At 31.2% G+C, this 69,415-nt stretch overlaps 6 protein-coding genes across 9 annotated transcripts; 3 read left to right on the top strand and 3 right to left on the bottom strand.

The window, feature by feature from the left end:
* Positions 1-11,566: 11,566 nt before the first annotated feature.
* On the top strand, positions 11,567-17,066 carry LOC7467683 (glucose-6-phosphate 1-dehydrogenase 6, cytoplasmic). 2 transcript variants are annotated; one of them, XM_002298550.4, is made up of 16 exons: positions 11,567-11,757; positions 12,026-12,251; positions 12,351-12,436; positions 12,718-12,763; positions 12,845-13,031; positions 13,681-13,838; positions 13,924-13,992; positions 14,234-14,292; positions 14,610-14,646; positions 14,936-15,007; positions 15,292-15,439; positions 15,613-15,708; positions 15,921-15,991; positions 16,239-16,354; positions 16,535-16,580; positions 16,663-17,066. In XM_002298550.4, exons 2-16 carry the CDS (start codon positions 12,078-12,080, stop codon positions 16,828-16,830), a joined length of 1,533 nt encoding a protein of 510 aa, XP_002298586.4. In that variant the 5' UTR covers positions 11,567-11,757; positions 12,026-12,077; the 3' UTR covers positions 16,831-17,066. The 2 variants fall into 2 exon arrangements, with proteins under 2 accessions (XP_002298586.4, XP_024446432.2); XM_024590664.2 differs by having other exon boundaries at positions 11,576-11,757; positions 11,960-12,251.
* A 7,128-nt stretch (positions 17,067-24,194) lies between these two features.
* Positions 24,195-28,047, top strand: LOC7467684 (F-box protein SKIP14). Its single transcript, XM_002298551.4, has 2 exons — positions 24,195-25,187; positions 26,776-28,047. Exons 1-2 carry the CDS (start codon positions 24,474-24,476, stop codon positions 27,334-27,336), a joined length of 1,275 nt encoding a protein of 424 aa, XP_002298587.2. The 5' UTR covers positions 24,195-24,473; the 3' UTR covers positions 27,337-28,047.
* A 4,704-nt stretch (positions 28,048-32,751) lies between these two features.
* Positions 32,752-35,296, bottom strand: LOC7467685 (F-box/FBD/LRR-repeat protein At5g22660). Of its 3 annotated transcripts, none has more exons than XM_024599974.2 (3): positions 34,649-35,296; positions 33,583-34,542; positions 32,752-33,084 (listed from the first exon to the last, which is right to left on the bottom strand). In XM_024599974.2, the coding sequence occupies exons 2-3, from the start codon at positions 34,474-34,476 to the stop codon at positions 32,923-32,925; spliced, it is 1,056 nt and encodes a 351-aa protein (XP_024455742.1). In that variant the 5' UTR covers positions 34,477-34,542; positions 34,649-35,296; the 3' UTR covers positions 32,752-32,922. The 3 variants fall into 3 exon arrangements, with proteins under 3 accessions (XP_024455742.1, XP_024455733.1, XP_024455725.1); XM_024599965.2 differs by having other exon boundaries at positions 33,583-34,557; positions 34,677-35,296; XM_024599957.2 differs by having other exon boundaries at positions 34,677-35,296.
* Positions 35,297-44,989: 9,693 nt separating this feature from the next.
* On the bottom strand, positions 44,990-49,014 carry LOC18095340 (WAT1-related protein At3g28050). Its single transcript, XM_006369895.3, has 7 exons — positions 48,721-49,014; positions 48,532-48,597; positions 48,269-48,382; positions 46,523-46,757; positions 46,272-46,430; positions 46,005-46,156; positions 44,990-45,276 (listed from the first exon to the last, which is right to left on the bottom strand). Exons 1-7 carry the CDS (start codon positions 48,909-48,911, stop codon positions 45,105-45,107), a joined length of 1,089 nt encoding a protein of 362 aa, XP_006369957.1. The 5' UTR covers positions 48,912-49,014; the 3' UTR covers positions 44,990-45,104.
* A 2,211-nt stretch (positions 49,015-51,225) lies between these two features.
* LOC7456204 (cytosolic Fe-S cluster assembly factor NBP35) lies at positions 51,226-55,225 on the top strand. Its single transcript, XM_002298552.4, has 3 exons — positions 51,226-51,446; positions 51,527-51,628; positions 54,106-55,225. The coding sequence occupies exons 1-3, from the start codon at positions 51,410-51,412 to the stop codon at positions 55,035-55,037; spliced, it is 1,071 nt and encodes a 356-aa protein (XP_002298588.3). The 5' UTR covers positions 51,226-51,409; the 3' UTR covers positions 55,038-55,225.
* A 4,857-nt stretch (positions 55,226-60,082) lies between these two features.
* Positions 60,083-66,549, bottom strand: LOC7467686 (glycosyltransferase family 92 protein RCOM_0530710). The gene is made up of 9 exons (XM_024587361.2): positions 66,076-66,549; positions 64,233-65,768; positions 62,831-62,868; positions 62,376-62,632; positions 62,088-62,173; positions 61,834-61,985; positions 61,641-61,690; positions 61,338-61,412; positions 60,083-61,224 (listed from the first exon to the last, which is right to left on the bottom strand). The coding sequence occupies exons 1-9, from the start codon at positions 66,206-66,208 to the stop codon at positions 60,630-60,632; spliced, it is 2,922 nt and encodes a 973-aa protein (XP_024443129.2). The 5' UTR covers positions 66,209-66,549; the 3' UTR covers positions 60,083-60,629.
* Between the last annotated feature and the right edge of the window lie 2,866 nt (positions 66,550-69,415).

The following is a 69,415-nucleotide window of genomic DNA, read 5'->3' as shown; positions in this document are numbered from 1 at the left end:
TATGAAATTGTAATTATTATTATTTTAATTTCTTCATCTTTTAATTTTTTTTATCTGTTAGATTTGATTTCTATTATTTTGATTATTATTTATTTTATTTGAGATAATTTATAAAATTATATATTTTTTTCAATTTCATTCTCATTCACATTTTTAATTTATAAGATTTGTTCATCATTATTTTAATAAACTTGAAAAAAATAAAATATTAATAAGTTATTTTTCAGATCATTTTCCATGACATAACCAAACATTATAAAGTGTGTTCCAACTTACACTACCAAATATCAGAAAATAATTCACTTTCACGGAATTCAATTTAAAAAAAAAACTATTTTCTAGCAAACAAACGAGGCCTAAGTTAGATAACATGATTTTAACTAAATTGAAACCTTTTTTTTTTATCCTTATGTCATATTACCTATACTTTTTTGGTGATTCTAATTACTTGTAATTTTCTTATCATACCAATAACACAAGAAAAAAAAATTATTGGGGAAAATGTTAATAGGTAAAGAAGAATTATACTATAATTTGTTTTTTTTGTCAATAGAGTTGAAATACTTACTTTTTTTACAAGAAAAAATTTACTTTTATATAATTAAATAAAAAAATTGATGATTTCTTTATATAATATGATTATCTATCTTGATATTCATTTTTTTCTTAATGTACTTGCTTAATTTTTTATTAGTCATAAAAGCTTTTAATATTTGTTAGTATATATAATTTACAATTTATTTTATTAAATACATACATTCGTTTTGGTTTTCAAATAATTTTTTTTGATAGTTTAAAATACATTACCAATGTCTTATTAAATACATGCATCATCTTTATTTTTTTTTTTCTTTGAAAACAAATTGAGACAGACCAAGTGACTTACCAATGACTTAGTGAGCGCTAAAGGAAACGTTGTGGGCTGAAGTAGGAATGGGAGGCCCGATTATTTTGGGCCGGGAGGCACCAGGTCTACGTGGCAACAAAATTTGGAGGAACAGTTTTACATCCCTCGGGAAGTACACTAGGCTAATAGGGCATGGGCTTGAGAGAGGTTTTGCCTGTCCATTTTTAGAACTTTGCTGCTTAATTTTAGTTTTGCTCTTTTCTTGACCGAACACATGCCGCATTTAAAGAAAAGAAAATGTATAGCCAAGAAGGGAAGGAACCATGATCACAGATTAATTGACTGTCTGAACCTGTAGATTTTGCTGGAAGATGTATTAAAATAATATTTTTAATATAAATATATTAAAATAATTTCAAAATATAAAAAATAATAATTTCAAAAAAAAAAATTAGAATTTTTGAAAACACTGTTTATACCGGAAATACAAACACGGTAAATGAAGTGAAAAACATTACGGGACACTACCGCTGTTAAATACGAAGATTATTTATTTATTTTTAGATTTTTATGGTTAGTTGCCACAAGAATAAGCATTTACAAATTCCCACTTGCAATTATTTACTTTTGAATGGCATTATAAATTGCAAAGCCCCGCTTGCACTCATTTACCTTTGAAAGGCATTATTTGAACGGACAAATCCAATAATTTGACTTTCAATGTTGGATCAATTTTGACATGCTTTCACTTACCACTCCAACAACGAAATCTTGGAGTGTGCTATCACATTAAACAAACATGGGTAGAAGTAATGAATTCAAATAAAATTAACTAAAAAAATCCTCTAGAATGGACAAAAAAAAAATCCTTAAAAAAAAATTCAAAAAATACCCAAGAAACATGGGCTCGGGTAAGAAACCTGAACCCACGCACCAGGAACCCTAGCGCTCTCGTGGGCTTAGGATGTCATGCTCGAGGCTAGTGTGTTTGGGTCTTGGTAGCGCGCCCTGACTCACTTTCACTTCTAATGGGCTTGAACACCTTGCCCGAGCCCAACACTCGCTAAAGAATTTTTTTCATTTATATTGATTCAATACGTTCTATTTTGAGTAGAATACAACTTATAATATCATAAGGATAAAATTACACTTCAGCCCCTCATATCTATAAAAGAACAAGATTTATGAGATAGAAATACACCATGAATTTTTCAAGTTAAAGGTTTATAATTTTCATTCTATACTGTACATATATTTTCATAGCATCTATCTCTAGAATAATATTGTATATTTTCTCTCTAAAAAAATACTTATTTAAGTATCGAAAAGTCCTCTTCTTCACTAAATGAGATCTTTTGCAGGTACTAGTCATAAGCCACCTTAGCCTACCAATCATTAAGTATATGCTATTAACCACCTTGATTATAGAGAATGAATGAGATTGTTAGAGCCAATTAATTAATTAATTTTATAATGGGACAGCTGTATTTCTAAACTACTTCAATTTTCTGAGAAGGTAAATACATGTAAACAAAAAAAAAAACAATTTAACACCCACCCACGAAATCTAAAAGTCGCATGATCATTGTAACTTTTCTTCATTTTTTTAAGAGTTTCTTCATTTGTTGCTATATCTTGCATTTAGGTTGCCTGTGATTCGTTCAAGTTGGGTGAAGTGTCTTCTTACCCTGTCTGGATCCCATCATACACTTCTTAATTTCTATGTGATCGGAATTGAATGGCCATCTCCATCACTTTTAACAAAAAAAAATAATCTCTTAATCAATGTTGTTAGGTCTCACCTATCCACAATTATAGTTGTGAAATGCGTTCAACTACCACCAAAATCATGGTAGCTAATTAAGGATTAAACTACTACTTTCTTTGTTTATATCGTTAGTATAATGTCAGAAAGTAGTCCTCCTCATGGCTCATGGCTCATGGCCATGGCGATAAACAAATAAATAGAGCCAAAATTATGTTTGGTAAGCACCAAACATAATTATATGCTGATAGAGCACATGAGGTTGATGACATACCTACGATGATTCCGGTAGAAGTTGTCAAGCTGATAGTAAACATAATGGTAGCCTGAAAACAAAACGTTTCCGGTGTTAAGAATAGTTGCCTGACTGCTTTGTTGTTATCCTGCAAAGCAAGCTAGAGGGATAAAAACACTTCAAATTTTAAGGGGATGTATAGTATTTTTCAGAACAAAGAGAATCTGCATTTTTTGTTCATTTTGTTGAAATGCACTTGTAATCTTATTTTAGTGTAGCTGTTAAAAAAAGAAAGAAGAAGAGTAAAAACAGAGAGAGCACAGCTGAACAGCTTCCTTGTCTGATTTTCCAATCATAGCTCACAAATTCTCTTTCAGCACAAGCGCATATGGAGGATGTGCATGTGATTTTCAAGGAACTGGAAATCTTTCATTTTCTTTCAGATTCAAAGTTTACACAGCAGGAACATCCTGCTTGGAAGCCAATTCCCACACCACGATGGGTATGTTTTTATCATTCCTTTTATCTGGTTTTTTTCTGCGATGCCAATAAACACTTAAAGTTATCTGATTCTGAATATATATATATATATATATATATATATATATATATATATATAATGTGGATATTTAAATCAGCTTGTGCGTACCTCAACTAATCCCACGAGTTCTAAAATTAATAAACATATAAATTTTTAATAACACTAAAATTAATAAGACTCGAACTATTAAGCTCTACTCCGAATATATCTCTCTGTGCAGGTGGTGTTTGCCTTCGTGCTTGTTGCCATTGTCTTCATCCCAATCGGCATTGCTTGCTTGACTGGTTCCCAAGATGTGAGCTTGAGTGTCACCTAAAGGCTGGTCGGCACCAATGATTTATGGATGACAATTTCGGTATTTTGAGTCTCTAATTACTTTTTAGTCATTAAAATAAATATAATAATAAATTTTTAAATAATTAAATATTTTTTGTTGAATTTTTCTTTAAAGAATATGAATTGTTAGTGTACGTAATAAGTATAAAGTTTAGGATATAAAATTTAATTTTTCAAACTACTGCAAGAAAGTGAAGTACCGACCAGACCTCAGAAGGTTTTCTTGTAATTATCCATATATATATTTTCCATTTTCCATTTTGTACCATACATAGATATTATTAGATATTTCAGTCCCCTCACAGGCTCACACTGTAACTTGGATCAAAAAATTTTCGTGGTCACGAGTAACTTTTTGATAGCATCATTAAAATAGCATGGGTCAACTTTGAAGCTTTATAACTCCGATTTTTATCTGGTTTGAGTTTTAAATTAAATTATATAAATATTATTTTAATATAATTTAGTTAATTTGATAAGTTGAAGAATTATTCAAATAACTAATAAAAAAATAATATATTTTTTTTAATGTTAAGACAATATCATATTAGATTGACTTGCATTTCATGGTTTAACCCGCTAAACTATATGACTCGTATCATAAACTCCTTTGAGTTTAATAATTTTATTTTTGTTAAATTATTTTTATTAAATTATATGATAATAAAAATAAATACTTGCAAAATCGAGAATCAACCCAATGCTGAGATGTTTATTTGCGATCATGATAACCTAATAAAAAACAAAATAAAACAAATGAAGAAACTAAATTCTCAATCAGCCCAAGTTGATCCGCTAAACCTGCAACTTGGGTCATGCACTCTACATGGTTTTATAACTTTGTTTTTTCAAAACTATTTTTTAGTTAATTATACAACAACAAAAATAGACACTCGTAGAATCAAGTACAAACTAAATGTCTGGATGTTTATTTGAAAAGACAATAAATCTATAAAAAAAATAAAAATAAATTATGAAGACTAATTTAAAAATTAATAAAATCTTAAAGGATATTATTAAACAAATATCAATTTTTTAAAAAAACTAAAAGATAAATTTAATTAGAAAAAGTCAAAGTAAAAAAGAAACCAAATACGCAACTATGGACGCATGGGTGACCTAGCGCACCTGGACCTTTTAAAAATCCCAACGCGAGGGCTTGGGGAAAGGCCACGCACGCGGTCTATTTTTTATTATTTATTTCTTTTTGCATTTTGTCCTCCTCATTTGTTTTTAAAGAAAGAGTGACAGAGACCACACACCCTATCTACTTTTCTAGATTTCGATCCCCATCAAGATAACTACAAAATTGATGCTATGTATTTCAACCCAAAAAACAAAATTGAATTTTCAACCCATCTTAACATATATAAAAACCTTACGGTAATTAAAAAATCAGGATTTAAGTTTTTTTTATTAAAAAACTTAAATTTTAAATTTTTTACTAAGAAACTCATAAAAAATAATATTATATAAATCTTCATAACCCAATTTTTATTCCCCAAAACATGCTCAAATTAGTTTCAAAATTCAAAATCAAATTGTTTTTTTCAGATTCCAATTTGTTTTTTTTATATGATTTAAAATTCAAACTATCTTTATTGCACTGATATCTTAAAGATGAAAGTGTTTTTTTTTTTTTTATCGGAGTGTAACCAACTAGAATTTTTATCTCTTTCCTTCTGTGAAACCTCTCTCTCCTATTTTAATTGTTAGAAATTAGGATGTAAAGAAAATAAAGTTTCATAATTGAAATGTAAATTAAAAAAACTAAAAGAATCATAGTATAGAAAATCACCTCCTGAACATTGCAAATGAATGATGTTTTGTATGTGTATGAACAATGTTAGTAAACATTGAAACACCATTAAATTTTCGTATTTTATTTTTATTTAATTTGAATTCTAATGTTTACTTGCCAGAAGGGGTGAAAAATCAGATTTGCAATTGCATTTACAAAGTCCACTAAGCAGTTATTTGCACTTGAAAGGCACAATTTAGACCAACAAATACAATACTTTGACTTTATGTATTGGATCAATTTTAACCGCTCATTTGCATGGTTTCACTTCCCACTCCAACCACAATAATTATAACTTTTCACGCCCACGTGCGAAATCTAAAAGGGGCAAGATAATTATAACTTTTCTTCAATTTTCTTAAACAGTTTCTTCTTTTGGGTGAAGTGTCTTCTTACCGTCTAGATCTGATCAAAAACTTCTTAATTTCTAGTGACGTGTCACTATGTGATCGGAATTGAATGGCTGTCTCAATACCACAAAATCATGGTAGTTTGGAGAGCTAGGTGTTTAAGCATTAAAATTTTTTTGTTTTTAATTATTTAAAAGTGTTTCTAAAAAAATTTAATTTAATTTATTTTTTTTAAAATTTATTTTTTTGGTGTTTCATATCATTTTACTACGCTGATGTCACAAATAATTTCTTAAAAATAAAAAAATATTATCTTTATACATTTCTAAATAAAATATACTTAAAAATACAAACACATTTCTAAACAAGCCTTAAACCAACCACTGCTATCTTCGTTTATATTGTTAGTGTAATGTTAGAAAGTCAGAACCGGGCAAAAAAGGACATGATTGTTATTAATTTCAATAATACTAGGGGCGAGAAGAAACATATTTACATAGTGCTAAATAAAAATATTGATACAGATATATATATATTATACAATTTTTATTTTTTAAATATTAAAATGACAATATATAGAATTAATCTAGGTTAACTTATTAATTTTAATTATAAGATTGAGATAACTTTATAGAAAATAAATCAAAATAAATTATAAAAGATCAATTCCTATTTAATTTAATGTTGAAGAAGGATGAAATTGAAAAACAATATTAAATTAAAATAAAGATAAAAGAGTCAACCTGAGTTAATTTGTCAAACCAACAACTTAGGTCATGAGATTGTAATAATCTCATGAAAAATAAATAAAAAATATTACAAAGTCTAATTTCTAACCAACTCAATATTAAATGAATGGATTAAAAATATAAGAACAAAAAAAACATTCAAAGTCAACATAGACCAACCTGTTAAACCTACAACCTAGGTGATGAATCCAACATAACTTCATAAAAGTAAATAAAAATAATTACAAAGCTCCATTTCCAACAAATTTAATGTTAAAGGTTGAAATTGGTAGAAAAAAAAACTAAATCTACGAGATCGAGACAACTTTATAAAAAGAAAATTGAAAAAATATTATGAAACTCAATTCCCAAACAACCTAATATTGAAGGATGTGATTGATAAAAAAAAAAAAGAAGATTGAATTGTTGGATGGTGAAATTGAAAAAAAAATCAGTTAAAAAAGACTTAAAAGATGAACCAAGTCAACTTGGGTTAACTTAACAAACTCGCGATTTAAGTCATGAAATTGAAATAACCTCATAGAAATCAAATTAAAAAAAAATTATTAGTCCCAAATAAAAAAAAATTCAATTAAAAAGGACAAAAAATAAACAAAGTTAACCTGGGTCAACCTGTCAAACCTATAACCTGAGTTATGAGATCTGAATAACTTCATATAAAAAAATAAAAAAACATTATGAAACCCAATTTTTAACCAACCAAGTGTTAAAGAATGAAATAAAAAAATTAATAGAAAAAGTGACAAAAAAAGACCGAGTCAACCCGGGTTAATTTGTTAAGCCCGCGACTCGAGTAATGAGATTTAGATAAATTTATAAAAAATAAATAAAAAAAATATAAAAATAGATCTAATGTTGAAAGTTGAAATGAATAACTAAATAAATCTATGAGACTAATATGTAACCCAATAAAAAGAAAAAAGAAATGAAATGTAATTCCTAAAATAATTTACTATTGAAAGATGAAATTGAAAAAAATAATAATTTAGTGAAGAGTAAAATTAAAAACAAAAACTAGCAAGAAAAAAGAGAGCAAGAAAACACTATATTGATTTAGCCACACCTTTTAGTGTTTTGCTAGATTTTCCATATTCCGCTTTAAAAACAACTCAATTTTTAATGTTAGAAAAGAAACGTTATTACATAAGCTTTTTATAATATCAGAAAATTTATTAATTGAAAAATTAAAAGATCATGCATGTGTTTAATGCAATATATATTATTGTTTTTGATAAATCTTAAAAAGAATCATGGATGTTAATAAATGATCAAAATTAAAAATTGATCTTCTTAATAAAAAGTCAAAAATAGATGTACATTCAAATAATTTATAAATGCAAGCTACAAAGAGTCCTATTAGTTAATGGTAACATGTACGTAACAATTTGCTGAATGAAGCTTAAACACTGGAATCATTTTAAATGATAACTTTTATCTAATTATGTGGTGATTAAAATAAATATTCAAAAGAGTTTGAAGGGTTAAAATTTTTAGAGAAAAAATGTATTTGTTTTGTCAAAATCATCATTTCTTATTTGTGATTTTTTTCCCTATTTCTAAAAACAAGATAACCCCATTTCCAACCTCCAAAACCTTTAATCAATCTAAAAATTAAAAATAAAAAACACTTTACAGACCATTATATATATTTTTATACATTATTATAAGAAAAAAAAACCTTCATTGAACTTCTCTCTCCAAAACAAATTCATTTACACTAAGATGAACATTTTGTTGTAACGTGGAAAACAAGAATCTCTCTCTTAACTCTCTTTTTCCTAAATATTTCTCTCGTTTCTCAACGTTCAAGAACTAATAAACAAGATAAATGAAATTTTAGAACCAAATCATAAGAACCTAAAACTACATGGATTAAAAATTAAAAATTTAAGAACTTCATGGACCGAATTGAAAATAAAGCTTAGGATCAAATAATAGACTTCTAAATTACAAGGACCAAAATATACATATAAAAACTTTAGGAATAAAATTGAACTTTTACCAAACTTCAAGGACTCAATTGCATTTTTGTCAACATCCAATAGACTGAAATGAGAGGAAAATGGAATTTTAGGAGCAAAATATAAACATCTAAAACTACAAGGTCAAAAAGTATAGAATTTAAAAAATTAAAGGACCAAATTGAATTATTTTTAAAACACTAGAGATCAAATTGAGATTTTGTCCATTGAATTGTTGTGAATTTTATGACCAAAATGGAAATACTTAAAACTACATGGATGAAAATAAAGAATTGAAAAATATGAGGGATCAACTTGAACTTTTTAAAATTTTTATGGACCAAAGTAACAACTGCTAAAGTAAAAGTAACAATTATTTTATTGAATAACCAACTCTTTACCCAAATTATATTGTTGATAGGATTTCAAGTTAATTTCTAATGTAGAAAAAGGAAATGTCTTCATTTTGGATATATTTTTAGATATCATGGTTTTTTTTAATTGAGAAATGAAAAGATGTTATTTATGTTTAATAAAATAAATTAAAAATTATATGAATTGATAAATTGTTATTAATGTTAATTAAATACTAAAACGGAAAGCTAATCTTCTTAGTAAAGTAAAAATAAAGATGCATATGTAAATAGTTTACATTGACTATTTTTTTTATATGGACTCAAACCTACTTTTTCCATCATAGTTATATAAAAACTCCATTTTCGTTGAACTTTTCTAGAGAAGATGAACCCATTGGAACAAATATCGGCCTTTTACGGGAGAAATGTAGCCTTCTAGGCGCTTTCTCTCTCATCATAATTTTTTGATGATTATCTTTCTCATCTCTCAATATTTAAAAAATAAAACATGAAGAAAATAAAGTTTGGTATCAAACATGAATTGCTAAAATAATAGAGATTGAATGATAGATAACTAAAACTTTAGGGATTAGATTGAAGAGATTTCCATGCCAAAATCTAATAGGGTCTGTTTTGGCTGTCTTTGTTAAAGTTGCATGTCTTTGTTAAATTTGCCCCCTGGCTCTCACTTTTTATTTTCAACTACAATTAAACCTAATTTTGAAAAATTAATTTCTAATTCATTTTCAATTTATGACATTTAGTGTATGTAAGATGAATCAAATTAAAATAAATATAAGAAAGGATGAAGTTGTAAAAAATAAAAGGAAAAAATGCACTATTCATATAAATATTGGAATAATAAAAATTGAGAAAGCAACAATGGTGTGCAATACTGCTAGGAGCATGGTTATTAAACTCGGACCGTCCCGGCACGGCGGGTCGACCCGGTGGCCGGACCGGTTCGAGTAAGGCAAAAGACGAGGATAAACAAAAATCTGGTAAAACTCGGTTGACCGTGACCCGATCGACCAGAGACCCGGTCTACCCGGTGGCTAGACTGGTTCGAGTAAGATAAAAGACTGAGATAAGCAAAAACCCGGCAAAACCTGGTTGACCCAGCAAAACCCGATTGAGACTTTTTTTTTTCAAATGTGTTTTTTCTCTTAGTCATATACCCCTATTTTTTTGTATTTTTAGTTGGTTATTAACTCTTTTCAAAGTTCACTATATAAATACTAGAATAATGTTTTATTTTTTCAATGTGAGATTTGAAATCCTTTAATATATATACTCTATGTTCACAAGAAAAAAATTATTTTTTCAATGTGGGATTTGAAGCCTTTTAATATATATACTCTATATTCACAAGAAAAAATTATGTTTTTTCAATGTGAAAGAAAAAACCTTTTTGATTTAAATACTTTAACTTAAAAGGATAAAATACTGATATAATATCTTTTCAATGTGGGATAATTTTTTTTTTGAAATAATTTCTTAAAATTCATTATTTATAACATATATAACTTATATTCACATGTATTGTTTTTTAATTTATTTTATATGAAATATTAAAATTTTAATTTTTTTTAATTTTTTCAAGCTGACTCGGGTCAATAAGAACCCGGAGTCAAAAACTATGGCTAGAGAGGCTCTTTTCATATAAAATTATAAAAATCTCTTAAAACCAGTAACCACAGCCGCAAATATTGGCCCGTGGTCAAAGCTTTGACCAATCGGGTCCTCAATTTTGCTAATATATTTTGAAATCAATGTTTTGCCTTAGCTATTATTCATCATTCAAGGGTTGATACCACTCCTACAGCGTGAACCAGAAAGTCTCGAAGCCGACCGACGCCTAAACTTGTCAGGGAGACCGTATTCTTGTAATGTCTACAGTTCGTATAGTATTGTATTTTTATAATGTCTACAGTTCGTATAGTATTGTATTTTCATGCCAGTCACTCACCTTTCTAGATTTCACTTTCGGGGGTGATCCCCCATGCTCTCTCTTTAGGATTCATGTTTTATAAAAGATATTTATATAAAAGCTTCTATCATGGATTTGGCTTGAATGTCTTTTATTTATAAATTTTTCCATGTATAGATATATAATTATTATTTTTATTTGACAATAAAAACATTCTCAGTTCATAAAAAATATGCTCCCCGCATCGATTTGGTATATATATTCAAAAAAATAATAATTCATATGAATATATAATTATATTTGATACTTCATGTGAGCATATTTCTCACACCAAACATTCTCAATGCCAAGTGGTAGATTCCACCAATTACACGTGGTTTTTGATATATTCTCCACCTGCCAATATCTTGGATCAAGAACATATTAAAACATGAGCTGTCAAGATCATGATCCAATCCTTTGTTTATTTATTGTACCACTAGGATAAAAACAAGGACATAATCGAAATGATTTGTGTAAAAGTGGGTACAGGTCTGAATACAGAAAACATCTGGGTACAGGTATGAATACAGAAAACATCTGGGTACAGGTCTGAATACCAGTACGGGTCCACTGCGGCGGCTTTCAACAGTTTGGTGGGCAACGCACTCCTTGTAATACCGTGCGCACTTTTTTTAACTACTTTTCAAAACGTTTAAAGTATAAGCACAAAAAGACACTCGCTCTCTCTCTCTGTCCCCTTATGAATTATGATATAAATATCTTCTCACCAACTCCTTAAAATCTCGGCAGAAAAGTTTGCACCACATTCTGGGCTCAAACTTGTCACTTGTTGATCTTTAGCATCTCATCAGATTCGATTCATTTCCCAATTCCCATATTTCAGGTTTGCGTTTCTTTTTATTGAAGATCACTTGAGAGTTTGTGTCTAATATTGGTTTGCTTGAATTTTTTGTTTTGTTTTGGTAGTTAAAGCTTTTGTTTAATTTCTTTTATAGTACAACCACGTTTTGGCTTCGATAAAACTAAGGAAAGGAACTGAATTTTAGCGTTTTTGTGTTTGGCAAAACCAATAACCTCGGTTACAGGGCCTGTGAGAAACAAGTTTTTAGTATCTCGATTTTGTAGCCAATATTTTTGTGTTACTGAATCAGATCAGGAAAGGCGGTGCTGGGGAAAGGAAGCAAATCTTGATATATCGAAGACATGGGATCCGGTCAATGGATGGTAGAGAAGAGATCTGGTTTAGAAAATGATTCGTTTCTAAAGGAACATGAGACTCCGTCTGAAAGTGGGTGCCTTTCAATTATTGTTCTTGGTGCTTCTGGTGATCTAGCCAAGAAGAAGACTTTCCCTGCTCTCTACCATCTTTATCGCCAGGTAATTAAAGGGAAATCCTTTTGCTTGCTAATAAAAGATACGGTCTCTTGTGAATCTAGAGAAGTTTTATTGATTTTTTTTTTATGGGATGTTGGGCAGGGGTTTCTGCACCCAGATGAAGTCCACATTTTCGGATATGCAAGGACTAGGATTTCAGATGATGAACTTAGAGATCGAATCCGTGGGTGAGATATCTTGCCTAGCCTCCGTCTTGTGTGCCTGCTTCATTCTTGTGTGCATGTGCTCTATCAAATGTGTTCGTTTTTTACTCCGGTTCACTGTGACAGAGTAAATAATGGGCAAGGTGCTGGGATTTGTGTAGTTCATACCAGGAAGAAAGTAGGGAGCACATAGTTCATAGATGTACTTTGTGACCGCGGCTATGTTTCAGCCATTTTTTTGGGCTAAAGGTTATTGATAAGTATAATGAATATTGCAAATGACTGGGATTGAACAATCATTTCAGATATCTTGGCAAAGAAGCTGAAGTAGTATCAAAGTTCTTGCAACTGGTTAGTCTAGCTCTTTCTATGCGTTGTTTTTTTATTAGTCTGTTCCGGCATGCACCACTAAAATCTTTTTTAACTTCGCAGATCAAATATGTAAGTGGTTCTTATGATACTGAGGATGGCTTTCAGCTATTGGATAAGGAAATTTCACAGCATGAAGTATCAAAAAACAGTGCAGAAGGATCATCTCGAAGACTATTTTATCTTGCACTTCCCCCCTCAGTGTATCCAACTGTCTGCAGGATGATCAGAAAATGTTGCATGAATAAATGTAAGAATTGCTGATCTAATTTGCTTTTGTGGCTTCCAATATCGAATGGAAACATTTTTTGGCCGTTAACTTTACAAAGCCCGACGCTCTCTCTTTTACCATATCCTCTTTTACATCTGGTATTTCTTGGAAGAAAAGAAAAGGTACAAGAAGAAATTCATTTGCCTGAATGCCACTTTTGGAATGGAAAAAAACAAAATATAAGAAAGAAAGATAGAAAGCGAGAACTGCCCTATTTGTGCAGACACTGACAATTAAATTACCTTTTTTGACCGCCTTGCATTTTCTTAAGAATGTCTCTTCAGGGGGTCTTAAAACTTACATTCCAGATTGGCATAACTGGATGCCCCAGTATTATGCACAGCCATCACTGGATCTGCTAATGGTGGAGAATCTTCATATGTTTTTGTTTCAGTTTATCCCCCTAAATGAGATGATGTTTTCTTGTAGCTACAATTATAACATTGATTCATTCATCCTTGAAAGCTAATTGAACTTGCCATTATGTTTGATCCAGATTTGGTTAGATAAATTGTGCTAGACTTCCCAAAGCCATCGTTCAAGTAGCTGTGTCAATTTTCCAGTGTTGCTGGAGACCAGAACTTCTTGTGTTTATCTTATTGACTTCTGTTCTTGTAATCCTTTCCAGCTGATAATGGTGGATGGACTAGAATTGTCATTGAGAAACCTTTTGGCAAAGATTTGGAATCTGCAGAAAATCTCAGTGCCCATATTGGAGAGTTGTTTGAAGAAGCACAACTTTTTCGTATCGATCACTACTTGGGAAAAGAATTAGTGCAGAACTTGGTAAGATACATAGAAATATTTAATGCTCATTGTTCATCAACGTTGGTATCTCTTTTTAATCCTTTTTGTTGCTTGGATTTTGTAGCTAGTTCTCCGTTTTGCAAATCGCTTCTTTTTACCTCTTTGGAACCGCGACAACATTTCCAATGTTCAGGTGAGCATCTTTTGTCATTGGTTGCCAGACAAAAAAATAAATAAATGCTAATGACGAATATGAAATTATAGTTGATAAGTTAATGGTTTGGAAAACACTTCCTAGCTATGAATTTATGGCTTTCAACGATCATCTCAAAACATCAAAGTATGAGAGTCTTCTTCACCAATGTATCTTCTGTTAATTAAAAGCATCAGTGCATCATAAATGACAATCATCATCTCCTTTGTTGCCTTTTCAGATTGTGTTTCGGGAAAATTTTGGAACTGAAGGTCGTGGTGGATATTTTGATGAATATGGGTATGCTCAGTAAACACCAGTTTCTTGTACAGTCCATAGAGCAGGATCTCTTACCAAGAAACCACATCTTTTTTTTCTTTGGAAAGTGTTCGTACTGTAATAACAAGTAGTATACGTAATTTTACTTTCTTTACGCTGGTTTTTCTTCTAGTTTTTGATTCATATCTTCTTGAAAATTAGCAGGGAAATATTTTCTTGAAAATGCAAGGGTTATGGAAACTTTTGTTTTCTGTTAATTTGTATTGTTGAGCTCTTTGGGTGTTTTGTAACTACAAAATCAAGAAGTCACAAGCAGTAACCTTGTTTTTCTGCTGCAGGATTATTCGTGATATTATTCAAAATCACTTATTACAGGTATGGGCAATGGGTTTAAGCTGGACTATTATATGCTTCGTCATCTTTTTTGGAGTCTTAATAACCCCTGCATGTAGGAGAAGCATTTTTTCTGGAGCATTCAGATATATAAATATTGTCTACTTTGGAATTTGTTTTTTCTCATCGAAATAGCTCAGCCTTGTACTTGGGCATATCTTGTTGGTATTCATTTGAACTTGGGATCATGAGCAAGTAGCACCAGTCAAGAGAAAATATGAGAAAGGAAATGAGTTTCATTCGTGGCTAACTATTGTTCTACTTATCACAGATTCTTTGTCTGGTTGCCATGGAAAAGCCCGTTTCTCTCAAACCTGAATATATTCGGGATGAGAAAGTGAAGGTGAGCATCAATCAGTTTCAGATCATCAACTATCTCTCATAATCTCCTGATATTTATAATCTGGAACCCTTTAATGATAATCATGAACCAAAATGCTTCAATTTGTTAGTTCCCTGAGGGATGAAAAGCATTAATTATTGAACCTCTTAGGAGTCCATTTAGACCAAAGCATGTCGTTTAAAATTAATTTTCTGTTGTGCTGTCATCTGTTCCTTCAGAGGTTGATGCTCTGAGTCTTAAGAGTACCCTTTCAATTCAAATACTTATTGTTCAGTGACATTCAGGTTCTTCAATCAGTACTTCCAATCAGAGATGAAGATGTTGTTCTTGGACAGTATGAAGGCTACAGGGATGACCCAACAGTTCCTGATCAATCAAATACCCCAACATTTGCTACTGTTGTTCTGAGAATACATAATGAAAGATGGGAAGGTATATTTACTTTAGGATCCATTTACTCTGCTATTTATGGAACATTTTCACAGTTCAGAGGAAATGATTTCTGAATCTCCTATTTTGGAACCTTAGATATACTTCAGACATCAGATTGATCGAAGAAGCAAAATAGTTTGTTCTCATTGGTGCTTCCATACTTTTTTTCTCAGGGGTTCCTTTCATACTAAAGGCAGGAAAAGCATTACATTCAAGCAAGGCAGAGATACGTGTTCAATTTAAGGACGTTCCTGGTGATATATTCAAATGTATGACTCTGGAACTTTAGAGTTCTGCATCACCACTTCCTCTGTGGTCCATGTTGATTCCTCTGTGGCTCATTTTTTAGAAGTTATGATGGTTCTTTTTGATAAAAAAAATAAAAATGTTTACCTATGTATAAAATTGATTCCCTGCTCCCAAATATGTTAGTTTGGTCCCTGTAAGCATCTTATTGCTTGACCTGTGTTTAATTTTGTAGGTCAAAAGCAAGGAAGGAATGAGTTTGTAATACGCCTGCAACCCTCAGAAGCCATGTACATGAAACTTACGGTATGAGTCTAATTTGGTAATTGCATGCAAAGCCTTTTCCTTTGTCAAATTGCATGAATGTTTTGTCCAGTAAAATGGGACATTAGAGCTAACGAGATTCTGCATTACCTCTGAAATATCATCCTATGCGTTCCCTTTAGTTGTGAGCTGAATGCTCGAGACATTATAAATCTTCAACCAGAGATTATACACTAGATCTCAGGTATCTTTGTGCTTGCCTCTGAATTTCTCTCTGCCACTCATGCAGGTCAAGCAGCCTGGACTCGAGATGTCTACTGTTCAAAGTGAACTGGACTTGTCATATATGCAACGTTATCAAGGGGTTCCCATCCCGGAGGCATATGAACGTCTGATTCTTGACACGTATGACTCCTGCCCTTTGGCCATATTTTTTCAACAAAATATATTTTAGTGCTACTCTTGTCGTGAGAGTTCATAAAGATGCTTGAATTAAGTCCAATGAGCTTAGAAGCTTTAGCGTTATCTAAGAACCAAGGATATAAATAACAGAACTGGTAACGAGTATTGATTTTGGTTTTGCAGAATTAGGGGCGATCAGCAGCATTTTGTTCGCAGAGATGAATTGAAGGTAAATTTTGTTTCAGCTTCGTAAAATATCTGGACTGAAATGGGATATCAAAATCTGATGGTTGCTCCATTTCAATCATCAGGCAGCATGGGAGATCTTCACACCCCTTCTGCACAGGATTGACAATGGTGAAATGAAGCCAAAGGAATACCAACCAGGCAGCCGGGGTCCAGTCGAAGCAGATGAACTGCTGGCAAAAGCTGGTTATGTTCAAACACATGGCTATATCTGGATTCCTCCTACATTGTAGAAATGTAGCCTGCATGGAATAAGCTGCTGTGCAGTTTCCCTAAGAATAGTATAATTTTTAGTTATGAAATACTACCTGAGGTGTTTGTGTTTTATGTACTGCGGCCTTCAGCTAAGCTTGTTGAGAGAATTTGCTTTGGCATGTGAGCAGTCTCCACTCGGAATATGTATAATAAGTACGTGTCTACGTGAGGAAATAAGGAAATAAAATTGCTTTAAGCCGTTGCCAGTGTGTAATGATATTGTAGATTCTCTCTTCGAGCTTTATTAATAATTTTAAATTCTCTCTTATGTTTTTCAACGTGGCAAGCTGTGATTAGCGTATTATTTGTGTGTTAATATATTAAGATTTTAACCACTATTCTACTGTCATGTATTATAAAATTAACATGTAAAAGAGAAAAACTAAAAGATTGATACGAAGTTGAAAAAAATACATGACAAAAATCTTCAACTCAAAACTTTGAATCACTATTATTAGCTATTAAATAAATATATAATTTTTTTTTAAGATCAATTATTAATTCATGTACATGAATTTTTAAAGTTAACAGTAAAATTTTAATTCAAACAAATACACTATTTAAAATATTAAAAAATAAATTTGAAAGTACATAAAATTGAAGTGAAAGTAAAAATAAATCCATTATTAAAGTTATATCCTTTGATGTTCGATGTTTTGTGAAATATAATTCATCTATAATCGAATCTGAATCGATATTGTAACAACCCCTTAATCGGGATAAAATAACAATCTCATGTCAACTGGAAAACAAAGTAATTAAATTTTTTCCCTCTCTCAATTCCTCCTTCCTTCACTTGATTCTTCCTTAGATTAGTGTTTTTTAAGTTAGACTTTGTAAGTTTACAAGGTTATTCTCTCATTTTTCTTGTTTTTTTTCTTAGATTTTTTTTTATGTTTTTCCCTTACTTTTCTTTCTCGCTTTTTCTTTTCTTTCTTTTTCTTATTCTGATTCTGCCCAGTCGGCAACATATAAAAGGAAGGAAGAGCTGATTTGTTTTATTTTTTAATGGCAAATAACCATTTTACCCTTAATAAGTCATTTTGCTTTTGTTTGACGGTTTTTTTTTGTTAGCACTACCAAACTCCGTTTATCATAAAATTTTAACCAGATTTTATTCAATATATTTTAAGATCCCTCATAAAATTTCAGCTCAATCTGATGGTCGGATTGAAAATTATGTCCAATAACGTAAAACTGATCAAATTGTGATTTTTTTATCAAATTTCTGAATTTCTCCAAAACTTCTGAAATTTTAACCCAAACTAAAACATCATATTAGAAGGCTCCACACAAATTTTTAGAATTTTTTGATAACTCAATCAAGAATTACAAATTTTTTTTTACATAAAACTAGTCAAAACAATATTGATAAAATCTTGATCTGGGCTATAGCCCACCCAAGCCTTTAACATGCCTCCACCCTTATGTGTGTATATATAATTCTACTAAATCTTTTTCAAAGTTTTCTTTATATTTTTCTAATATCAAGTTATTATCAACTTAATTAATTTTTACAATCTGCAAATAAAATTTCAACATATTCCTATCATTCAAGACTTCTATATTTATACATTACCATCAACACAAAAACTTCATCTTTGTCTTCCATATTTCCTCAAGAAAATTAATTATTTTATTATTCCAAAATGTTTCAAGTAATGGGACAATTAACTTAGTTAAGACATAAAACCAACACATATTCATATTAATGCAAATCGAATTTAAAACTTAGTTTACATAAATATAGTCATATGGGTTCAAAAGAAACTAATTAAGATACATCAGCCATCTTTAATTTAGATTTATACATTACTTGGTCATAAAATTATATTACATAACAAAATATACATTGATTTCATAAAATTACAAATGCAATATACATTACTTGTCATGACGCTGTAAAGTACCTGAAATTTATATAATACTCAACATAATTAGTTTATACACAAAATATTTACTATTATTATTTTTACATGTAATTATTCACAATTGATACAAGTCGCATGATTTAAGAACGCAATATCTTCTCTTGCCAAGCCAACATTTGTTTCATTTCTACATTACGAATTTCTTTGATTACCCATTAACCAGGGTACTAGTTCTAGTAACCAGGATATCGATATCTTCATCTTTCCATTAACCAGGATATTAATTCCATTAACCAGAGAATTGATATCTTCATCTGCCCATTAATCAAGGCACTAGTCCTATTAATCGGGGTAACTAGTTTCTCAACCACTCATTAATCAGGGCACTGATCTCATTTAACAAGGTAACTAGTTTCTTCAACAATTTATTGTTTATCATATAAGGTTACTATACATTTAAAGAATAATTACAAACACAATTAAATAATGTTCTAGTTTTAAGGTGTCGAACACTTACCTGATATCTGAGCGCGTGAAATGATCCCTTACTGTTGAGTTGGTCCTGCGGCCTCTCCTGTACGAGCAGGAACAATATATCATTTGTCATTTATTCACAATAAAAGTCAATTTTATTTTCTATACATATTTCAAATTCTCTACGACATACACTCATTCAATCACAATACTAAAGTTCTGCATAACTATTAACTCTTTCAAATTATTAAAACATTCATGTTTCACATTTATACTTCCTAATCTACTTTACTTAACATGGATAGTTCTAACTTAATTTCTATTTATCAAGTCATCCTTTTAATTCTCATTTTCTTCACACTTACAATTCTATACTCATCACACAACAATCAAAACTTTTAAAACTATTATTTTTAATAAAAAAAATCCATAATATGGCCGGTTCTAAAAACCTTATTCCTTTTTATTTATAAATCCAATTTTCATCTCAAAACTTTATTTATAAATCCAATTTTCATCTCAAAACTGCTCATTAACATCTATTTCACATTTCTATAATTCAACTTGTAATCTTAGTCATATCTCTCACCAAATTCTACTCCTTTATAATTCTAAGTTCATTAAATATTTAATAACAACTAAATAATTTTATTAAATCCATTCCAATCCACCATAAATACATCAACACATATTAATTACACAAAACTACACAAACATTTATTAAATTTCCATGTTCCTCGTTTTTCTCCAAAATGATCGATCCTGGTTCTCTCTAAAACACCCAATTATTTTCTTCAATCATTCATTATTTACATCATCTACAACATATTTCTTCACAATTTCATCAATTTTATATTTTCCCTAAATTTTCTTCTAAGAACCCTTATTCAAAAATATAAAACTTATGTCTTAAATCCATTTCTTTTCATTCAAAATTGTTTAAATAAGTAGAACTTCTTACCCGGCAATAAAATGGATTTCGAAAGCTAACTGGTCAAAGTTTTTTCCACTCTTTCAATTTTCATCCTCTTTATCATGAGTAACAACCCTAATTTTGTACTCTCCCTCACTTAATTTCCTCTTAAATCTTTGCTTGATGGATTGGTTGGTGTTTCACACTTCCTAACTTATAAATCTTACCTAATTTCTACTTTTTTTCTCAAGAATTTTTAGTGTTTAGCTCTCACAATTATTTTCTCTCTTTCTCTTCTTTATTTCCAGTTATGTTGAAAATTTAAGGAAGAAGAAGAAGTTGAGTTTTGCAGCTTTTAAGTTCAAATGATCATTTTACCCTTGATGAGCTCTTTTAAATTTATATTCGGTTGTCAATATTTCATGTAACCTTTCCAAACCTGATTGTCCTAAAATTTTACCCTACTATAAATCAATATGTTATAAGACTCTTTGTAAAATGTTAGCTCGGTCCAACGATCGAATTGAAAATTGCGCTTAATAGCGTAAAACTGCTAGAGAGATGATTATACACTAAAATTTGAATTTCTTGTTTCATTGTTCTATGTATCGTAATAATTATTCCACTAAATTCTTAAGACCATCATGTTATTCCAAAATATATTTATTTTACTTTTTCACCTTTAGGTACATTTACGGCTTATTATCGTTTCACAATATTATTATTGGTTTTCTAACCAAGATTTACACACACAATATATATATATATATATATATATATATCGCTAATTAGAAATCGCAATATTCCTTTAACACTATAAAATTTGTAACCGGTGATTACAACTATTTTTTAACATTAGTTTATTATAAATTATTTTTATTTAATCAAATTGAAAGCTTATATCATAAGTGATGTAATCGAATTTTTAAGGAGATATTATTTTCTTAGTTATTATTATATAGTTTAAGGAATTGTTAATTTTATTTTTTTTCTCTGGTTTATTATGGACTTTTATTAATCTTCCTTTATTTTCAAGTTTTTTTTTTATATTTTGTTTAGGTTGATTTTTTTAGCTTATTTAAGAGTTGTAAACTTCTCAGAGAGACAAACTACATATAACCTATTTATCTAGTAATAAAAATACGATTTAGAGTTCTATGTGACAACCTTATTCGGCTTCAATTTTATCTTTTTAGCTTGTTTTCTTTCTTGTGTTATTTTTGTTTGCGTTAGTTGATACCATAACTCAATGCTCTCGATGGTTATTTGCTTTGAAGTGTGCTAGAATAACCATGACTGAAAAAATATAGTAGAATATAATGCGCTCATGTAAGAGGAGATGAGAAGATTCCCCCTCGAGAAAGAGATGTCCAGAAACTAGTGATGGAAGATATGCAAAGATAAATTGCATAATTGAAGAACTGGTGATAAAAGATATGCAGAGATAAATTGAAAAATTAACCTATCAGTTGACAGAGGTGAGGAGCTTGGAGGGATTATAAGAAAAGTGATCATAGATTCATGACTAATTTTAAGAACTCGTTACAGAAGTACGATTAAAGGAAGTAACTTTTTAATCAGGATCAATACAAATATGATGTTTCAAATGGAAAGGTTAGGTATATAAATGGTTGGACGATCGAGAAAAGAGCAGTTTAAACTCGAGGATGAGTTTTCTCTAACCCAAAGAGACTGATGTTGAGGGATTTTTTAGGAGATATGACTTTTCTTAGTTATTATTATTTAGTTTAAAAGATTAGTAATTTTATTTTTTCCTAATTTGTTCAGGACTTTTATTGATTTTTCTTTATTTTCAGGTTTTTTAGTTGCTTAGGTTAGTTTTTGAGCTTATTTAAGAAGTTGTAAACTTTTTAGAGAGACAAACTACATTATATTTATTTTTTTATAATAAAAATACGAATTAGAATTATGTGTGACAACTATTTTCAACTTCAATTTTATCTTTCTAGCTTTCTATTTTTATTGTGTTGTTTTCAACTGCGTTAGTTATTATTAGAGCTCCACTTTATTAAGTTTTGATTTAGAGTGTATATTGAATATTTTCTTATAAGATGTGTGTGTATTGTTTAAACTAGATTAACCCGCACCAATACCTTTCAAATTTTACAAAATTTTAGATATGGTATAGCTATTGTTTTCTTAAATAGGAAGGATAGTATAATTGTTAAATTATGTATTATATTTCTTTCAGAAACCAACAGTAATTAATAATTTTTTAAAAGTCAACAATAGTTAGGAACTCAACTTCGATATGTATTGAGAAAATAAATATATATGATATATTTTTTTAAAACAAATTGTGTTATTTGTGTTCTAGAATAGAAATTTTTTAGATTCAAATTTAATTTTAATCAATAAAAAATTCTAAACATCGATACTAAATTGAACAAAGTGCTATAAAAATTATACAAAATTTAGGTAAAGAATTTTTAATAAATATGAGATCTATTATTATTATTATTATTATTTCTGTTGAAACATAATTGGAATGATATAAAAACTCATAATTATAATAACCACAACAACACACATTTGATTATATTTGAATGATCAAAACTATTTAGAGGTAATCCAACTAGTTTTAGGTGTGTATAATAAATGTTTTTTTTTATTCATGAATAAGAGATATTCTTAGATCAAGTTACATGTCCATTGAAAATTGAAAATAGTAGATCCTAGCCCGTAGAAGAACTCTGTTTGGGATTGTGGTAGCGATTTAAAATGTTTTTCGCTTATAATACATCAAAATAATATTTTTTTATTTTTTAAAAATTATTTTTGAAATCAGCACATCAAAACGATCTAAAAATATAAAAAAATTAACACAAAAAAATTTTAAAATTTAAAAGAACATGGTTTGAACCGCGTTTCCAAACGGATTTTAAAACTTCGTCCCAAACCATAATTATGGTGCAATAAGTATGTTGCACATTTAATAGGAGAAGATTGTAATGTTCCACATCCCATGAATTGATTTTTATTTAAAATTATTATGAAAGTTGAGAGAAATTAGATATTCAAAAATTATTATGAAAGTTGTTTTTAAGAAAACTAAAAAAGGAAAAAAAAATCAATTTATTGATATTTTTTAAGTATGAAGAGGGTAATATACTTAGCACAATTAAATATGAAGTTTTTTTATTGATAAATATAAAAATAAACTTATTGGTCTTAAAAGATTAGTATAAAACTTGTCGATAATTTGTTTTTTTCAAAAATAAATTAGTATTTTATGAGTGACACTACTAATGTTTTTGAGTTTGAATTATATGAATGATAATAAATTTTTAATTATTTAAAAAAGATTAAAAAATATAAATTAAAATTTTTACATAATAAATTTGTGGTAAAATATTTACTAAGAAAAGATAAATGAGTTTTTTAAATATATCTTAAGGATTGTTTTAGAAAAATATGAAAAGGCATGAACTGATTTAAAATGAACTAAATTTATTGGAATGACAGAAATATCATAGGAATTATTGATAATTTTTATTTCTAAAAATCAACTTGTTTATAATTTCCTGGATTTTGTTTTCTGTACTCTCTTGAGTTTTTCTTCTTATTTGTTTTTTTTTTTTTCAATACTTTTCTTTTAATAATCCTAAATTGAATATTTAGATCTGATGATATCTTTTGTTTTGTGATATTAGTTTGTTTAATTTTTCTATCGTCTTTGTTTTTTTGAAAAAAAATAAAAAAATATTAAATTCTATTGCTAATAATAATAATAAGATTGAGAATCATCTAGTAAGTAGTTGAGTAGTAAGAGCTTGAGATTAAGAGGTTTATTTTCTTTATAATATCAGATTCGAGTTCTATAATTATTAATATAATTAGTCATTTAAGGTTTATATAATTGTTAATTTCTGAAATTTATAGGATTAGTGGCAATATGGGTAAAGACTAATACAACAGCAGGTTGAGTGAATGACATGATGGCATACCAATAGAGACCAAGTAAGGGCAAAGTCGTTATTGTCTCACAGTCCGGAAAAGAACTTCCTTCCTTTCTCACTATTTCTTTCTCTCTCCTTTATATATATATATATATATATATATATATATTCTTATTAGGCTTCATAAATACAGATTAGGTCAAACCCTTTTTAGATTTCTCCTTGCGAAACAATATAACGTGAGAATCTTTGCTCTGCCCTCTACCCCTCACTGTAAACAACCCTCCTTCCGCTGTTACCTATCTCCCATAGATACAGTTTTATTCTAACCCTTCTTATGTGCAAAGAAGATTGATTTTTTATCTGGGGTTTTCTCTTGATTTATTTTGTTTCGATCCTTTTGGATTTGAGTTTTTCATTCATTCCCTAGTTTTTTTTATTTAATGAATATGGAGAGAAACCATTATCACGGAATGAAAAAAAGTGAACCAGAGGGGAATGATGCTAGAGTGGGTTCTGATGATATTGTTGATAGCCCTTCTGGCATGGATATCAAGTTCTCAAGACTCACTGCTTTATTTCAAGATTTTGATGGGGATTTTGGGTCTTCATTTGCTAAACTTGGGGTCAAAGGAGACGAAAAAAGTATGGTTGATGATGGCTTTTTTGTGGATGTCGATTTGTTTTTTAATGGTGCTTGGAGGTTGCAGCCACAAAAGGGCAACTTGAATATCAATGATGAGGTGTCGACTCCAGATCATAGTTTTAGTGGATATGGGGTTGACTGTAGGGTGAGTGCTGATGGTTTTTCTTCGGAAACCAAAGTCCACAATTGGGTTGATTGTGAGAAAGGGAAAGAATTGGGAGGTGAACCACATGATGCTTTGATTTTTGCTCTTGGTTATCTAGGGGTGAAAGACCTCCTTATGGCTGAAAGGGTATGCAGATCTTTGCGTGATGCGGTTAGAGGCGATCCTCTGCTGTGGAGGAGAATTCATATAGATCAACCTTTAAGCGAGAAAATCACTGATGAAGCTCTTGTCAAGTTCACTAGTAGGGCTCAAGGTACTCTGCAATGCTTGAGTCTAGTGGGGTGCATAAGAATCACTGATACTGGGTTGATGCAGGTGCTTGAAAGCAATCCAAGTTTAACAAAGGTCAGTATCACTGTGTAACTCTGTTCTTGGATCAATATATATCGTCAGCTATTTTAACATGCACTTTTGTACACTTCTATGGCTCTCGTTGATGAAAACTTGTCCTTTTGTGATGCTTTCATGTCGTCCAGGGTTGTTAGATATAGCATGAGCATACCGTCTGTCAGTTTCTATTTTGTTCTTCATACATTGTACATTGAGGTGTTTTTTTTTTTTTTTTTTTGCAAACAACAGCTCTCTAGTCTTCATGTGTGCCTCTTTTGTTCTCTGTGCCAAGGGAAATGAATTTTGTCTCACTGTGCGCTTGTATATGGTGTGCATATTGACCAAGTCATATATGTTCTGCATTTGTAATCATAGATGGTGTTTAATCTGAACAAGAAGTGATAATATTTTGACATTAATTATTATAATCATTCACGTGAATAAAAATAAAGACTTCTAGGATTGGAATTGGCGGTGTCATTCTATTTGTTTTGGTAGCTGCAGTGTGCCATCTAAATTACAATGAAGCAACATTGTCCCTTTCTAAATAAACATTCTATTTATTTGATAGATGTTAAGTTGGATTATGCTAAGTTTTTTAAAACACCGATGAAGGAATTAGCACACACACTATCTATGGACAGTTTGGAAGAAAAGATTTATTGTGCTGTGCATTTGAACTTTGAAGTTTTAATCTTCTATTTGGGATTCATCCCTCTGCACAAAAGAGGTGAAGACGAGTTTAACCTGGGATGACTCCAGACTTCATAAGGTGCAAAGAAGGGGAGGGGGTGTACTGGGAACCTTAAAGTTTGGGGGTGCCATTCCATGAGATTACTTTAGAAACTTAATCAAAATCAGACAGTTTCATTAAAAAAAACTTAGGGTATTATTAGAAGTTTTCAAAGCTTTTTTGGGGCCATCCAAACCACTACATGCATATTTATTCTGTTAGAAGTGTAGAACTATTGTGTTATGGAAGTATTGACAGACAAGGGATTGGGACACTGTGCTGTCTCAGTAAATTATGAATTTGTGCTTATCTAGCATATATCGTGTCCAAAGTATCAAGCTTCTCTGTCAACTATTCAGTTGCTTTCTTGGTTGGTCATTTAATTATTTTTTTAACCGTTAGCTTCTAGAGAGAAGTTTCTTAAATTGTTCTGTAATAATTATGTGAAGCATTAGCTTTGCTCCTAAAACAATTCTGTATAGATGAGATATAAAGCTTTTATGCCTTTACATCTCTTCGGAGAATTACCAACTTTACAACAATTATGTCTGTGACGCTTCCTAAGCTTACATCCTATAACAAACCTGTCCTACCATTACCTTTTTCGTGAACCTGCTACTATATTTGTAGACTTGCTCCAACACTAAACATATTGGCTTCAGAATTTGTGATGGTTTGTTTGTTGAAATTAGCAGTGGAATAAATAACATGTTCAGCTTGCTATTGTTACTGACTTCTATGCGGGTTGTGCTCATATTAACAGTACCCTAAGGTCTTGGAAGTTCATTGTAATTTACTATAGCTGATATTTCTCTATGATTCTTTTTTCTTTCCATTGTAATATGATGACAAATTTATACATTCATGCAGCTTTGTGTGCCAGGATGTGTGAGACTCACCATCGACGGCATCTTGTGTAATTTAAGGGTCCTCAAGTCAGCAGGCACCCTGAGAATAAAGCACATAAGAATTGGTGGGCTCTTTGGTGTAAAAGAACATCATTTTGAAGAGTTGAAGTCCTTGCTTGGCATGGACCATATGCATCCAAGAGCAAAAAACCCACAGTTTCATCGTGTTGGACAGTTGTATCCTTCTTGTGATGACGAACGCACAATTGATATTGAGATGTGCCCCAAATGCCAGCAACTGAAACTAGTTTATGATTGCCCATCGGAGAGTTGCCAAGGGAAAGATCAAGCTAATCAGCTATGCAGAGCTTGCACTGTGTGTATAGCTCGTTGTATACATTGTGGATGTTGCATTAAGGGTTGTGATTATGAGGAGACCTTTTGTCTAGACTTTCTATGTTTGGATTGTTTGAAGCATCTGTTTAATTGTCCAGAGAAGCCAGAAGTAAGTGGTGCTTCCTCTTCTGGGCACACAATTTCTCACCAGGAGATGAGGTATCATTTTTGCCTTTACAGTGAATAGAGAAGATATCACAAATGCACGTCTTTGAGCTCCTTGCATGCTTCGGGTGCATCAATAATATTACAAATAAGGTGTGTCAACCACGTGCTCTGTTGCCTGGCTGTAATATCAATGCATTTTGACAGACTCTAGTTGCTGCCTAATTTTGCAGTCTGTGCTTGGCTGTTGAATTTGACTGACTTTAGCTTGGATTCTTCAGCAAGCTCAGCTGTTTTAGGTAGGGTGGACAAAAATAGAAGTGAAAAAAAAAAAAATGGTTGGAAAAGATGTGGAATAAGAAGGGGAAAAAAGGCAGGAGTATTAATGAAATTATCGTCCAACTTGAGTGCCTATTAAATAAAATGTCATCAAGTGGTTCCTGTCTCAGCAGGAAGAGTGGAAGAGCATCTGGATGTAATGGACCATCTGGTCCATTTGAAGAAACATGGTTGATGATTCACCATCGAAGTTGGGAGACGCTGCAAATTACAAGAAGTGCATACCTGTATTGTCAATCATGGTATGGAAGCATTATATATGCTTGTTGTGAATTGTATTCTCTTTCCACTTGCCTTCAGTAGAGAAAATAATGGTGGTTGCTTTCTATAAACTTCTTATCATTATATTTGATTGAAGGATATGCTCGTCATAAAGCTTTGAACAACATTTCTAGATTATTGTGGTATGCTTTTCTTGCTATCAAATAATATGGTGTGACTAGAAGTTTGTTTAGATTGCATCTGGCAATTTGAATTATGAGGTTTTAGTTTCTTCAATTCTAAATTTCGATGATTAGGGAATGTGGAGATATCTATATCTCTACCATATTTGGAGGGTGTTAGCTTTTGTGAAGGCTATAATACTCCTGTTTTGTTTATTATAAGCTAAACCTGATGTGGTTCAGTACACTAATGGCAGCAACAAACACATCATCTGGCAGGACGAATGTGTTGTTTAGGAACAGAGAGTTTGCTCTGCGTGTGTGTATCATTATCGATGTTGATGCTATACATGGCTATCTTGTACTCACTATTGACCTGAGAAGCTCTTGTACCAGTCTTGTGATGATCTTTGCATTACATGCATGCAAGAGACAACACGATCTTCTCTGTAACTTGTGGAAATCAGAACCTTCTGTCATATATCGTCTCGACATTTTTTAAACAAAACCTTCTACCATTGTGAATTTCCACTTTTAAATTGATGAAAAAGAATGTTGGACCATGTGCTATATATAGGTTTTGGTAGAGATGTTTGGCCTGATCAGCTTGCCAATCTGTATCCTTTGAAGTCCTTTTCTACAAATTTTAAAATTAATTAGAAACCTTCTGTTTTAATTAATTAGAAATTATAAGATTTAGAATCCTATAAACGGTCAATAAGTACATCTTATCAGGAGTATTGATCTCATTAGTGATATTTTTGGATCATACATTTTATACAATGGGGAAGAGGATATGAAATATCTTTCCATGACAAAGATGATAAGGAATAATAATAATAATATGAGAAATTACATCATATGCATGCAAAATATTACTATATTATTAAGGTCACGTAACACCCCAAGCGGGGATTAATAATCTACTACAAGTGTAATATTGAGCTAGGCTAATTGTTCTCCCTGTTAAAAATATTAATAATTATTTTCATACATAAGTTTATTTATTATTATTTTTTTAATCCTCATCCGTAGAATATGAAAAATTAGAGGTTATCACAGGTTATAAAAACCAAATTGTACCCAATTTAAAAGGATATAATTTTACCTTCTTTCTATTGGTAAAGATCAGTTATGTAGGAGAATATATATATATATTGGTGGTGGCTCCTCTCGGAGCTCAGCCTTTACTAGAAAGGAATGATGTAGTAAAATAATAGTGATGTAATTGTGATTATTTTTTAAAATGTTTTTTATTTGAAAATATATTAAAATAATATATTTTTTAATTTTAAAAAATTATTTTCTGACATGAACATATCAAAATGATATAAAAATATAAAAAAATTCAAATTTTTTTAAAAGTATTTTTTACACCACAAAACAAACAGTTCTTTATCGTGGATTGAAATAATAAAATAACTATTTATTTTTTCTAAAAACAACAAAGTTGTCTATTGTTTTACTTTCAAGGATAATTTTGTATTTTCACATGGTATTTTTTATTGTTATTGTTAGGTTTGTTTAGGGGCAATTTTGCAATTTAAGATTTTAAAATATTATTAAAAAAAACTATTAACATGTGTGTTGCACGTCTCAGCTCGTGGTGCGTGTAGAGTTGTTCGGTGACTAAACATTGCTTTTTATAATGACGTTGGAATCATCTTGGTGTCTGTGATGAAGCAATCAAAGTGGCTAAAGGTTATCTAGTTTGGCATTAGTGGCCTTTTCTTTTGTTTTTTTTTTCTTTTTTTTCTCCATCTCTTACTTGATTTTCACGTCTATCTCTTCAAAATCTCAATTTGTTATTTCTTTAGATTTGATTTACATTTTTTTTATTACTATTTATTTTATTTGGAGTAATTTATAAATTTGAAATTATTTTTCAATTTCATCACCTTTTAAATTTTTTCATCTTTCAAATTTGGTAATCATTTTTTTATTACTATTTATTTTATTTGAAATAATTTTTTAAATTGATTTTTTTTTACAATTTCATCATCCCTGATATTTTTGTCCTATCAAATTTGATCATCATTATTTTGATTGCTATTTTTTTTCACTTTGCTATTTTTTAAATTAATTTTTTTTATTTCATCATTCAATACTAAATTGATTGAGCTTCTTAATTGAGCATGAGTTTAGTATTTTAGGGGTTGTGAATTTTAGAAATTAACCCAGGTTTAGGAGGATTGCCCGAGTTTGCTTATTTTTTTTTCTTTCTTTTTTTTTAAGCTTATATTTTTAATTTCAGACTTCCTTGTTTATTCAATTGGAGAATAGGTTCCGTTATTTTTATTTATTTTATTTCTATAGTCATTAATTTTAAAAATAACCTAGGTTATCTCGATTATTTTTATTTGTCATTCTTTTTTTAATTTACTTTGGTAAATTTTTAAATTAATATTTTTTTTTCGATTTTATCTTTATATATTAGATTGATTGTAATTAATTTTCCTTTTCATTTCATCCTTCAAGAGTCCAGTTTTTTGATATTGAGCTTTGTGATTTTTTTCATTTTCCTTTCTATTTGTTTATCCTGATCCCATCACTTAGACTATTAGTGAGCTAGTCCGGGTTGACTTTGATAATATTTTTTTTTTAGAATTCTTTTGTTTTTAGATTTAATATTTATTATGTTTCATTCTTCGATATTGGCTTGTTTTGGAATTGAGCTTCGTAATCTTTTATGATTTGTTTTCTATTAGATTATCTCATTTGCATGATTTGGGTCGTAGAGTTTGGTTGGCTTGGCCGATTTGTTGGTTGTATTTTTAGTTTTCTTTTAATTGATTTTTCTTTTCTTTTCAATTTCATTTCTTTACATTTGATTTGTTTAGAATTGGATTGTCTTTTTTTTTGTTAGCTTTATCTCGGTCTCATGACCTAGCTTGCATATTTGACATGCTCTGTTAGATTATCTTATGTCAGGTTTTTTTTTCTTTTTTTATTGGTTGAAATCTTTGTTTTGTCGCTTTTTTCATTTCGATGATATTTTTTTTACAGGTCTCCATTTTTTTTTAAAAAAATTAGTCCATTAATTCTTGTTATCTTTTCTTTTATTATCTAATTAGATTATACTTGTTTTTTTTTTACTTAATTAGATGTATGTCTCGAGTTACGTGTTTTTTACTTTATTAAAACACTCTTGTATCGTCTAGATATTTTTTTTAACCAATAAAAAAAATACTTCAACCCATGACATTGTGTGAACCCCCAAATCTAGTGGTGTTATTTATTGTGTGTGTGTGTGTATAATTTTGCCCATGGGTCATACGAGAGCTCCTGGGCCTTGGTTAGGCTAGCCTAAATTTCATTTTTTTAGATTTTAGTTTTTTTTTCCCTTATATATTTGTTTAACTATTTAATTATTTGGGATATTATCTAAAATTGATTTTTACTTTTAAAATGCTTTCATGATTTTTCAGTGGTGCGCATCTCATCTCATATATGTGTGAATTATTAAAAAATTAAAAAAATATAAAGAGAAATACATAACCTTTTGCATTGGGATCAAATCCAATAAAATGAAATGTAAGAAAAAACAAACTTCTTAATTATGAATAAAATAGTCAAATGAGATTTTAGATAATAACAATAATGTTAATTAAAAATTTTACAGACCTAATATGCATGGTTCACAAATTATTTTTTATAATAACAAAACAAATGAAACAAAACACCAAAAAATAATAATTTTGAAATGTTTTTCCGGTTGGACTTGCATTTAGGAAGAAAGCCTCAATGATTAAGAAATTTAATAGCTAATAATTTCTCACTGCAGTTTATATAATCTGGAAAAAATGCTATATTGTATAGTGATATTTGAAGATATTTTGTGATTTAAAAGAAAATATAATTGTTTTATGTGATATATATAACCTCCACCTAGTTCTATCATAAAATAATATTATTTTGAGAAAGATTAAAAAAAATAATAAAAAAATATTTTTATGGATAAAAATTAAAAAAAAATCTTTAAAATTAAATTAATCGAATATCACATGGGTTTGGTCAACTCAACATAGTTATGGGGTGACCCATTAAATCATCCAGATTTAACGGGTCAATATCTAAAATGATTAAAAAAAAAGAGACCTTATATTCAAAGCAATTGCAGATTAATAACTTGTCTGAGATTTACTTCCTGAGACTCCAGCTTTGCATATATATAGTAGATTCTTTTTTTGTAATTAGTCTTGTGAATGTTTTGGGCCAAGTAATTATAATTAACATATTTAATTATCCCATACAAATGGCATTTGTACCAAAGTGAAACAAAAATAAAAGTAGAGAAGATTTGTTTTCAGCACACAAGACGTATAGACCTTCCTTTCAAATGCTCATGTGAAGCAATCCATAAATGTAAGATCACTAGTAATAGAAATGCATGCCGCGGATCAGAAGGTTCCCTCAACATAAGAAGCAACGAACTCCTCCGTGATGGAGGTGGTACAATCATCATAACACATTAACAAGAAACTAGCTTCTTGAAAGTCATGGAAAGAATATGCAGGACTATGTTTCAAATTGCGGTTTAGTTGTGTTTTTAAAATTTTTTGAATTTTTTTAGCTTTAAATTAATATTTTTTTATGTTTTTGAATCGTTTTGATATACAGATATTAAAAATAATTTTTTTTTATAAATATTATTTTAATATATTTCCAAACAGAAAACATTTAAAAAACAATCTCTATTATAGTCCTAATCAGACTCTAAGTATGGAAAGAATAGCCAAAGCTGATCATATCTAATAAAAAAACAAAAACAAGCATGACCAAACAACACCTCAAAAGTCCTTGTAAGAGCAAACTACTTTCAACTCACGAGTCATGATACATGGAATTATATTTCCCCAAAAAGTATAAAACCAAATTCTAAGGACTATAAATTCATATTTTTAACAATAGAATATAACAGAATCCCAAAAAGTAAGTACCTTTGGCTACTTGACAAGAATAGTATCTGGAGTGGGGGAGCCATTACACAAGTACTTCGCCACTTTTACTGGTATTGGAAAGGAGCAGTCACTGGGATGTGTTAGTTTCAGAGACAATGTACTGAAAGGACTTTGTTGATGCTCTAGTCCAGGCACTCCATTTAAGGCCTAAATATATGAGACATCGAAATACAATGTTATATGGACAAATTACCATCTCATTACACAACTACAGGGAGACATTTTCAATTATAAACCATTTGCCAAAGTGGGAGAGATGCAACACCTTTTTCTACAAGTACACATGTTTGTCATTTGACATCCCATTGAAATACGGATCAATTAAATATGTAAACAGATGGGGAGACAAGAACATTGCATAGTCAAAGTAGCAAGAAAGTCTAAAAGCTTGCTCTTAGAATGTACTTTTAGCAAATTAAGAGCATACAACTAGTGATTTTACTAGATGCTACAAAAAATTCCACTTCACATTCCATTTAACTTCTTTGAGCATGATGCCACCGAAGCAAGAATTTCTTACATTAGTTAGAAAAAAATAATAATTCCAGTGTGGATATATCAAATATAAAACAAGTCAAAATGAGGATTTGAAACCACAAATGAAAGAGGCGCTCACACAGCATAATGATAGTCATCCTGGCATACCTGAATAGTAGAATAAGATAGTGTGGCAGATTGCACATTATAGAGGCCTTGGAAGAATTTAAGCAAACATTGAATGTCCTTGTTTTCCTCTTCATACGAAAGGAAAACATCAACATCGGCATGTTGTAGAGAAGGGAGGTTAATTACTGAGAAATCGACCACGTGAGATTCTTTGTAGCTAAAAAATGTAAGTTTTGGCGCAGAGATTTCCACCTTACAACCCTTGGAGAGACCACCATAAGAGTACCACATCGATCTTATTGTTACATTGAGCAATTGGGGTCCTGATATTTTAAGAACCTTGAATCTAGTAAAATCACAACCAAGCAGGGATAAGCTGCTCAAATTGGGAAGACAGTCTGAAAAATCAAAGCAATTGCTAACGAGAGAAAACAAACAATGTTTAAGATGCAAAGTGGTGAGTTTAGAGAAACCAAATGATGTAGTGAAAGTAGCATTCTTGAGTTTTATGGTTTTAAAGGTTTGGCAATTGAGAAGTGCTTGCGAGACAGGAGGTCGTTTGCAGCCCAAATCAAGAACAAGATGACCAACGCCATGGAAACTGGCAAAATAGATAACCCTTTTCTTGAGATAATCATCTATTCTCCCTCGGTAAGTGAAGAGAAATGTGCCAGCAGTAGAGTTATGATTGAGTTTATTCAAAACAGCAACCACAAATTTCTTAAAACGTCCCAATCTACGGAAGGAATTGCTGTTCAAGTGAAGCACATGAACACTAGTCCAAAGATTTCTCCATCCCTTAGCAAGCACAGAGGTTTGGACCGCATACTTGGCATCGAGGAAGGAGAGGATGTGGTGGATAATATGGTTCGGCAAATTACTGAGTCTATCTACGTGTTGAGAACTGCAAACTTTCGGGCTTCTCTTCCTCATTCTCACTTTATCAATTTAATGTGCCCTTTACCAATCATCTCTTAAGCATTTCATCGAACACCTTCACTGCAAATTCAATAACTCAAGTTGCAACCCAAGAGATGAGTCGATGAGTTTAGTAAAGACTTCACGGAATCAAGATTGTAAGGAAATCATCTCATACCATAATTACCTTCAAGGAAGAGTTCAAAGAAACTCACCTGCACGGCATATCCTGTAAGTGGCCACGCCCAGGGATGGGAATGTTCACACATAAATGTGGCTGTTTACAAAGAAACCACCAGGGGGAGCTAATCTTTGTGAAAGATTGTTGTGGTCAGCAGTCAAGGTAAAAGACAAGAGCACTTGTCCATTTTGTCGGGGAGTATCAAAGAAAGAAAAGCGTGGTGGAGGAGAATGTGGTCCGCCAAGTCACTGGGTTTGTCTTGTTCCCATTTGCTAACGTTTCTCCCTTCCATTTTCTTTATTTAGACTTTATCCTCTTTGCTTTCTTCACTCAACAACAAAAGGTAGAGTAGGTGCAGTGAAATAAGAGATAAAAAGGCAAAAAAAATGACCATAAATCACTTTCCTTGTAAAATGAATTGAGGAAGATCACTAAAGGAATTTAAAGGGAATCATGGGATTGAGTGCGATTGGGAATTGAAGGGTGATTGCAAGGTGGCTGGCTATGTTTGTAAAGGATGCAGAGCTTTCGAAGGCAAAGGCGGAACAAAAAAAATATCAGACAAGAGTGACTAGTTTAGGTATTAGGCAAAAGCATAATACAGGTTGTTCTTGTTAATGCCATCGTTCTACTAGGCAGAAGCATATGTCCGATTTTGGTGTTTCTTTCTCCTTCCATCTCAAAGTGTATGTGTTTGTACTTTGTACAGCCTGGCCCGTGCAGGACAGTTCGGAATTTTTTTCAATGTAAAAAAATATTACAAGGTGAGGCAATTGTTTCTAAAAAACCAATAAAAAGTTTAAGATTCGAGTTATTAACTTAATTGAATTTAATAGATTTGATTAATTTAAATTATATATATATATATATATATATATATATATATCTAATGATAATAAATAAATTAAAAAAAATTGACAACCAAAAAACCGTGTCTGGTCGACGTTAATGTTTTTAAAAAAGAAAGAAAAATTTAAGATATGAATTATTAACTTGACTAGAATAAATAAATTTAATTAATTTAATAATATGATAAAAAAAAATAGCATTGATAGCAAATAAAATGAAAACAAATCACAATAATTAGCTATAAAAATAAGTTGCAAATATAATATTTGGGAGGAGAAAAAGAAAAGTTTGTTATAGACTCATCATTATTCTGCTATGGATACCATTTGACCACCAAAAAAAGCTCACTAAGATAGTTTCAACGTCATTGTGAAACTCAACAAGACGACACCGAAAGAGGTCACACGCAATGTAAAAGTAACAACCCGGAAAGCAAATCAAATAAAATATCATAAAGTGAGCATTATATGCTTATATCAATCAATTAATCTAATTTAACTCGAAAACAAAATTTCTTTTAAAAAAATCTTAATTTAACAAAGAACAATAAATAAAAAGATCCGAGATAATCTAGGTCATTTTTAAAATCAATGAAAATCCTATAAAAAACAAACAAAAAACTCAACCTCTAATTAAATAAATGTCGAATGATGAAATTCAGAAAACATAAGTTTAAAAAAGAACAAAAAAACTAAGCAAACCCAGATAAAATCTTCTAAACCTGGATTTGTCTTCCAAACTCGCAACTCTAAAATCCTAGATTCTGGCTCAATTAAAAAGCTCAATTCCCAACTAATTTAATGTTGAATGATGAAATTGAAAAAAATATCAATTTTAGAAATTTGTCAAACTAAAAAAATAGCAATTAAAAGAATGAGAATCAAATCTGATATGAAAAAATTGAAGGATGATGAAATTGTATAAAAACTGAATTTTAAAAATTATCTCAAATAAAAAATAGTAATAAAAAGAACGGGGACTAAATGTGATAAATAAAAAAAATTAAAGGATGAAATTGAAAAATATCAAATTCTATAAATTATTTCAAATAAAACAATTAGTAATCAAAAGAACATGAACCAAATCTTAAAGAAAAATAAATTGAAGGGTTGCTTTAAAAATTAAAAGGGTCAAGTATGAGAATCGAGGAGGAGAGAGAAAATAAAAAAGAAAAAGAAAATGGTTGTCGATGTTAAACCAAAATTCATTGGTCACACACGTCGTTCAAGGATGAAAGGGTCGTCAAGATGATTTGAACATCACTCTAGAAGCCCAAAGAATGCGGGAACAACCCATGTATTGATATGTGCAAAGCACGCGTTAACCATTTTTTTAAATGATATTTATATTTATTAAATGAACAAATTTCTCCTAAGTCAACGTGGATGAAAATGCGTATAAACCCTTGACACCAGTTAAATATTTTTTTATTTTTAAGGGTAATTTAGTTATTTTATTGTGCTGAAAAATTAAAAAGATAAAAAGATCATATCACCCCTAGTAGATGTTTTTAAGGGTAATTCAATGTTTTTTTGTTGAGAAGGTTAAAATAATAATTATACTGTTCCAATCTATATTGTGTTTTCTCTTGGTGTACTAACCTTGCTAGGAGATTAGTTTTTTTTGTAACTAGTTGGTGCATCTATGTTGTGTTGTGGCTAGTATTTCACGTTAATTTCTAAAATAAAAAAAATTGTTGGCATCATATTTGGATTTTTTTCATCATGATTTTTTTAATCAAGAAAATAAAAATGACATGTATGCTTAATTAAATGAAATGAAAAATATATGAATTAATAAATTAAAAAAAGAGTTGTTAATGTTAATTAAATATTAAAGCAAGAAGTTGATTTTTCTTCGAAGAAGAAAATGATAGATACATATGCAAATATTTTACTTTGACTATTTTTTTTATTTTATACATTTTTATTTTATTTTAGAGATTAGTTTTGATCACTATGTAGAAATGATCTTAATTTTATATATATGTCATACAAATACAACTTATTTATCTAAAATTTAAGAGAAAACAAATTTAATAATAAAATGCAATAATATATTTAAAGTATTATTAAATTATAGAAACAATTCAAAAAGATTAATAACTATTTTAAAAAATAAACTAAATAATTTAAAAAAAATAAGAGAGATGATATTAATTAAAAATTAAAATTTAAAAAATAATTAATGAAATTTAATGAGAGAGGTTAGCTCGTGTGCTTGGACAAAAATGAAAAAAACTTAGGTCCTTGCATATGTTATAGTTTTTTTTTTAAAAAAAGTGGACAATGTGTTGTTTGCTATAGTCATTTTATTTTATTTTAATAGATGACATTTCATTTACTTAAGCTTTTTTTTTTTATCACTTCTAGTGATCGAAAGATCGAGGTCCAAGTTTTTGGACAAAAAAAACAAAATTTTAATTTATTTTCACTTAAAAATACTTCAAAAACATTTTAAACCTTCAAAAACCCTTTAATCAACTCAAAAATCCAAAATCAAACCGAACTCGTTTTAGTTTTTTGGCTTGTTTCTTCATTGAACTTCCCTCTTTAAAAAAAACTCATTGATACCATGTTTTATTTTTTTGTGGTCAAAATATGACAGGTAAAATACTTTATTTATCCACTCATTTTTTAGACGATTCTCTCTTTTCTCTCGACATTCAAGAATATAAACACAATAAAAATGAAATTTCAGACCAAGATGTAAAAACCAGAAATAATAAGGTCAAATATGTATATTTTAAAACTTGCAGGATGAAATTGAAGTTTTCTATCCCTTTTGAAAAACAAATATGTTTTTGTTGTTGTTGTTGTTTTTATTAATTTTGATTATTTTTTTATTTTTTATTTAACAATAACTTAAAATCCTATTTCATAAAATCAAACTTTAATTTAACATTTGAATATTTTATGACACATTAAATATGCAAGAAAATGCAAATAGAAACAAATTCTAACACATAAAACCATGCAACATAACTCTCAAGGATGAAATTGAAAATAAACAAAGTTTAGCGATCAAAATGAAAAAAGAAGAAAAATCAAGGACCTAGAAGAGAAAAAATGGCAATGAATAGTGATGGAAGGTGTCACACGTGTGTTGCGTCATAACAATCATTCTCCTGTACAAGGATGTTTGAGATATGTGTAAAGAATAAGAAATTCTTGTTTCTTATTAGTAAAAAAAAATGGAGTCATCACCTAATATTTTGATTAATAGGAACCTTAACTGGTCCCAGAGTCTAGATAAGAGGATTGATTGTATATTTATTATTAAAAAAATGGTTTTTTAAAATATAAATTTATCATGATAAGAAAAAAAATGTTTCAATCCAAGAACAAGAAAAATCATGTCTCGATAGTATTCACATATTTGTATAAAAAAGAACAATTGATATCTTGAGCTATTTTTTAAAAACTTTCATATATATATATATATATATATATATATATATATATAAAGTAATAAATTTAAAAAAAGATGAAAGACCACATGCATCAAGGTTTAGGCAGACCTAGGCTTGTAAGCCAGGGTCACATACCTAGCTTTTGAAAAGATGTCAGGTGCTCGTGGCCTATAATATAAAACACCTAGGCTTGTAAGCCACGGTCGCATGTCTAGCTTTTGAAAAGATGTCAGGTGCTCGTGGCCTATAATATAAAACACAAGGCTTCCTCGTGTGTGTGTGTGTGTGTACATATTAAAATAAAACATAACATATCATCGACTTGGAAAAATAACGAGTCGTCCATTACAACTAATTATTGTCACTAAAAATTAGGGTCTGGATTTTAGAATCATCGAAACTCAAATTCCAATCCATTTTCACCTATAAACACCTAAACAATACCATATAAACCTAAATAATCTCATTTCAAACCCTATAACATGCTTTAATTAGTACAAAAATTCAGAATAAAATAAAAAAACCTTCTGGGTTCTGATCTACTTATTCTGGCATGATAAAAGACCCAAACCACCTTCATCGAACTTCTCTCTTCAAGACAAACCTACTGATATCAAGGTCGGCTTTTATTATGGCCGATTGAAAGTCTTTTCAACAACTTTCTCACTCCTTTCTCAACTTTCAGGGACTTAAACATGAGAAACTTAAAGTCTTAAGATCAAAATATAAACATAAAAAACAAAATAGATCAAATATGTAAAATTCTAAACTCTAAAGACCAAGGTATACATTGATATCCATAGTGCTTTTCTCTCTAGATGAATAAAGGTTTATGAACAAAATAAATACATTTTCAATGATTAAAAAGAATTTTTTTGAAGAGAACTCAACCTTAAAAGAGTTTTTGAAGAGATGAAGGGATGGAATAAAAAAAATAAAAAAAAATAATCAAAAGAATGAGGATCAAACTTGACATAAATACCAAATAGGATGAAATACTAAGGGATGAAATTAAAAAAAAAATTAATCAAAAATAGGATTTAAAACAAATAAAGAGCAATTAAAAGAATGAGGGTCACAATTGAAATAAAAAGAAAATGGAGGACCACTTTTAGTTATGGTTGAGATTACACTTTTTTTGAGGGGAAGAGAGAGAAAAGAAGGGAGAGAAAAAAAATTCAACTGCTACCTAACCATCATGAGAAGCCTTACATGCATTGCCCTTATTGATTCACCTCCACGTGCATCGTCGACTAAGACAACAATTACCAGCTTTTGGCCTTTATGAGGAATCGCCTTGCAACTTAAAAGGCATGGGCGCCTCTCACATATGCCAATAACTTTTCACTTTCTTTTTCTTTTGATTTAATTTATTAAAAGACCCAAGTGTCCTTAACCCCATATGATAATAACAAAAAAATCATTATGAAAGGACAAAAAAACCCCTTTACCAAAGCTACATATATTTTTTTACTTCTAAGGGTACCTTAGTAATTACACTGTGCTAAAAAAGATAAAAACTAAAAATGCTCTTGCTCAAACAGTTAAAGAGACTTGACTTTTAAGGATATTTTAGATATCACACTATATAAATAAAATTTCACAAGACCATTATATGCTCGTTCAATCTTGTAATGACAATTGGATCCCATGGAAAGGACAATTTTTCCCCTGGAAACAAGTTACTGAATAGGGAAAATGTGAATCCATAGTAACTTGTGAGTGCATGCACAATGAATTCGTAATCTCTTTTAGCTTTTGTTTTAATGAGTTAATATCATTCCTTTCTCATGTTCATTTAAAATTTCATAGTACTAAACTATAAAGCAACATTTGGTTACTGTCTTAAAACATAAGAGACAAAGACAATGGAGATAGAGAGGACAAGACAAAAAAGAAGATGGAGATAGAATTGTGTGGTAATGATATACAAGATAAAGTGACTGTCTATAACATCCTCAATTTTTCATTTCTGAAATTCAACATGCACATGAATAATAAAGTTGCCAAAATTTTTATTTTTTGAAAATTTTGACAGCATTTTCCCTATTCAGTAACGCTACCAAGTTATCGATATTATCAATATTTGCGTCAAACATCCTTTTATAACATAGTCTAATCATCGTGGATATTTTTTCACTGAACATTATAATCTCATTTAAACTATTTTGATTTACATATACTCTTTATACTTATTATATAACACAAAAATATTTGCAGTGTATTGCTAATTATCTTATGAAATTAAAGAAATTATAACTATATAATTAAGGGAAATATAAAAACATCACATTCCAACAAATTAAAAAAATATTAACTAATAAAATGACATGTCATCACACATAAACTAGAAAGTTATTCATAAGTTCAACATACAACATCATTAAGTTACTAAGTTTTCAATCCTAATACATTAATTCAAAATGGAGTTATATTACTTCCTAAACTATAGAAAAAGAGAATTACAAGCGCAATCCACTCTATTCTGGACAAATCTGGAAAGAACCTATAACACAGAACATATATTTACATATATAATTAATAAGATACAATATTTACTATCATGATTGTATTTCCTTTTGGCCATTAAGAGCGTGTTTAAGAGTGTAGTTGCGGTTGCTTTTGAAAGTGCTTTTCATTCAGAAATGTATCAAAATAATTTTTTTATTTTTTAAAAATTATTTTTGATATCAGTGCATCAAAATGATCTAAAAATACCAAAAAATATTAATTTGAAGCAAAGAAAAAAATAACAAAAAATTTATTTTTTTTTAAAAACGCTTTTGAAACGCAAAAACATACAGAGCCTAAATAATTTTCAGTCTTAGAATCAATCAATATCTCCTTTATCATTGCAACACAACATAAAACCCCTTTTTATTTATTTATTATTATCCTTGATTATCAATACCAAGTATTCATAATATTATTGATAATTCGAATTGGTGATTTACCTATACCAACATGTATATTTATCATTATCAACTTCTCCATCCCTTCGATGACTACTCAAATTAAGCCAATATCAATACCTTTGATATAATTAATTATCCCACTTGGTAATTAATCCATGTCGATAAAGATATTCATCATTATTATTAGTTATTTTCTTTCTCAAGTGATTAATCAATTTATGCCGATATCTATACCTTTGATATTGTTAATTATCCATGCCAACAACAATATTCATCGTCATCATTAGTCACTTTCTTTTTCAAGTGACTTATCAATTTATGTCAATATCAATACATTTGATATCATTAATTACCCTTACTTGGTAATTAATGCATGCCGACAACGACATTCATCGTTATCATTAGTCACTTTCTTTTTCAAGTGACTAATCGATTTATTCCAATTATCATAATACTACTATCATTTGTCATTTTTACTTTAAATGACCAATTTATTCTTCCTTTTCCTTTATATAAATCATTTTCTTTTATCATGATGAATCCGTTATGACCGATATTAATTTCTCTACTATCATTAGTCTTCAAGTTCCCTGGATGACTAATCCAATGTCCTTCTTCTACAATTTTTTTTTTACTAAATTATTATAATATAATCCCTTGACATTAATTTAAAAATAAGGCAATAAATAATCAAAAGATAAAACGCACCGCGAAATTATTGATTTTAGGCACCGTTTTACTTACTTTTTACACGCGAAGGTCCTACGCCTCCTGTTTGTGGCTTTCTTGCAATGATGCCCCCTTATTATACCATAACCAATATTATCAACATTTACAATTGGAGACCTTGTTTAGCCCCTCCTTTTTTATCTCATAAATACTCAATAATTTTCAATGGACAATTTCATTTTTACACGCATTTCTTATTATAAATTTGATCATTCTTTTCTCAACAATTATCACCTATAATGCTACAAAATAATTTTTTAATAGAGTTCATTACAAATTTTCCACTTCTTCTTCTTCTTCTTCTTCTCTCTCTCTCTCTCTCTCTCTCTCTCTCTCTCTCTCTCTCTCTCTCTCTCTCTCACACACACACACACACACACACACACACACACACACACACACACACACACACACATTAGATTTCAACCTAATTCAATCATAATTCATAATTAGTTCAATTAAACCCCTACAACTCATCAATTTTATCAAAATTTCAAACAAGATCCTCTCCTCCTTCTCATCCTCTCTAGCTAAATATATGTGTCCAAGAAAGGGACTCTCTCTCTCTCTCTCTCTCACACACACACACATTCATTAGATTTCAACCTAATTTAGTTATAATTCATAATTAGTTCAATTAAACCCCTACAACTCATCAATTTTATCAAAATTTCAAACAAAATCCTCTCCTCCATCTCATCCTCTCTAGCCAAATATATGTGTCCAAGAAAGGGAAGGATTTATTTCAAATTTATACCGTTTCCTCACTTACCCAATCTTTATCCATGCTTGATTCTAACAACAATTATTCTTAAAATCATCATAACAATAACAATTCATTCCTTTCTATAATACACAAACATCATTATAAACCTCAACCTTAATATGCTAAAATTCTTAAAACCAAACACAATAAAAGTTGTTCTTACTTTGAAACAACAAAGAATAAAAGAGAACTTTGGAAGAAAATTCAAACTTTCTCTAACCTTTTCTTTCCTCTTTCTCTACACCAAAGTTTATCTTCCAAACCTTATAAACCATCTAAGCCACTCACTTTTCCTCTTTTTTTGTTTTTATTTCTTAAAACCATTATTTTGTAAGGAATTTATCAAGAAATTTGGAGAAGATTTTCAAAAAACCTAACTCCATTTCTCTACCATGCAACCGACCCAAGGAGAGAGGAAAAGGAGTATTTATACTCATGTTTTTTATTTACAATTTGGCCCCTAAGGATTTTAATGTCCTTTAATTTGGCCCTTCATTCTTTTAATATATTTTAAATGTTACACCAAATTTTTTTTATTGTTTGATCAACTCATTAATATTCCTTTAAAATAATTCTCATTGAATATATATATTTTTATTTATTTATTATTTTTTTAACTAGGGTTTTACACTATATCTATATCATATTTGGTTATGATAGATAAGACATAATAAAATATTAAAACAAAGTCTATTTTACCTTACTTACAAATTTACATATTTAAAATAAATAATTAGATACTATTTTTTTCACTTTACTTTATAGCGAGTGTTAAAAATAATAATATTATAATAATTCTAATTATAAAACCTGAATTGTCCCTCCAAGTCAACCCAAGACTTGATTGACTCGGGGCTTAGACTAATCTATTTAAGAAAATATAAAGAAAGGATTGATCCAATCTAACTCGATCAAAAACCCAGGTCGATTTGTAATCCGATCGACCCAGGATAAAACATGAGTAAAAAACCCTCTGACTTTCTTTTGAATTTTTTGGTCAAAACAAAGTTACTTTAATTCCTTTTTATTCCTACGTTGACTCGAGTCAAGCCGAGTTTACTCCTCCAACCCATGACCTGAGCCTTGACTTAGATCGACCATCAAGTTGAGTTTTAAAATTATGATAATAGTCATTTTATTTTTATATGTCTTAAATGGACAAATTTGAAATTAAAAGTTTTTCACAAGGATATTTCAGAAATAAAAAATAATTAATATTGTTTCTAAAAACATATCTTTTCTATACCTCATATTTTAAAAATATAAAAATTCACTATAAAACTATCTCAAAGACAAAAAAAATTTATGCCTTCCAAATACATTTTTATCTCTGTTGTCTTATTTTTTTTTTGTCCAAAAATAACGATCAAATACTACATAATAGCTATATACTTACATTAATGTTGCAGAGATATAGCAAAAAAAAAAAAAATTCATATTTTATTCCACAACAACAAAAATTCTCTTTTCCATTAAAAATTATTTTAAAATTTTTTCTTTCATGCTTCTCTCCTCTTTATGTTGTATCCAAGTATCATAGAAATTATCCTTTAAAACCTAGGGTTCCGCATCTATGAGTAGCCTTCAAAGAAAGGTTTTCTTGACAAAACTGCAAGGCGAACTTGTGCAAGTGCCTGACTAGAGCTGGGAGGGTTTTAGGATCTCAATTCTCAATATACAAACCAAGGCCTGACCATGTATGCCATTTTCTTTTCCAATAACTGGATGGTTGTTGAACAATTTGGCTTTTGCCGTTAATTTTATGTACATATAAAGTCTGTCTGCTCCTACCTATACTTGTTCATCTTGTAGCTTCGTAGCATTGTAGCCTTGTAATAGAGGGACCTTCTGGGCACACGAGGATTCCGGCTTAGCAGCATTGCAATCATCACCCAGCTCTTCTGTGGCTTTCCCCCACATTACGGTGTAAAATCCAATAGATATAATTGTTGCTCCGATCACACTGCAAAATACAGGATAGAGTTTGCAAAAATTCACACGAAATAAAGAAGCTTTGTGTTTTTCTTGCATATATCTCAAAGTTGATGGAGATTATGGAGTTAATTATAATTTAGTTTGTAGTTTAACAAAACTAATCAATTAATCCTTATAGTTTTGAAATTTATATATTTAATCTATGTTTTTCAACCAAGTTTATCTTCATTAATTAGGAAAGAAGCATTTTTGAAAGGAAAAAATCCACTAAATTGAGGATGGTCAATTCTGGTCAAATAACTATTTAATTATTTTTTAAATTACATGGACTAATTCATTAGTTTCAATAACCTACAGGGACTAAGTTATAGTTAGTTCTTAGTTCTGAGACTTGGTGCTCTCTTGATTTTGCGGGACGATGAACTCAACAACATGATGTACTAGAATCGTTTTCAGGGGTGAATTAAACCTTCATTAACAAAAATAATAAACCAAATGGAGATGTTCTCTCTCTCTCTCTCTCTTCTTCGACTCTAGACTTTCTAGTTGAATTACTCCTAAAATGAAATTTATTATATTTGTCAATAATGCTAGCCAAAGGTAATAATATTTCTATATATTTTCTAAGGGAAAAAAAGAAGCAAAAATCAATTTTCTTTTATGTATTTTCATGCATCTCGATCACGAAGCTTAGAGTACTGGAGCAAGCTATAGCTGAGTTACTGTATATAAATCAGGTTGAGAGATTTGACAAACCTTCCGAGATAAAGAATATCACCAAGGAACATGACGCCCATCGCAACAGCAATGGCAATCGACAATGGCTTGAACATTGCTACAAAGACAGGTCCCTTCAAGTGCAGAGCCCATGTGTGAACAGTATTGTTCAGGCATGACCCCAGGAGCCCCTGCAAAGCATACACACACAAAAGACCAATTAGGGATTATAAACTATATATATAACACACACACACACACAACGGCAAATAAAAGCAAATCGTCTGTCTCGCAATGGTCTCTCACCGAGCAAAGAATGGAAGCTAGTGCTATATTTGGCCGCACTAACCATGCACTCGAAGTTCCTTCTGTAATTAGTGCTACAATTGCCGCTATGATGCTGACAGTTAGATTGTAAAAGAAGACCACCGTTAACTCTGCCGGGTACTCCTTCATTATCTGTGTCTGTAAATCAAGAAACATTATTCCAGATTCTTAACGCAATTACAGAAGCAAGCGAGAGAAATTAAGGAATAATGTGATACTGTATAGCATACCTGAAGAATGTACCATAGCGGAACTAGAACATACTCGGCAGTGAGAAGTATGCCACCAACTATCCAATTGCTGTTTGTCGAGTGAAGATGTTGACTGAGCGGAATGGAGGAGTTCGGCGATATAATTATTGGCGGGCCCTTGTAGAGAGTCACTACAAAAGCACCTGCTATTGACAAGATGGTGCCCAGGAGTTTGGCCTGACTGCTTGTTCTTCGTAACGCAACCCTTTCCATTCTTTGATAGCAATTTGACAAAGAGCAAAGATAATTGTGAATATATAAAAGAAGAATAACTAGTTGTGTTGTGTTGTGTTGAGTGGTCCTTGAAAGGAAACAACTTGGTAAGAGAATCAGAACTTTATTGTTTGTTCAAGTCTACATCCTTAATTCTGGTTCCGACTCGAACAACTTTCATCTTTCTACTTTCGAAAGTAATTGAAACCGTCCAGCAATTATTATATACTTGATAGCTTCCTTAATATATATATATATATCTATATATATCTCTTCGTGTAATCCAAATTAAACCCAACAAACACCTTGATGAAAAGAAAAATATATACTAGCGGCCCAACACGTTTCTAGTTCATCTACGTGTTTCTAGATTTTTTAAATAGAGGTCAGGTAAATTTTTTTTATGTTTAAAATTAATTTTATTTATATTTTTAAATTATCTTAATATATGGATATTAAAAATAATTTTTAAAAAAATATTATTTTAATATTTTTTCGAGTGAAAAACATTTTAAAAAATAACTGTTATTACACTCCAAAATACTCTCTTTTCAATTAATAATTTACTCTAATTTTAGGTGCTAATACATTGAGAAAAACACAATTAAGTTCACTTCTTCGATTTACATAATTCTTCCATGTTTTCCATGTATTATATCTTGCTATCTACCATTTTCTATAGGAACAACTTTATAATATAATAAAATCTATTTTTTTGGCCATTTAACCAAAGTATATTGTCTTAATTTTTTGTTAAAACAACTAAAGGGCTCATGTGTTGTGACGAGATTATGGTACGGGTTTTGATTTTTCCAGGATGGAAAATAAAGTTTGAAGCATATCACTATAATAATGATCATTAATTTGTTTAACAAATAATTTATAAATATAAAAATATTTTTTTAAAATATAATCATAGTTTCGCTTGATTTTATATTAGAATCATGAACTAATTATATAAGTGAGAAAAAATAACCTCTCGACAGATTTTAAAAAATAAATAAATGAAAAGGTTAATGTAAATAGTATAATAAAATCTGATTTTCTTGAAATGAAATTATAAAAGTAAACTTATTGGTCCTTGAAAAATATAATACAAATTTTTTATCTTTTATTTCACAGAAATAGATTTTCTATATTTTTTCAGATAGATTTTAAGAAAACATAAAAAAGGAGAGTCACTTCAATGAAATGGAGAATAATGACAAGAGAAAAAAAAAAAAAAACATGATTGCTTTTCGTGTGTGTGTGTCTATAATCTATATATAGCGTGTCTATTTGGCAAGAGTTTAGTGAATTGTTCAGAATAAAGGAAAAGTTAAGAGAGCTAGGTCAAGGAGGGACCGAGGGATCTAACCAATCAAAGAAAAGCAAGATTTTAACAAATAAAAACTAAAATCCTTGTGATAAACGAACACTGTGAACTGGTTCGGAAGATTAAGCTCCACATAAAAGAAAACCAGAGGTGAATTCTTCATGTAAATAACAGAAATTAAAAGAAGAGGAAAGTACCTGAAAATGATGGCAAATATGAAAGTAAAAGCTGGCGTGAGGTTGCTGATGGCTGAAGCAAGAGCTGGTGAGCTATATTTGATACCAGTGAAGCCCATGATCTGAGACGAGCTCCTACTCCATCGATCATCAACACAACAAATCATTGTAACTAAGAAACAGAGAAAACTACTCGCTTGATTTTCACTAAAAGTAACGAATTTAAGGCTAGACATGAACTTCAATTCCAGTTGATAAATATTGTGTGTCAAGAATATGTATACCCTATAAGCCCGAGAAGAGCGATTTTACTGAGTATAGAGAAGCTCAGTGGAGGAAGCACTCTTGATCTGCATAAAAATCAAAGCAACATGACACAGATAATTAGTCCATGCATTTCTGTCAGAAACCAACTATATATGTAGCAATTACTATATTTTACTAGGTAATTAAGAGGGAAAGAGGGAATTAACCTGTGGGAAACGAAAGGAGCAGGAAGGAGAACAAGAGCAGCTACTGCATAAGCATAGGGAACGAAAACATGGTAGCTCATGCCTGCCGAAGTAGCTGCTTTGAAAAGTGTGTTTAAGCCAACGTTGACACACTCCATGGTCACCATGGCTGCGAAGGGCAACGCCTCCCTGTAGCAGTACATTTCTGCCATCTCTCTCTCTCTCTCTCTCTTAACTTCTGATCAGGTTAATTTCTGAGTTCCCTATAAAAAACTCCGGCGCTATTGCTGGTGAGGGGTGACTAGGCACAATAAAATATTTGGGTCCTACTCCTACAAATTGCAAGAGGCACGCAACCAAATAAATAAAGAAGAAAAGTGACGCAGAAGAAACAATCCAAAAAAGACAATAATACACCGAATTTCGCTGATTAAGATCATGATGTAAAACTTCTAACTTGAAAATTGAAACCCTATTGTCATGTATTTTTTTTAGGTATTTTTTTTAAATATAAACTAAATAATTTTATTTATACTAATTCTAATTCTAAATTGAATAAAATCATAAACTAAATAAAAAAATAAATAACGAAAATAAAATTTTAAAAAATAAAAACATCATAAAAAATATTTTTCTAAATTAAATAAAAATAAAAATAAACTTCCCTTGAAAATCCTCCTGCATTAAAAAGACATCCATGTAGCCAAAGTAAATACAATAAAATACAAGCAAAAGTACTTCATCAACGCCCATCTAATGGATTTGTTTTAGGTTTATTTTATTTTTAATTTTTTAATTTTTTAAAATTTAAACTTAAATTAATATTAAAAATAACTTATTAATTTTTTTAAATAAGTGAAGTTATTATGAGAGTAAAATATATTTTTAATAATAATAATATTCATGGTGCCAAAATCCTTTGATGCAACTAAAGTAATATTTGTTTATGTGGTGCAGCTCTGATTTTTAAAATATTTTAAATTTATATTTATTTAAAATTAATTTTTTAAATATTTTTCGATCAATTGTTTTGATATACTATATCAAAAATAGATTTTAAAAAATAAAAAATTATTATTTTAAAATATTTATAAATAAAAAAATAATTTAAAAAATAATCATAACTTTAATTTCAATCACTGCATCAAAATTTGACCTCCCAAATTATCATTGCGCTGCACTTGCTTGAAACTGCAATTAGCCAAATCTTCTCTACCCATGTCTACTTCTTACAACATATGCTAAAAAGGCGATGCTTTGCACTATAGTAATTAACATTAACAGGAAAAAAAAAGTTTTCAAATTTAACTCTTAAACCTTTTTTTTCAATTGTAGTCTTTTATATCCAAATTAATGATTAATTTTTAAAAAACTATTAAGAAATTAAACATTCTAAAAAAATAGGATTAAAGTGTAAAATAAAGAGATAACCATGCCCAAACTCAAATTTACTTGAAAAAAATACATGTTGGTTCATCTATTTTTCTTTTTCTTCTTTTTCGTTCTTTATAGTTTTTGTTTTTAAATTTGTTTTTTGAAAGACTAACCCAGTCTCTTTTCTAAGTTTTTTTTTCTAAGTTTTTTTTTTATCCCGGTCTTATATTGCGAGTGATGGGTTAACTCGAGTTTTTTTCTTATAATTTTTTTATAAAATTATATTTTTTTTCAACTTCATCATTTAATATTAGATTATTGGCTCTTATGCTTTGTCATTTCTCCCCCTTTTTTTTTCAATGAGGTTATCCTGAGTGTGGGTTAGTCAAGTTAACCTAGGTTAGCTCAAGTTTTTGTTTTCAATGTTTTTTTATTTAATTTTGGTTTTTTTGCTAGGTCATTCTCTTGAAAATCCAATCTTTTTATCCCGATCTCATATTACAAGTGGTGAGTTAGTTGAGTTAACTCAGGTTGGCTCAAGTTTTTTTTTTAATTTTTTTTTAATTTTTTTTTCATCATTTGATATTAGGTTATTCAGCCTTGAACTTTGCAATTTTTTTCTCTTTTTTATTTTTAGGAGTTACCTCAATCTCATATCCCGAGTCATGTGTTAATAAAATCAACCCAAAATAACTTTAATTATCATCATCTTGATATCTTTATTTTATGCTAGAAAAAATTTGACCCGGCATAATACCGGCATAATACAAATCACCTATCTAGTAATAATCAAAAGAAAATCATAACCCATCCAAAGCTTAAGATGTATATCTGTATACACTTTATATTTTAGAATTCAAACTTCAAAGCTTAAGATATTATTATGGCTAATTAGTAATAATAATAATAATAATAATAAAAATAGTTCATCGATGATCAAACCACTAACCCTAGACACCATTGTTTCCATTCAAGCGGCGGTCAAATATCTCCACAACTTTCCCCAGTTTACATATACGAGGCTGGGCTTTTCGGCCCTTTTATAGAGCTGGTTAGAGATCTTAATGGACCTTTGTGCTTGGGCTTAGTCCCTTCCTTTTCTTTTTAAATATGCATGCAGTGAAATTAAATACTTGTAAATTAGCTGACTCGATTTTTAATCAATGGATCAAAATCTAAATTGATTTTTTTTTTTAATCTTTCAGAAAATATCTTGAAATCGAGCGCAACCAACACATGGTCGAATCTTGGGCCGTGTTATATAACCTTGCTTTTATGGGATAACAAGCCGACAACAGTACATGCACCGTCATCAACATCAAATCCAACAACAACAATGGAGAACGGTGAAATCCCAGAAAACGCCAATGAACGTAGGTGTTTTTTCTCGTCTTTAATTATTTGTGTTTAGGGTTTTAATTTAACAGAAAAAAATGGTGTTGGTTTTGTTTAGATTGCCCAGGTCCTCAATCTGATTCAGCTGGGAAATCCGATTCTTGTCAAGGATGTCCTAATCAACAAGATTGTGCTACTGCCCCTAAAGGCCCTGACCCTGGTCTCTCTCCTTTCTCTCCTTTTTCCAGCTAAAAATTGAAGATTGGTGCATGTGATATTGCTTGCTACACATATTGCTTTGAATTACTTGCAGTAACAACTTCTTGAAATTGCCTAGCATAGGAAATTGACGCTCTCCTTTGGTTCAAATTGGCCCATCTTAATTTCGAGTTCTACTGTCTTGAATAACCTTTGCTTTTACTGTACGGATGGAATTAGAACTTGAATTTCGTAGTTTCCATCTTTGACATACATGTACATATGTTGGTTGTCGTCCAGGATAGGTGACATCGATGTAGTTGGTTTCTTAGGTGGTGGAACCTCAGTCTTACAGCTGTTATTGGGCTTCTGATGTACTTTTGGCGATAGGTTCGATGTCAACAGACATGTTGGTGCCTTTATAGTGAATTAAAATCTTAATCACTGCTTGGTTGGTGTCTTGGTAGATCCTAAAAATTGAAATCTTAAACATTGAAAAGTTGTTTTGTAACTGAACATTAAGTTGGTAGTGGTTCTTGAATTCTTTTATTGAAGGACTTGGAGGTGTGTGAGTTCCATTTGTTGACTGTTTCCCGTTTTTATTGTTTCTCTGGTATAGATAATGAAATAATTTGTAGTTTTTACTATGCGGAGGTGGGATAAAGTTTCTTGAAGTTTTGATTATTTTAGAAATCTAAATGATAGGCCCAGGATCTTCTTTCATAGCTTTGGATTCTTCATTCTTTTCATTTCACTTCAATGTCAAATTATAGGGTGTAAGAGGGGCTCGGTATTTTTTCTTGTAATTTGTTTTCTTTTTAACTTTCTATAGTTCTTTCTTAACTACTGTATTTGGAAAACCAGCGTATCATCCTGGGTTTGAGTTTCTATCTGGATGGCTTTACTTATATTTGTTGCTAGTAAGGAAGCATTGTAGGTCCCTCTGTCCAGATGTTCATTTGATATGATAAGCACGAGTACTAGCTTAGGATCCAAGGAATAGATTCTTTGATGAAGCATGATTGGTCCTAATTATAATGGAGTTTATCGAGGTTTTTGAGAGAATTTGAGGAAGATAGATTGCAAGGCTCAATGGAGATGTGTTGCTTGTGATATTTAGACAAAAGAAGTCTTTTAGCGATCATTCTCTCTCGAGGCAATTAGGATTTGATGGGATAGTTTTCTTTCGGCATCAGCATGAACTTCAGCTGCTGGAATCTTTAGAAGTGTCTTGTTAGTTGATATTCAGTGACATTGGCAGGCTATTGTGCTTTTCTTTTGATTCTTTTAGTTCTGGAGGGTGCCTTATATCCTCTTTGAATATGTTGATTGTCTCTTTCCAGTATAATTTTTTTCTTTTATCAGAAAAAAAAATCAACATTATTGGTCTCTTGATGTAAAACGAGGAAAACAAGACTGATATTGTAGCTTCATTAAATAGCATACATCACCTAGTTTAAAGTTTTACCCCAATTGAATGAGAGATACAAAGAAAAAGTTGGTTGCTAGGTATATTGCATATTCTAAAACCAGTTGTTTTTGCTCTATGATGGAGGACAGCCTTGCCATTTTCAGAGATGTTCAACTGTCTTTCCAGAAAGGTTTAATGAACAGTTAGGATTTTGTGAAACTGGCTTTTTTCGAAGGGGAATTAGGACTATGAGAATTTGCTAAGAGATTTGTTAGGAGAATGGTGAGCGCAAAGAAAGAAAGAGAAGATCAAGTATAGAAAAAGTAGAATAAAAATTAGCAAAAGAAACATAGGCAAAGACAGATGGAAGATCTAGCCATTATGGCCCCCAAACAAACTATCAAACTGTGATTTTATTCCATTAGCTCTGAGGCATTCCTCTTAATAGTCTCATAATCTTGACTGATGCCTGTTGAGATTTGAGAAAGCTTGAGACCTCAAACTCAACTCAGTGTTTGTCGCTTTTGCAATTGAAATTTAGTTTCAGTGAACTTTTGTAGGCAAAAAGAAATTGAAGAAAGCCTTTTTTAATGGGTTTGATTCAGCGAGTTTTTCCAGCTCAAATTTAGGCTTTTGGTTGAGATATTCTGTATCTTCTCTTTTGGTTGACAACTCGTATAAAATATTTGCACTGGATGAAAGAAATCACATGAAACTTAACAGATACTGTTGAAGTTTTTCCTTTCGGTCTGTAAAAAGCCAAAGTCTGACACTTTATTAGTCTAATGGTTTCAATAGACCACACAAACAGTGCAATCTCTTTCTTCTAGAATCCCATTGGTTATCCTGTCCCATTAAATTGAAGACTTGATTGTATTTCCTATCTCTAACCTAGTCAGTGAAGGAGTGAATGTTTGTGTGCCTTCTATTGACACTATATACTGTATTTGGTTCTAATTCTTTCATTTGAAAATGAAAGTGGAAATTGTAGGACAGAGCTGTTCTGACAGTTCTGCTTTGATTTACATATTTTGTCTCAACTCAAAATTAGGCCCTTTACTTAATGTTTGATATATTGGTTTCTGCAGACTTGGTTGCAATTGCTGAACGTATGGCTACTGTGAAGCACAAGATATTGGTTTTATCAGGCAAGGGTGGAGTCGGGAAGAGCACATTCTCTGCTCAACTGTCATACGCACTAGCAGCTATGGACTTCCAGGTTGGGCTCATGGACATTGACATCTGTGGCCCAAGTATCCCCAAGATGCTTGGCCTAGAAGGTCAAGAAATTCACCAAAGCAACCTTGGCTGGTCTCCCGTCTATGTTGAATCAAACCTTGGGGTCATGTCCATTGGATTCATGCTTCCGAACCCAGATGAAGCTGTCATATGGAGGGGCCCCCGCAAAAATGGGCTTATCAAGCAATTTCTGAAGGATGTTTATTGGGGGGAGCTTGATTTTCTTGTGGTTGATGCCCCACCTGGGACTTCTGATGAGCACATTTCAATTGTCCAATACCTTCAGGCTACCGGAATAGATGGTGCAATTATTGTCACGACTCCACAACAAGTCTCTTTAATTGATGTGCGAAAAGAAGTGAGTTTCTGCAAGAAAGTTGGAGTTGAGGTTCTTGGGGTTGTTGAGAACATGAGTGGCTTGTGCCAGCGATTGACAGATTTTAGGTTTGCAAAGTTGATGGAGAATGGTGAACAAAATGATATTACAGAAAGAGTTTTAGGGTACATGAGAGAGAAAGCTCCAGAAATGCTAGACTTGATTGCCTGCAGTGAAGTATTTGATAGCAGCGGTGGTGGTGCAACGCAAATGTGCCAGGAGATGGGAGTACCTTTTCTTGGGAAGGTACCATTGGATCCACAGCTTTGCAAGGCTGCTGAAGAGGGTAGATCCTGCTTTGCAGATCAGAAGTGTGGGGTAAGTGCGCCTGTATTAAAGAGTATAATAGAGAAACTACTGGTGATGAATCAGTGGCGTGAAGAACTGCAGCAGATTGGAGAATAGAGGCTCATTAAGTTAGATACTGTAATGATGCGTGTGAGACAGATTTTCTTTTCTTTCACTTGATTTTTATTAATGCATTTTGTTTTTCTGAATTTATCTGTTTTGCGAGGTCCTTTATATTTATCTCTGATGTACTGATCAATTGAGTTATATAAATTAACATCCATGGCTACATCAGTTTAGCAACACTCTCCTTTTGTAGTGTCTTGGCAAAGGATCTTTTTCGTTCCAGGCATGAGCCTCGAACAAAGAGGCCAGGTGCAAGAAATTGCACCCAACAGCTCCATCTGCTGCTTGTCTGTTAAATTAAATGCAACTATCGTGATATTTATCAAACCCGATGACTGTCGTGCTTTCATTTTAAATAATAATTAAATCTTATATTTTCCATCTTTTGTAGGGAAGATAAGAGAATCACTGGTTAAGGCCTAAGGGGTTAGTAGTTTGAGGAGAGGCCGATCCTTGCAAATACAAGTCATTCAGATGGACTGTGTGTGGGGTTCGCCTTCACTGAACTTGTTAATTCATCTTTAGGATTCTTGAAAAAAGAGTAAAGCAGAAAATGGCAGAGAGGAGTTTTTTTTATTTTTAAAAAACAGGTGAACAACTTTTTAAAAGTGGACAGAATAACTAGGAAGAGCTGGGGGAACCCAAATTTTCAAATGTTTTTAATTAGACCTTCCAAATTAAGGATTATTTAATAGAAAATGAATATTTTTCACCCAAAAAATTATGTATTAATTATTTTCTGGTAGATTGCCTTAAAACATTATCCCCTCGAATAAAAAAAACACAATACAAAACAAAAGAAGTTCATGTTTCAAAATTTTATTATTCGTTGAGAGTGCCACCGCCATCATTTGCCAACAAAGGAAATTCTATATTGATGTGTCAATATTTTTGATTTAATATTTTTGTATTTTATAAGAGTCCAAACCCATAACCATAATAGAATGATAACTCAATCAAATGTGGCTATGATAAAATACCAGACTCAATATACTTGAGTTCAGCCATGAACCGAGTCTAAGAAATTATAGGTGTGGCAAAATACATACTTGGGTTCAGCAATGAGCCGATCCCAAAGAACCGTGTGTTTGACAAAATACCAGATCTAATATATTTGAGTTCAGCCGTGAGTTGAGCTAAAGGAACCGTGAGTTTGGTAAAATATCAAACCCAGTACACTTAGACTTAATTGTGAGCTAAGCCCAAGGCACCATGAGTTTGACAAGTTGCCAGACCCAATATACTTGGGATCAGTCGTGAGCTTAGCCCAATGAACCGTGAGTCTGGTGCCAAACCTAATACACTTGGGATCAGTTGTGAGTTGAGCCCAAGGCAATGTAGGTCTAGTGCTAGACCCAATATACTTGTTTATCCATGAGGTGAGCCTAAGGCACCGTGGGTTTAAGAAGTTTCCATACCTAATATAAATGGGTTCAACCATGAGCTGAGCCTAAGGCATTGAAGGTTTGACAACTTGTCAGACCTAATATATATGTGTTCAGACATAAGTTGGGCCTAAGGCATCGTGAGTCTGACAAGTTGTCAGACCCATCTTCCATAGATTTGGCTACGCACCAGACCTAATTGGTCTTACAGATCCATGTTAGGACAATATGGTTCTATCTTAAAATTATCGGCATGATCTATTCATGTCAGAAATAATCATCTCTCTACACCTATAGATGTGTAAAGGGTATCCTAAAGGGCCTACCACATTTCCCTCTCATTAATGCTCATTAATGAGATGTAAAGAATATATGTCCCTCGTTAATGATATGTAAGAGATCTTTATCTCTAATTAGTATTTGTCCCTTATTAATTATATGTAGGGGATCTTTATCCCTAATTATTGTCATCAAGAAAAAATGATTCTCCAGTCCATCCATTCTATCAAAATGACAAGGTTCAAGGAGTATAAATACCCCCCGAAACCACTTAGGTAATAGACTCACTTTTTCCTACTTTCAAAGTTCATATATCTTAACCTTTAAGAGCATTAATCATAAAATAAAAATAAGAACAAACACTCTTGTTTTTGGAGTTTAAATCTCTTTCTTTCATTTATTACCATTTTCATTTAAAGTTACTGACTTTATCAATGTAGGGTTCCTAAATCCTACCAAGAGAGACTATTTTACAAGTATCAGGACATCTACCATCGATTATGTATTTCTTGTACTAAGAAAAAAGAAATATTGACTTTAACATTTGATTAACCATTATTCAAACACCAAATAACCTCATTCCTGAGCATATTGAATTTTAGGACATCATCATATATACATTACACATTACTTAGAGCTTACTAATTTTTCCTTTGATAGATGAGTTCCATCAACTTTTTTCTTTCTTTATTTCTTTTATTTTTTTAGTTGATTCTCTATTATTCTACTCTAATTATTTGAAACTAACCTATGAACAAAAATTCGATCAATTATAGATTGTAGCTTTCTTTTAACCCCTAAAAAAAAGAAAGAATGGCTAGAAATCTTGCTTCTAAGACTAGTTATCCACTCTGATCTTATGATTAAACTACCAACATACAACGAAACTCAAAATAGAAAGAGGTATAATGATACTTTTTTTTATCCACTTGTCTAAGAGATTGTTGTATGATTTTAAAGCCTTTAAATATATTGCATCTATCTGCTCTACCAAAATCATATTATACTTCTATTCTAATATTCTCTACTAATGATTTTGGTGATTTCATTCAAGACTTGCTTATCTTTTTTGATTTTAATGCAATGTTGAATTTGCTTAACAAGGTTGTATTTAGTTTTTACTTGTTTGCCTATTTAACAAGTATCACATGGCCTTTTCTTCTTGAATGCAATATGAGAAAAACCTTTAACTAGTTCATTCTTAAGTAGTTTAGAAAGAATGTCCATGCTAATATGACATAGTCTTCTATTCCAAAGAAAACTATTATATATGTTAGCAACAAGAAAACTTTCTATCCTCATGCATGCATTAATATTAATCTTCTAAACATTTCCTTTTTTATTTTCAACAATATAACTTTGTCATTTTCAAGGATTAAGCAACATGCATAGTAAAAAACAATATTATAGCCTTTATCATATAATTGATTAATACTAAGCAAATTATGCTTTAAGCTATTGACAAGAGAAACCTTTTTTTATTGAAGGAGAAGATTTAACTCCAATATTGCAAACTATACTAATCTTTTCTTTCGAGTTGTCTCTAAATATAATTTTTCCACCGTTAATCTTGGTAATGCTTGAGAACAAAGAATCATCTCTGGTCATGTGTCTTGAGCAATTCCTATCCATGAACCACTTCCCATATTCTTTTGATTCCTACACACATAAAAATCAAGCTGAAGCTTTTGGTACCCATACCTTCTTGGGTCCTTTATGGTTAGTGGTGGTTCCTTTTGGAACCCAAGTAATATATTATAACTCTTGTCCTTAAGAGGACATGCATAAATCAAATGACCTATGTTTTTACAATAATTGCATGTATGATTTGGGTTATATGATTGTTTAACGAAGTAATTTTTCAAGATTGGTTAGTATACTTATTGAAGCACTTAGAATAAAAAAAAATGTAGATCACATCACTATCATGGAATGTATCATTTATCCTTAAATTTTTATTATTTATAATTTGGTGCAAATAGATTGATTGCAATTAGCCACATAGGATTCCAACAGTAACACCTTGACTAATTGCACTACTAAACAAGATCGACAAACTAGAAAAACATAATAAAAAATATTTTTTATGAAAAAACTTGAATCTAATGACAAAAGGAAAAACAGAGCAAAAATATTGGGAAAAGCAAAGGAGAGAAGGTTGAAGAGTTATTGTTTTATGTTAATCCTTTTTTGTTATGATTTTTTAACCAAAATTGATGCAAAATTAATTTTATTGTTATGATTTTTTAACCAAAATTGATGTAAAATTAATTTTATTGTTATGATTTTTTAACCAAAATTGATGTAAAATTAATTTTAATAATTATCAGAATTAATTCTCACTATTTTGCCTTAATTACCTATCATAAAAGATAAAACTTGACAATTTGATTTTTAATAACCAAATATTTTTACTTAGAAAATAAAATTATTCAGTAAGAGGAATGTTATTGTTTATTCAAGAAGGTTACAGTTCAATAAAAAAAATTTATAAGTCAAAAAATTATTTAACAACAAATCCAAACTCGAGCTCGAGCATATGACTTAAGCCCAAAACCCATTTAGTATACGGTTTCTCTTCTCTAACTATTTTGGTGCTTTCTCAATTTTTACTCTTCAACTTCTTATCATATAAGCTACAAAAGAGTCTTATAAGCTTTGAATGTGGAATTGAGGATTTTTGGATTTATAAAAAATATCAACCATGAATTCTTTGAAATCAATTTTTCATTCATCCTTAAATTTTTTTTTAAATAAGTTAATGTTTCATGTTAAAGTATTTTTCTTAAAAAATAGTTTTCAACAAAATTTCAGAGTTAAAAGTGAGTGGATCTTATTTTTAATTTAGTCTCAAATATACCTATTAATTTTTTTCCATTGAAAATAAATTTCTAACAATTATCTAAGTACTCCGTTTAATTAAAAATGCTTTGTTTTTGCGGTTCAACTCATTTTTTAAAAGTGCTTTTCAATTTTTTTTTATTTCTAAAATTAATGTTTTCTTAAGTGTTTTTCAATGATTTTAATATATTAATATAAAAAAAATTATTTTAATATATTCCCAATTAAAAAAATACTTTTTACAGAATCATTATCCATCATATTATCATAGGCACACTAAAAGAGCATATGGAATGCTACTTCCTGTCCAATGTTATATTTGTTATCCAAGCTTTTTTCTTATTTAACTGGGTCCAGCTAGTCTTTTGTCCAGAAAGTTGGTTTCTAAGGTCAGCATGTTTCCCATACTGATGCTTTACAAAGAAAAAGAGAAAGGAAGCTAATTGGAAAATGTGTAAAAATCAAACATATATTTGAAATAAGATATCATGTGCATATCTATCAATTATAAGATATTTAAAAACAGATATATATCTATCAAATGTTCCATTAAAATCATGAATAACAAAACAGTGTTGACACCAACAAAGGAACAGGGAGTTCACAGTCCCATGAATCTTGCAGATTCAACATCCCCCTTTATTTTACATGCACAAAGGACATCAAAAGGCACAGATGCAAGAGTAACAGCAAGGCAAACAGATGAGGAGAGCAGTTAGGTGTGGAACAATTGCCACCAGTAGTGAGTTGGAGTACATCAAAATGTCAAGGAACTACATTCAAAATATCAAGGATTTGGTGGTACAAACCAAACATCAAAATGTCAAGGAACTACATTCAAGAACTATAGGCCAGCCTCTAGAATGAATGCTAATGGCGGCTCTACTATATAGGCCGGCCTCTAGAATGAATGCTAATGGCGGCTTATTATGGCAAACAGATGAGGAGAGCAGTTAGGTGTGGAACAATTGCCACCATGAGTCGGAGTACATGAAAATGTCAAGGAACTACATTCAAAATATCAAGGATTTGGTGGTACAAACCAAACATCAAAATGTCGAGGAACTACATTCAAGAACTATATAGGCCGGCCTCTAGAATGAATGCTAATGGCGGCTCTAGATGCCATGACTCTCAAGTTTGCTCTAGCTGATGAAAGAGAGATTCCTGATTGCTCTTGAGTTCCCCCAAAAGCTTCCATAAACTCTTCTCTCTGCAGCCTTAGAGCTAATGCAGTATCCTCATCTTGGCTTGGTATTCCTCTTCTTCTCCTCCCACTTGCTTCTCTGCTTAATATTAGCCGCTCAAGAGCTTCTCTTCTTCGCAATCTTTGCACCAATGGAGTATCCTCCTCGTCTTGGTTCCACATATCTCTACTCGTACTTGCATCTCTGTTTGACACTCTAGTAGAAGGGTCATCTTGGCGCAACATGCCTCTATTGGTAATCGCTCCCCTGTTTGGCACCCTAGAAGGCTGAACGCTTGTGTCTCTGTATGACACTCTTGAAGGCCGAACGTTTCGGCTTATTAAATCATTATTGGTTTTTCTTTCTGAGCTTTGATGCTCTTTCTGGTTTTTCTTGCCCGATGCCTTCTTTGCTTCAACTTCTTGAGGAAACAGAAGCTGTATTGTGTTCCAAAGAACTGTATTCACCGTACAGGATCTGCTATTGCTGCAATTCCCACAATACAACAAGGTTAATGTCAAAAAATTGTCTAACCACTTTAAAATCCCCCATAACTAAACCTAGATACTGATAAATTCAAAGATAGTAATTGAATTCACCCTATCAGTTGCCTGCACTTTGGGCATTTCTTCCCACATTTATCAGCAGCAGATCGCAAACATTTCTTACAGAAACTGCAAACAAAGAGAAACCACTCCATGAATAAGAATGAAACGAGTATACAATATGCATGAACTAACTGTTCAAACTAACTCACAACTATAGAATCCCATATTTTAAGCCCTCATCGGAATCAAATAAAGTAATATGCCCTTTAATTGCTCTCTTAGAGTAAAATCTAATGGCTAAATGAAGATCCAATTCTTACAAAGAAAGCCTACAAAGTTGTGTTTTCCTTTTACCTGTGTCCACAAGAAGTGGTACTCGGTTCAAAGCAGATCTCCAAACAAATCTGCCAAAAGTACCAAGAGCATTAAACCCCAATTGAAAAAAAAAAGTAATAAAGAAGAAGAAAGAAGAAAGAAAACACAGTTGTGTATTTCAGTCGACTAAAGTCAAAACAGAAAACAATACAAGAAAAATATAGACTCTTACAGCACAAGAAAGCTCTTCTCTAAGTTTATCCATGCAAGGAAGAGCTGAGTTTGAGCAAGAAGCATCAGGGTTGTCTTTAGCTAATTTGTCTCCTCCTAATTTATTTTCTTCATCTACAGCAATTCTCGGCTCCGTCTTCTTTTTCTCACTTTCTTTTCACCCAAAACATCAAAAGAATTCAACTTTCTCTATTCTTAGCCTTGAAAACTTGTAGCACAAATAACCCAATTTCAAGAAGATAAAAGGGAAAGTACCTTTCATTACAAGTTCCTCCTCTTCGTCAAGATTTAGAATAGGTACAGGAATTGAAATCGGACTCTTCTTCTGATCCCTCCGCTTCCTAACATACAAAGAAAATATTAAGCTTTTCCCCTTTCATTTTTTTTTTTAAAAGAAATAAGAGAAATGAGTAAGTATTTGAAATCAAAGCTAGGTTTTCCAACTTTCGATTTTTCTCATCAAAATCTTCTTAGGAACAAAAGGGGGTGCAACTTTAGGAAAATTATTTCTTTCTTTTTGGTGGGTCTTGTTGGAAATAGTACCTTCTTGTATTGGTTGAAGGTGGAGTCTTGAAGTGCAAATCGGAGCGTTTCTTATGTTTGAACTGTCTTTCTGGCGTGTCTTCAACAATAAGGCTTGCGAAAAGGATAGATTCTTCGTCCCAACCAGCCATGGCAGCCACGGATTTGAATCTGGGACTGAAAAGATTCTCCATATTTTGGCTATTGTCAACTGGGTTTGATTGCATCCGGACTCTAGGACTCTCCTTTTGTTCTTCACTCACCATTTTGGAGTCTTTCTTGGTTTTTTTTATTTGAATCGAGAGAAAAGAATGGGAAAAATCGCTTTCCTTTCTTGAGAGAGAGGGGGTGACTGTTGGAGGCTTAGGGGTGATTTATTTCTAACGGTCGAATTTTGTTTGAACTCATTTGATATTGAGGCCTTTGCAACGGCTATAATTAAGGGCTTATGTTTATATATGAAGGGGCAAATCTACCACGTGTGTGTCCAAGACGAGTCTTTGTATTCCGCAATCTCTCACCGTCCATTATGGATTGAGAGAGAAAAAATGATGCAATACTTTTTTTTTAAATATGAGTTTTTGTTTATATGTTAAAATATACCTTATATTATATGTATTATAATCATACAAATATAAGAATGCCCAATGTAGTTTAAGGAAATAACACAAAATTGAGGTAATTATCAATTTAGAAGCAAGATATGTAGTTTAGTAAAGAAAAGAATAAATTATAGTAATAAACTCAAGAAACAGAAATCAAAATAGCAATTGGGATCTTGTTTGATATTATTATACTGTAATGTATTGTGATTGAATTATTGTAATGTGCTATGTTGATTAATGAGCATTTTAAAGACACTCGTTTGTTTTTTCTAATTATGATAACCAAGGTCTCCGACTTTTTTTAATTTTTATGATTTTTTTATAGAATTCTTAAATAATTAAAAGTACTTTTGGATGAATTATAATGTATTTTCTTGAAAAATTTTTAATTTATGCAACCTTGCATGCAATATTTTTCTTTTATTTTATTCAATAAATTTTATGTGTGTCGATTTCTGTGACAAATTAATTTTCATAAATAAATTCATTAAACACAACCGGGTAAATGACCTATATTGTGATATTAAATATCTTAGCTTACATCCATCGCATAATTTTTCCAGTTTCTCTTTTTAATTATTGTTAACGATTTTTTTTTATATAAATGATTATTGGTTTATTTGATTAAATATTTGTATGGGCTTCTTGATTTATATTTAAATTTTTTTTAAAAAAAATAGCCTATATACCAAGGGTTTTTTAAAGAAAACTTTATGACCCATTACGGTGCTCGGATCAAATAACTTAGCATGCTGTGTATTGTAAATAAATTTGTGATTTCATAATTGCAATATTCAACCGCTCAGATTAATGACAATAATGATGTAATAAGATATGTCACCTAGATTTCACTTACTCAATCTCAACTCAAAATCAATATATTTGCAGTGCTAGAGCACATCAAAATTATTGGATTTGGGCAATTGAATTTTCTTTCGATAATAATTTGAATCCGTTTGGAAGCCTTGAAAATAGCAAGCACGCATTGTTTTTATGTCCCCTAACCTCCAAAGAAAATAGAAATAATTGCAACAATGATTTATCAACATTCTATACGATCCACAGTCCCACTCCATGGATGATCTTATCTTTGTTTTAAGCATATCTGCACAAAAAGAATCCATCTACAAACCCATCCCTGTATTTGTACATCATAATTAACATCAGAAGTCCCATTTCTCTTACAAGTCACGAAGACCCTTTACCCTTTGGCATAATCATCCTCCTCGTATTGTTTTGCTGTACGAAAACCGTATTCATTAATTTCCATAACCTCTTCCTAGCTCCTCCCATGGCAAATGGTTGGTTAATGGGTCCATAAACTTCTGCAATACCAGGTTCCTGAGCCCAGTGTCTGTCACTTCACAAAACCTACTTGACCAATCTGGTGGCTCAACAGCTCTGGTCCCCAAGCCCGGGGCTCGGTCCTTGGACCCAACATTTTGCTCATTCTGCCAATCAGCCACATAAGTAGCTACCCTCCTGTAGAACTTCTCCTTGAACACCTCCCACACTTGATACTTGTAGTGGTTAATAGCCAAAACTCCCCTGTCAGCATTTACATACCTAAAACCCTCGCTTAAATGAAAATGGTGCACCACGTTGATCAGTGTGGAATTCAATGCTTCAGGTTTCACTATACTCTTGTGTCTCTCCGGTGCTCCGAGTCGGCACGTATACCCTACCATCACTCCTTGTGGCGGAAGATGCTTGAGCCCCGACGGCCCAAAACTGTAGCACGAAGTACGTATCTCAGCAACGTTATTTCCAGACCCCGATTGATTGCTAATCACATCATGCAAACTTAACCCCAGAGGAGAGTAAAAAAACTCATCTACATCTATGAAGCCAACCCACTCGCACGACTCTCGTGCCCTTAGCGCGCAGTGTGCGAACCCTGCTTCCTGGGTCTTGATCCATGGCCAAACATGCCTAGAAATGTTAAAACCCGCCTGGACTAGTGACTCCATAACATCTTCAATGTCATCATCACTGTTGTTGTCGTAAATGTACCAACTCTGTACTCCAACTTGGGCATGGTACATGACCCATTCTCTTAAGAACCTAGCTTGATTGCGTAGCATGGTGCATATGCACATTTCATGTGGTTTTCGTTCCGGTGGACCAGGTTGGGGCTTCGACCGGAGCCCTGGGCGGGCTATGGAGTGTAATGTTCCTCTACCCTTCACTCTAATGGATGCCTTGATGGAGCTGTTGACCATTTGTGGGGCACCCAAGACACTCAAAGGGGTTTTGCACCGTACGATCTCTTGAGCCATTGATATGACTTGGGATCGTAGCAAAAACTTGGGTCTCCTAAAATCCCAGCCGTACACACACTCAAACCTTGAAGCGTTAGAAAGTTTCTCCGGCCGTAGATTAAGCCCCTTGACAAAAACAACTGTAGTATTATCACGGTCTATCAAGGCTTCATAGACAAGCGAGTCCCACTTGTGAGTGGGTCCCGGATGGATATAGCCGCCAGATTTCAAAGCTAGCGAAACAGTGTAGCCACGTGGAATGAGTGGACACCGTACGATCTGGTCATCGACATCCTTACCGTCTATGTGATTTGGGGGCAGCCTGCGCTGCGACTGGGATGATGATTTATTAGCCGAGAGATAAACGCATAGGAGGTCCTCTTTTGTAAATAACCGAGACGATGGAGGGTATTTTAGGAAAACTAGAACCTGGTCTGGAAGTATAACTGTTTCACGAATTGATGGTGCCGGGACCGCAGAAGAATCGCCGGAAAGTGCCTCCATCGCCGGCGTCCGCCATGTTGAGACAATTTCCGGGTGAAACTTTTCTGTTTCAAAAATAAATAAAAAAACTAATCAAAATTAACACATACTTAGCAAATTATTACTAAGTAATATACTAAACTTAGCAAGTTCAGTTTTTATTTGGAAAGTTTAATCCTTTTTTGAGAAATGAATGATGGCCATGCGCTATAATAATTAGGAAGGTTTAAGGGAGACCCAGAAGGAAACTAACGACACACATCTTAATAAAAAAAAATCCCAGAAATCAAAATTTAATAATTAATCCCAAGATAATTAAATATGTAAGGTAATAACTCAAATATTCAAGAAAGAAAGAAAAAAGATTATTACCTCCAAAGAAGAAGAAGAAGCGAAAAGTGGAGAAAGTGAAGCCAGAGAAGAGAACACAAGAGAAGACAAGAAAAAGAGTGCACCAAAAGAACCTGTTCCATGAAACAACATCTCGTTTCCTACGGTCTTTCATCGCTGCAAACTCTGCTGTTGCTGCTCATGAAACCAACAACAACAGTAGAAATAGCTAAGATGATGCGAAACAAGTCCTCCAAGAAAAGCCTGACCTTGTTGCTTATGCTCATTCATATGGATATATGTATGTGTAAATAAATAAGAGGTTAGTGTTTTGGTTTATGGGTGCGTGTGTGTATTCAACTCAGTGCTTGAAAGGTAATAGGAAAGTTATTTTGTGGGAGAGAAAGTGGGGAGAGAGAAAATAAGGAAAGGGGTGTGTATCACGATGATGGGGGAGAGAAAGAGACGGCTTGCTTCTCTAATCGAAGACCTTGCCGTTTCTACTTTCTACCATTCATGTCGGTTTTTTTGCGGTCGTTAATACTATCATTTCTGGGTGCTTTCCACTGTTGCGCTTCCCTTTTCTTTAGAAGATGAACAGCCAATATCATGCTGCCACTTCATTGCAATCTATCCTTTTTTGGGCATATTTTCATTGATTAACTGCCCATCTACATGAGAACATTGGATAGATGTTGTGGGTCACCGCTTCCCTGATGAATAAAAAGGCAAAAGAAACCATTTAGGTGGTGGCCCAGTGGTAAGAGCTTGGGACCAAGAGGTTTGCACCCTTTGTGGTCTCAAGTTCGAGCCCTGTGGTTGCTCATATGATGGCCACTGGAGGCTTACATGGTCGTTAATTTCAGGGCCCGTGGGATTAGTCGAGGTGCGTGCAAGCTGGCCCGGACACCCACGTTAAACTAAAAAAAATAAAAAAATAAAAATAAAAAGGCAAAAGAACCTTACAGTAAGAGGGAGCAATAAAAACAAATTAAAGAGAATAAATTTTAAAAAATTAAAATTTCAGTAATTTTTACTAAAATTATAAATATTTACAAGGAAAGACCTGAAAAAAATATTTTCTTGTAAGAGTTGGGGTAAGAGTTTGTAACTAAAAAGTTTATTTTCTTTATGATTTTATATTCGAGCCTTGTGGTTGTTAATATGATAGTTATTAGAGACTTACATGATCGTTAATTTTTGGACCTGTGGGATCAGTTAAGATGCGCGTAAAAAATATATTTAAGAATTTACAAGATTTAACAATTTCTGCTATTAATTTGTACAATTACTATATCTAAGGACGGTTATAAATGAATATAACATGTTTATTTGCAGTCAGGGCAACTGCTAGACAAAAAAACTTGTATGTTTTCGTACTTGTAAAGGAAAAATATATACCACAAGTAAATTAAGTTTTTCATTATGCTTTTTTATATTGGTTATTCATTTTATTTACGAAAATTACAAGTTAAAAATGATTAATTTTTTATATATTTGGAAATAAAAAAACATTAGGAAGCGCAAAGAGAACGGCAAAGGCAAGCAGGTGAGGTGGGAGCAACGTGGTTAGGTGTAGTAGAATAGAAGGAGATGGATACTTCTGCAGCATATGATGACGTTAGATACCTTCCGTGTTAATTAGTGCTAACATCTGGAAAATAAAAGATATGATAGGATATTCAATTACCATCCTACCCCACTGATTCAACTCCCCCTTTCTTTTTCCCACGTGGGTCCCATGTGGAAGCGCCGCGCACCCTCTAAACTGTGCCACGTCATATTTTGACAGGTTGCCTGGAACTAAGGGAATAAAGGATGGAATTTGGGTGCCCATTGTGGCTTAAACGAGCCCATGAATTTGGATTAAGATTTCTTGGATATTTTTCTTCAATTTAAGCCCTTCAAAATATGTGGATAGGTAACATTATAGCGACCCGTATTTACTTGAATAAGTACTACTACAACCGTCCCATTGTATATGAATACATACTGGTTTGTGCTTCGCTTTATCACGGGTGGGTTATTTTTTTAATAAAGAAATAAACATGTAAGTTTTTTCAATGTAATTTTTTATATAAAAAATTCTCAATCACAAATCAAGTATTTAATTAATTAAATTGGTATTTGATCCAGAGATAACTAAGATTATAATATTTAATCTTTCAATATGAGCCATATTCTCAGTTTTGTTTAATAATTATGTTTCTTATAATGTTATTTTTATTTAATGAAACAACCATATGTTCCAATAAAAGGTAAAAAATAATCATAAATGAAAGTGACCTGAATCAAACCATGAAATTCATCCATAAAATAACCTTATGTTGAATGACAAACTGAGAAAAAAAAAAGCAATGAAAAAAAAATAGATCTAAGTCAACCCATGTAAACGTGTTAACCTTGCAAGTCTGCAACCATGGGCAAATGTTTGAGATAACCGCATAAAAAATTTAAAACAAAACATGAAGACCAATTCTAAAAAAAATTAAATGTTGATTGGTGAAATTAAAAAAAAAACATTAAAATATTTGATATCGCAACACGTGTCATGTAGTAAGTTGTGTTTAATAATTATGTTTCTTATAATATATTATTTTTAATTTAATTAAACTATTATATATGCCAATAAAAGGTATAAAAGAAAGTCACAAAAGAAAGCTAATTGAAAAAGAACTTACTGTGCAGAAAGAAAACAATCAACATTTAATTTCATGACACAGTAAGTTTTCAAGGTTAACTTATGTTAACCTTGAAAACTCGTGATCGTGATCATGAGGCTAGAACTTACTGTGCAGAAAGAAAACAAAAAAAATTCTCAATAAAAAAAACCCAGAGACATGAAATTGAAAAAGAAATAATTCTAAAAAAATCAACAAAAACAAATATGACTCAATCAAGGTTAACTTGGTAACCTGACAATCGTGGGCACATGAAAGAAAAGTGAGAAAAAAAAGAAGCACAAAGACTAACTCTAAAAACAATAAATGTTGAAAACTAAAAAAAATAATTAAAAAAGGATGTAAAACAAAAAAACAAAGTCAACCAATGCTAACCTTCGAAATTCATGATCGTTGTCATTAGACTAGGACTGACAGCGTAGAAGGCAAAATAAAAAAAAACTACAAAGAAAAATTCTAAAAATAATATTAAGGCATGAAACTGTAAATTAAAAAAAAATTAAGTCAACCCGGGTTAACTTGCTAACCTCATGACCATGGGCATAGGATTTAGATAATCCTATAGAAAGAAAAGCGAAAAAGAAGAAGCACGAAGACCAATTCCATAAAAATCAAATATTTAAGGATGAAATTGAAAGAAAAAAATCAATTAAAAGAAGATAAAAAAAATAAATAAATAACAATAAAAAAATATGAATTAA

Source organism: Populus trichocarpa, chromosome 1 (assembly GCF_000002775.5).
Source record: "Populus trichocarpa isolate Nisqually-1 chromosome 1, P.trichocarpa_v4.1, whole genome shotgun sequence".
In the NCBI taxonomy this organism is placed as follows: domain Eukaryota; kingdom Viridiplantae; phylum Streptophyta; class Magnoliopsida; order Malpighiales; family Salicaceae; genus Populus; species Populus trichocarpa.
Note: the sequence above shows the minus strand (reverse complement) of the source record. Positions and strands in the feature narration are given on the sequence as shown.

What these genes read in the sequence shown, in the direction of transcription:
- LOC7467684 (XM_002298551.4), top strand. Translation starts at nt 24,474, where the DNA reads ATGAATATGGAGAGAAACCATTATCACGGAATGAAAAAAAGTGAACCA. An exon ending in GCAATCCAAGTTTAACAAAG is followed by an intron (nt 25,188 to 26,775) that starts GTCAGTATCACT and finishes ACATTCATGCAG; the next exon opens with CTTTGTGTGCCAGGATGTGT.
- LOC7456204 (XM_002298552.4), top strand. Translation starts at nt 51,410, where the DNA reads ATGGAGAACGGTGAAATCCCAGAAAACGCCAATGAAC. An exon ending in CCCAGAAAACGCCAATGAAC is followed by an intron (nt 51,447 to 51,526) that starts GTAGGTGTTTTT and finishes GGTTTTGTTTAG; the next exon opens with ATTGCCCAGGTCCTCAATCT. An exon ending in CCCTAAAGGCCCTGACCCTG is followed by an intron (nt 51,629 to 54,105) that starts GTCTCTCTCCTT and finishes TGGTTTCTGCAG; the next exon opens with ACTTGGTTGCAATTGCTGAA.
- LOC7467686 (XM_024587361.2), bottom strand. Translation starts at nt 66,208, where the DNA reads ATGAAAGACCGTAGGAAACGAGATGTTGTTTCATGGAACAGGTTCTTT. An exon ending in CTTCTTCTTCTTCTTTGGAG is followed by an intron (nt 65,769 to 66,075) that starts GTAATAATCTTT and finishes TTTTTGAAACAG; the next exon opens with AAAAGTTTCACCCGGAAATT. An exon ending in ATGGGAGGAGCTAGGAAGAG is followed by an intron (nt 62,869 to 64,232) that starts GTTATGGAAATT and finishes GGACGGTGAGAG; the next exon opens with ATTGCGGAATACAAAGACTC.
- LOC7467683 (XM_002298550.4), top strand. Translation starts at nt 12,078, where the DNA reads ATGGGATCCGGTCAATGGATGGTAGAGAAGAGATCTGGTTTAGAAAAT. An exon ending in AAAATGTTGCATGAATAAAT is followed by an intron (nt 13,032 to 13,680) that starts GTAAGAATTGCT and finishes AATCCTTTCCAG; the next exon opens with CTGATAATGGTGGATGGACT. An exon ending in ACATAATGAAAGATGGGAAG is followed by an intron (nt 15,440 to 15,612) that starts GTATATTTACTT and finishes TTTTTTTCTCAG; the next exon opens with GGGTTCCTTTCATACTAAAG.
- LOC7467685 (XM_024599974.2), bottom strand. Translation starts at nt 34,476, where the DNA reads ATGAGGAAGAGAAGCCCGAAAGTTTGCAGTTCTCAACACGTAGATAGA. An exon ending in TATCTTATTCTACTATTCAG is followed by an intron (nt 33,085 to 33,582) that starts GTATGCCAGGAT and finishes TCATATATTTAG; the next exon opens with GCCTTAAATGGAGTGCCTGG.
- LOC18095340 (XM_006369895.3), bottom strand. Translation starts at nt 48,911, where the DNA reads ATGGCAGAAATGTACTGCTACAGGGAGGCGTTGCCCTTCGCAGCCATG. An exon ending in GCTCCTTTCGTTTCCCACAG is followed by an intron (nt 48,598 to 48,720) that starts GTTAATTCCCTC and finishes ATTTTTATGCAG; the next exon opens with ATCAAGAGTGCTTCCTCCAC. An exon ending in GCTCTTCTCGGGCTTATAGG is followed by an intron (nt 48,383 to 48,531) that starts GTATACATATTC and finishes TCGATGGAGTAG; the next exon opens with GAGCTCGTCTCAGATCATGG.